The following is a 72,089-nucleotide window of genomic DNA, read 5'->3' on the forward strand; positions in this document are numbered from 1 at the left end:
TTGAAATGGGGATCCTAGATTAGAACCCTCCAATTTGTATCAATTCTGGAAAAAGCTCACCTCTACAGAAGAACACTTTCTCACAAATTAGGTGCACCACAAAGTTTTGCATACCTACGCACCTGCGTAGCTGCAAATATGTAGACCTACGTACCTGCAGATGTGAAAACTTGCACACCTGCACACCTAAATTTCAAAAAAACTCAAAAAAAAAAAAAAATGAACTCGTGAGAAGCATAGATTATTGCAAAAAGTGAAGAATTTTGAAAATTTAGTAAAAAAAATTCTTCTTTTCTAGGAATCAAAAGTGTGGCCCTCCTTCTAGCACCACTTCTATTGAGTTGTTGTTATGCATGATGCTAAATGATAGGAATTCTTTCAAACTCCTCTCTTGAAAATTTAATCTTTTGAATCAACCCCAAAGTTTCAGGTTGTCTTGTGGTGTACTAAAATCCACTCAGTTGAAGATAAATGTGATTATTCATGAGGAGGCCTTTGCTGGTTCATTTTGATCTCGAATGAAATGAAGAATTTGCACACTACTTCAAAATAACACACAAAAGAACTATTTTCTTGTATTTTTCTATTTTTAAATGAATGCAATATAATAATGCAACTAGTAAGAATTCCTATTCTAATAAGGGGTTAGCAAAGAAAATAATGAAACTTTAAAGAAAATAACATGAAATTGAAATCCTAACAGACATAAACTATAGAAAATAACACATCTATGATTTAATCTTTCAAAAGAATCGGTAGGTAACCAATGAAAATAGGAGCAGTACTTCCTAGATTCCACTGATGCAATTGTCAGTAAGAAGCTTTAATAATCATATGATATTTTCCTTTCATCAAATTGTAAGGCCATGCAAAGTGCGCTCATGCAAGATGAAAAGTTATGCAAGCATAATTTGATGATTTCTTCTCAAGCTAGTTACGTTAGAAAAATTTGTAAAACTATAGCAAACACCAGAATTAAAAGATTGCACAACCAGAAACAACATAATAAACCTTTGGCTCAATCACAATCTCATGAACAAAATCCACAAAACAATGACACATTCAAGCAAGAATTACTACACTCCAAATGCGAGCACCAAAAGCATAATTTTATTGCATAATAATGGTGGCCATCATTACATATTACAATGGGATATTTATAAGAAATCAACTCCTCAATTTGTGTTAAGAGTAAGAGATATTCTTTATGCAATAAAATTCTTGTAATCAATAAAACAAACTAATTATATACAAACTAACAATCTAACTAGTGCTCAATAGGACTCCATCCATATTTTATTCATTAATTAGACACATGAGCTTGTACATGTCAAAAAAAAAGAAATTATGAGAGAATAAAGAATGAGAAAGCCTTCAGTTGAAGTAGAAGTGTCTAGAAGGGCCAAAATTGGAAGTTGGTCCTTTACTAAATGTTTGTCAGAGTTAAACTACCATCAGAATGTGTTTCCAATACAAGGAAAGCTCTATTTTGGAACTGGTAGTTAACTATCAGTGCACCTCTAGAAAAGTGAACATGCAGAGTATGTACCTACACACTTGTGGACTTGCACACCTTGGCAGGGTCCAAAATCTAAAAAATTTACTGAGTGTCAAAATTGGAATTCTGGCTTTTGGGTTTTGTTCCCCTTCATCCCAAAGCTATATTTGGATATTTGCCCTTGAATTTCTCTATAATCACAGTAATTTTATCCACATTTGGTAAATTTAAAGTCCCATATTTATCCTTGACCTTCTATCTATAATTGTCTACCTCATATTAGGTGTTAGTAAAATCCCCAAGTTTGGTATCCACTTCTAATAAGGCTTCTTCTATCCTAAAGGCTTGACAGATATCATCATCACTAGAAGCTTCCTCAAAAATCTTCTTAAAATTCTCCACTACTACCCCAACAAGAAATAAATTTTCTCATTCCTCATCTTCAAAAATATCCAAGCATGCATCACTATAGTGTCTCTCTACTTCCAAAATTTTCTCTTGGGCTTGGTCCTTGAGCTGATGAATCTATGCATGTAATGTTTCCATTACTTTATTGTTATCCACTATTTTCTCTATCTAATCATCAATCATATCTAACTCTTCTCCTGTATATACATCAATCAAAATCTAGTACCTTTTCCCCTTTATAGCCTACAAAATTTGTAAGTCCTTACTCTAAGCCCTTACTTCATCGATAATTTTGAAGTCCTACTTCAAAATTGCCACCATTTTATTCATGTTCTCCTGCGTAGCATGCAATAACTTCAAATTTTCTTGAATAATAAAAATACCTTTCTCTTCAAAAATTTCCTACCACTGCTGATAGGCTTTCAAAAATGGGTATATATGCACACTTCCCCCTTCTCTAAGTATAGTATTCAATGTCTTCTCGGGGCCCTCAAGATCTTGAGGACCAACTACTTCGGCTAAATATCCATTTAGGATCTCGATCTACCTTCGAAGTGTTTAGATTTTGACCTCTTCCTGCTCCATTCTCTTGAAGACTTCTTTGATTCACATGGTTACCATCAATCGAGTTGTATCCCATGTGGGTTTTCCCAACATAACCTCTTTCAATTGATAATCTTGGGGACCAATGCTTTCCACATATGTGTCTTCAGGAGGGACAACCACTTACACAAACAATTTTTGGTCCCATATATTGGTGACAAACACCAACGATCTTGCCTCGTGTGATGGGATCTTAGGTTTATTCAAAATCTCTTCCTCTGAAGCATGAAATTGAGGTCTGATACTCCTCATTATTTATTTTCAGAGCCATCTTGGGATGTGTTCAACTGAAGACCTACCTCTCAAGGATGAAGGGGTGTGTTCTAATACCTCCTTCCTCTTATCACTCCTCCTCAGAGTTGTTTTCTATTGTGAGGGCTCTCCTTCTATAGCCTCAGTCTCAGTGGACCCTGCAACTTGCACCTTAGTGTCTTGGGAAGGTGGTTGAGATTATTCCACCATTTGTCCCTCCTTTGACACTTCATCAGTCACCATTTGTTCTGATTCCTCCCCTTGTGATGGTTCCTTCTAAACCTATTCTTCTCCTGAACTTTGAGACAGTGGAGTAACTAAGCCCTTATCTATCATCATGACTTGTGGTGGAGATGGGGGAGTAAGATTAGGACCCTATGAATTTGGCAACATCTACATCCAATCTTCTTGTTGAGTTTCACCTATAGGGGTATCCCTGATCTCGTCCCCAACTAGCTTTGTTCCCATGGGCATAAAATCAAAATCTAACATTTTGAAAATGTCATCGCCCTCTTCACTCTGCTCATCCACCCACTTTTGTACTTCATCTTCTAAAGAAGAGACTTCCAAGGGTTCTTCTTGGGTGGATGGCGAGGTACTCATAGCATTCTTTCTCCTTTCTTGCTTTGTGGATCTAGCTAGCTGAGTTCTTCTCTACAGGGGCACTTGTTCCTCTTCTTCTTCTTCTTCCTCCTCATCTCCCTCTAGAATGGTTTTAGGGATAGATGGGAAAGGCACTATTCTTTTAGCGATACTTTTCCTCTTTTTCATTGGGATCTTGATCCTCTTTTGTTTCTTAGAGGTGGAAGGGGAAGCTGGCTCTTCATGTGAAAGAGGAATGGAAACTTGTTGCCCCTCTCCCTCTTCTGACTAGCTAGGCACAAAAGGAGGCAATTAAGGGTCATCTTGGACTTGAGTAGCTCCAATATCCTCAAACCCTTGTACACTCTCCTACTATTGCTAGGGAGGTGCCTGTACTTCAGCTTGTCCTATCTCGACCATTTGAGGAGAGCTCCTTTTCCTTTTATTCTTTTCTTTCCTCTTTGGAGGGTGATAGTATCCAACCCAATGATAAAGTTGGTATACTATCTTTGACCTGATAGGAGACTAGGCTGCAAAGGTAGGAATTGATACTTTCTTCCCTCTACCTCTTTTTGGACAAGCATGTGCATGAAAGATCATGGTGTTAGGTATTGGATCAAGTTGAAAAGGCTTCTTGATCCAATCCTTCATCATTCTGAAAACATGCCTCACCCAATGATTAATATCGTCGACCTCCTCCCTGTCAACCTCGGCATTCATGATCGATCTTTCTCCCATTTTTTCTGAGTTGAATAGGGGATCTAATAGCTCCTTTGAATCTCATTTCCTTATCTCCTCTGGAATGTTCAATTTGAGAGCCTTTCTTGCTAAGTACAAATTCATCCTACAATAGTCCCTTATGTAGACATCATAGTCATTTCTCTGTGCTAAGAGCTTCTTCTTTACCAATTGAGGGTAGACAATGTATAGCCAGGCATTCGGATCCTATATACTGCCTCTCTTATACAAATTGGGGTAGTTTTTCACCCTTGCTGGAAGTAGATATACCATGTAAAAAGTCATGTAGAATTTCTTCTTGTCTTTACCCACCCCTAATTGCTCACACAAGTTTTCACTTAGTGTGGTGGCCCAGTCCAGTGGCATCCTCGCTGTCCTAATTGTCTCAATAAAGTTAACCATGAAAGTGCTAAGGTGGCTAGTTGCAGGTAGACCCATGACTCTGCTCAAAAGAATGATGGAATAGCCAATATCTCTTTCATGTATCCCCTAGTCATGTCCACCTTTCCTGTGACCCTTCCCAAAGATTTTTTCTCAATGAGGTATGAGGATTGGATGATTCTAGATGCTTCTTTATGGTGCTCCTTATACCATCTCTCTGTTTCTTCATAGAAGAGTTTGATGAATTGATTTGTCCTCAAGAGGTGGAAGACCCTTTTAATGTTATCGAGTTGGAGGTCAAGGACCACTTCTCTAGTTATAGTCTTAACCACTCTCTCTTGAGAAACAAAATGTTGAGCCAGTATCATAATCAATTCTGTTGATTGCACTGATACTGGATGTGAAGCTATGCCTACCAACCTGGAATGGATCAAGGCGGATACCAGAGCAGACCTTTCAGTGGGTTTGTTGTAGATTCTGAGGAATTCTTCCAAATTTGTTTGTCCCAAGTTAGTGCCTTTGATTTTGGCATGATTGTCTTGAAACCTGGACTTTGACGGCACTCCTTGGAATTTAAACACAATGGGCTTTGGTTCCATTTTCTCTCTAGATGTGGATGTCATTTAACCTGCACGACATAGAAAAACATTTATTAGTTCAAAATAAAAAAATTAAAATGCCAAAAAAATATTTAGTTTCTCTTTTATTTTAATGCAAAAACAAATAAAAAAAGAAGTGTTCTCTTTTATATATATATATATATATATATATATATATTTATTTATTTATTTATTTATTTATTTTTATTTAATTTTTAATTTATTTTTTTAAAATTTGTGTTTTAAAGCTATGTGGATGAGCAGGGCGCATGCCCGTGGTGCAATTTGGAGATGCATCATGGGATAGGCACAATGGTATTAGTGCAATAGTGAAGGCTACGTTTGCAACAAGGGTCGTGTTTTGCATGCAATGCAGCAGTGGAGGTTGCATCCGTAGCGAGGGTCACATTTGAAATGTGTGAAAGTCAAGATCATGGGAGGTGGCGTGAAGCACACGTAGTGCAAAGGAGTGTTTGAAGTGCGGCATAGCAAAGTGTTTGGCATGTGAGGTGACAAATTATTTGGCACACAGGGTGTGTGCAATGCATGGTGTGCAATGCGCAGTGCATGGGTGAAGTGAAGGGTGTACATAGTGTAGAGCCACGCGAGTGAGATCGCGCACCTATTTGGGTGCAGAAGCATGCCAAGATAAAATTGAAGTTGGGGAGCATGGATGTCTTGAAGCTAGAAAAAAAAGTGCAAAAAAGTGATGTGATTTTAGGGGGCCGAGGTTTATGTAACTCTACCCACCCTTGGGGTGTGTGACGCGCCCCTACACAAATGTGCAGGTGGGTGTCACGCACCAAAAAGGGTGGTGTAGCCCCCTATGCACCACATTAGGTGTCTAGATGTGCAGAAAAAGTTTTTTAATAATTTTTTTCTGAAATTTTATAATTTTTAATTTTTGCCAATTTTTTTTCTTTTTTTTGTCTTTTTCAAATTTTCCAATTTTTGACATTTCTCGAATCCCAAATCATGAATTCAAGGACTCGAAAATAGTAGGGGGGCCAATTCCTAGTAGGGAATGGGGCATGCATTATAGGACCACAACAACTCCCATAACAAGTATCTAATTCAAGATTAGATACCCAATATTATATCGGGTACCCAAAATCAATGATCAAAATTTGGAGGAAAAACAATTGGGAAAGTGTGGAAAATCAACAAAGTTATATTATATATTAGTATATAAAATCAATTAGTTTGGAAAAAAATAAAGTTCTATTATATATACCTATGACCCTTTTAGATGCATTTCAGAACAACGTATGTCCTTAGGGGACATATGACCCCAAGAGACCTATATCATTAGTTTGAATTTGTTGATGCATTTCATGACAACATATGTCCTTAGGGGTCCTAATACCCCTAGGGATCTATTTCATTTGTTTGAATGGGGCAAAAGGGGTCAAAGGATGACCTATGACCCCTTTCAATGCATTTTATGACAAGATATGTCCCTAGGTATCCTAGGACCGATGATGAACTATTTCATTTGTTTGAATTGGTTGAAAGGGGTCATAGGATAATCTATGACCCCTTTCGATGTATTTCGTGACAACATATGTACTTAGGGGTCGTAGGACCCTTAGGGACCTATTTAATTTGTTCAAATGGATCGGATCATAGGCTAAACTATGACCCATTTTGACACATTTCATGACAACATATGTCCTTAGGAGTCCTATGACCCTTAGGGACCTATTTCATTTGGTTGAATGGGTTGAAAGGGATCATAGGATAACCTATGACCCCTTTCGATGCATTTCATAAAAAAATATGTCCCTAGGGGTCCTAGGACCCCTAAGGACTTATTTTATTTGTTCAAATGGGTCGAAAGGGGTCATGGGAAAACATATCACCCCTTTCAATGGATTTCATGACTACATATGTCCTTAGGGGTCTCAGAACCCGTAGGGACCTATTTCAATTGTTCAAATGGGTTGAAAGGGGTCATAGAATAACCTATGACCACTTTTCATTCATTTCATAACAATATATGTCCCTAGTGGTCCTAGGACCCCAAGGGACCTATTTCATTTGTTTGAATGGGTAAAAAGGGGTCATAGGATAAATTATGACCCCTTTCATCACATTTCATGACAACATATTTCCTTAGGGGTCCTAGGACCCTGAGGGACCTAATTTATTTGTTCGAGTGGGTCAAAAGGGGTCATAGGATAACTTATAACCCCTTTCAACGTATTTCATGACAACATAGGTCCTTAGGGGTCTGAGGACCCCTAGGAACCTATTTCATTTGTTCAAATGTGTTGAAAGGGGTCATTGGTTAACCTATGACCCTTTTCAATGCATTTCATGATAATATATGTCCCTAGGCATCCTAGGACCCCTAGAGACCTATTCTATTTCTTTGAATGGGTTGAAAGGGGCCATATGATAACCTATGACCCCTTTTGATGCACTTCATGACAACATATGTCCTTAGGGATCTTACAACCCCTAGTGACCTATTTCATTTGTTTGAATGGGTCAAAAAGGGTCATAGGATAACCAATGATTGCTTTTGATGTGTTTCATGACACCATAAGTCCCTACAAGTCATAGGATCCCTAGGGAACTATTTCATTTGTTCGAATGGGTTGAAAGGGATCATAGGATAACCTATGACCCCTATCGACACATTTCATGGTAGTATACGTCCCTAGAGGTCCTAGGACCCCTAAGAACCTATTTCATTTGTTTGAATTAGTTGAAAGAGATCATAGGACAAAATATGTCCTTAGGGGCCCTAAGACCCCTAAGGACCTATTTCATTTGTTTGAATGGGTCAAAAGGGGTCATAGGATAACCTATGACCCCTTTCGATGCATTTCATGACAACATATGTCTTTAGTGGTCCTAGGACCTCTAGGGACCTATTTCATTTGTTCAAATGGGTCAAAAGGGGTCATAGGATAACTTATGACCCCTTTAAATGCATGTCATGACAATATATGTCCCTAGGGGTACCAGGACCCCTAGGGACCTATTTCATTTGTTCAAAAGGGTCAAAAGGGGTCATAGAATAACCTATGACCCTATTTGACGTATTTCAGGGGTCATAGGACCTCTAGGGGCCTATTTCATTTATTTAAATGGGTCAAAAGGGGTCATAAGGTAACCTATGACCACTTTCAATGCATTTCATGACAATATATATCCCTAGAGGTCCTAGGGACCTACTTCATTTATTCAAATGGATCAAAAGGGGTCATTAGATAACATATAACCCTTTTTCAATGCATTTCATGACAACATATGTCCTTAAGGGTCCTAGGACCCCTATGGACCTATTTTATTTGTTTGAATGCATCGAAAGGGGTCATAGAATAATGTATGACCCCTTTTGATGCATTTCATAACAACATATGTCCTGGCCTATTTCATTTGTTCGAATGGGTCAAAAGGGGTCATATGATAACCTATGACCCTTTTCGTTGCATGTCTTAACAATATATGTCCCTAGGGGTCCCAAGACCCCTAGAGACCTATTTCATTTATTCGAATGGGTTGAAAGGGGTCATAGGATAACCTATGACCCCATTTGACATATTTTAGGGGTCCTAGGAACCATAGGGACCTAGTTCATTTGTTCGAATGGGTTGAAAGGGGTCATAAGATAACCTATGACCCCTTTTGACACATTTCATGACAATATGTGTCCCTAGGGGTCCTAAGGACCTATTTCATTTATTCAAATGGGTCAAAGGGGGTTATTGGATAACCTATAACCCCTTTTGATGCATTTCATGACAACATATGTCCGTAGGGGTCCTAGGACCCCTAAGGACCTATTTTATTTATTCAAATTGGTCGAAAGAGGTCATAGGATAAACTATGACCCCTTTTGATGCATTTAAGGATAACATATGCCCTTAGGGATCCTAGGACCCCTAGGAACCTATTTTATTTATTCAAATGGGTCAAAAGGGATCATAGGAAAACCTATGACCCCTTTTGATGTATTTCATGACAACATATGTCCTTAAGGGTCATAGGACCTGCAGGAACCTATTTCATTTGTTCGAATCGGTCAAAAGAGTTCATGGGATAACCTATGACCCCTTTCGATGCATAACCTATGACCCCTTTCATGACAACATATGTCCTTAGGGGTATTAGGGCCCCTAGGGACCTTTTTTAATTGTTCCAATTGATTGAAAGGGGTCGTAGCATAATCTATGACCCCTTTCAACACATTTCATGACAAAATAGAACCCTTAGGGACCTATTTTAGTTTTTTTGAATGGGTTGAAGGGGGTCATAGGATAAACTATGATCCCCTTTTAATGCATCTCTTGACAATATATGTCCTCAGGGGTTCTAGTACACCTAGAGACCTATTTTATTTGTTTGAATGGGTCAAAAGGGGTCATAAGATAACCTATGACCCCGTTCAATGCATTTCATGACAACATAAGTCCTTAGGGGTCCTATTTCATTTGTTTGAATGGGTCAAAAGGGACCATAGGATAATTTATGACCCTTTTCGATGCATTTCATGAAAACATATGTCCTTAGGGGTCCTAAGACCCCTAGGGACTTATTTTATTTGTTCCACTGGGTCAAAAGGGGGTCATACAATAATCTATGACCTGTTTTGACACATTTTTCATGACAACATATGTCCTTAGGGGTCCTAAGGACCTATTTAATTTGTTTGAATGGGTTAAAGGGATCATAGAATAACCTATGACCCTATTTGATCCATTCAATGATGACATATGTTCCTACGGGTTGTAGGATCCCTACAAACATAAATCAAGTATCTGAATGAGTCAAAAGGGGTCATAGAGTACCTTATAGCCCCTTTTGACACATTTCATGACAATATATATCTTTAGGGGTCCTAAAAGCCCTATGGAACTATTTTATTTGTTATAATGGGTTGAATGGGGCGATAGGATGACCTATGACCCCTTTTGACATAATTCATGACAATATATGTGCTTAAGGGTTCTAGGACCCCTAGGGACCTATTTTATGTGTTAGAATGCATTGAAAGGGATCATACGATAACCTATGACTCCATTCGACACATTTCATGACAACATATATCCTTAGGGGTCCTAAGACCCCTAGGGACCTATTTCATTTGCTCAAATGGGTCGAAAGGGGTCATAGGATAACCTATGACCCCTTTTGACCCATTAAATGATAACATATGTTCCTAGGGATCCTAGGACATATATCATGTGTTCAAATGAATTTAAAGGGGTTGTGGGCTAGCCTACGACCCCATGACCCATAGCATCGATTACTCTATGTCTGTAGGGGTCACATGTAGTGATGCAATGTGTCGAATGGGGTCACGGGCTAATTTAATAAACTATATCATACTGTGCGATAATTTTTGATACTATGTAATAATATTTATTATAGTAATATTTATTTAATATTATAATAATAATAATCATATATAGATAATATTTATAATATTATAGATAATATATAATACTATATGATAATATATAGTAGTATATAGTAGTATAATACTAATATACTCTTGAATTACATCTAATATCATATATATTATTATAACAATAAAATTTGTTATATAATATAATATAAATTAATAATATTTAGATATATCATTAAATTACATATTGAAAAACATATATAATTATGTTTGTTAACTAACTAAGAAAACATATTTAAATATGTTTGTTAACTTTTTATTTAAAATGTACAATTATTTCCCACCTAAATTTTTGAAAAAATAAAAATTTCCACACATTTTGAGTACCCGATTAGGCTTGGTATATAGGTCAAACCTCTTTGGTCAACTCAAAAAACATATTTGAGACATGTTTCAGTAACATTCAAACTTCAAGTAGCCATCTAACAATATTTTTTTTATTGGAGTTCAATGAAATGAAAAGGGTTTTTTGATAACACTCTCCAGATTCTATTGATATAATTATTGTCAAATTATGAGTTCGATAAGTATTTAATAGTTAATTTTTAATGAAGATTTTTATAAACTGTTGATTGACATACTGAACTTGTATCACATTCTATGCTTCACCTAATATAATAAAAAATTAATTTTGTAAAGTTTTCAATTTGTTAAGTGGTCAAACATGGGAGCTTTCTTTTTCTGAAAAATTTATAGTAGAAAATGCATATTTAATTATTTATTTGGAATAAAAATATCCAAAAATATACGTCACATCTAGGCATGAGTCTAATTTTTAAATCTATAATTATATTTTAAAAATATTTTTATTTGACTTTGATTAAGGTTGTCAAACATACACCTACTTTTTATTTTCGCCTTGAAATATTTGTAGTACTGCATTAAATTCAAAATTTTGACAAATAGAACAATTTTTTCTCTAGATATGGCCTAGTAGTTTAGAAACTACAATCAATTTCCTATATATTATTTTCTTACAACTTTTTGATATAAAAACCATAATTACTTTAAAATTATGTGTCAATTTAACATAACCCTAATTTGTTGGTTTTTCACTACCACTTAAGGCCATAGTTTGGTTGATCATGATCATGTACATACCCAGATGTTAAATAACTTCTATTACTAAATATTTTCATTTGGAGTAGCTCAATGGGTATGTTTAGAATCATGATGGGCCAAACTATACCCTTAAGTGACAATGAAAAATCAAGACATTAGTGTTCGTCAACTTGATATGAAATCTTGAACTAGCTATTGACATTATATCAAAAGTTTGTAACAATAGAATCTAGAGTAAATTGAATGTAGTTTCTAAAATACTAGCTCTTTTCTGATTTAAAAAATATTTAAATTGATTGAAATTTTGAATTTCAATGCAAAAGTACAAATATTTTAACAAAAAATAAGAAGTGTATGTCTAACCACCTTAATCACAATCAGATGATAATAATTATTTTAAAGATTCTAGATACAGGAAGTAGACTCATACCCAAATGTGATGCATATTTTTTGTAATTTTATTCTAAGTAAATAATTAATTTTGGATTTTCTACTACAATATTTTCTGGAATTAAAAAACTCTCATGTCTGAACACCTTAAGTCATTTAAAACTATATAAAATTAAAATTTGTTTTTGTTTTCCTCATCATAGGAAATTCATAGAATGTGACATGTCTTTTAGAATTTTGAAAAGGTTATACCATTTGAAAGTTATAACTTTTTTCTTTCAATACGTAAATCAACATTTTATAGGTAACTCCATTAGAAAATAAGTAATAATTACATATAGAAATTATATTGATGGAAAGATGATAATGTCCTTCATAAACCCTTTTCATTTCCTAAAATTTAGATGAAAACTGATTTTTTTTTCATATCCCCACTTTTTGGTCCCTCATGATCGTGTACATACACTGATGTTAAAAAAAAAATTCTTCATGGTGCTTTGGATGAAGAAATATATATAGAACAACAACAAGGATTTGAGGTCAAAGGTAAGGAGAACTTAGTGTGTAGATTGAAGAAAAGTTTATATGGCTTGAAGCAAGAACCTCAGCAATAGTATCTTAAATTTAATAGTTGTATGCATGAGCATGGGTACAGGAGATGACACACGAAACATTGTGGTTATTTTAAGAATTTAGATGATGATAACTACATTATTTTATGTTTATATGTTGTTGATTTGGTCATAGTTGGTTCTAACATGGATCACATTAAGGGGTTAAACCAACAGTTAGAACATTTATTTTCTATGAAGGATTTGGGGGCAACAAAATAAATCATTCATATGAAAATTTGTGTATTTATTAAAAACATGAAATTTACATTATTTTTTACTGATTATATTATGACAGTGTTGCAACATTTCTCTATGGAGAATGTCAAAGCTTTCAACACACATTTTCATGTTCATATGAAATTGACTAAGGAAATGCACCCGAAGACACAAGAAGAGGAGGATAAGATGTCCAAGTTATCTTATACTTCAGATGTAGGAAAATTAATGTATAGTATGGTATTGCACTAGGCCAGATATTGCACATGCAGTGGGAGTTGTTAGCAGGTATATAATTCATCCTAGAATTGAACATTAGAATGCAATAAAATAGATTCTTAGATATTTGAGAGGAATATCTAGTAAATGTTAACATTTTGGGGGCTCTACTTCTAATTTACAAGGCTATGTTGACTCAGATTGGGCAGGGGATCTAGATACCACACAAAGTACTACAAGCTATGTATTTGTAGTTGGTGGGATAGTAGTGAGTTAGATTTCTTAGTTATAGAAGGTGAATTCTTTATTCTCTACAGAGGAAGAGTATGTTGTTGCCACAAAGGTATCCAAGGAGAAGATATGGATTCAATTCTTCATAGAAGAGATGCAAATAGCTATATTTTCATTCATCTTGTGAATAATTATTCTTTACATTGAAAGACAAAACACATACAATTGTAGTACCATTTCATTCAATCAAATTTTAAATGATGGGTTGTTAAAGATAGAAATGATACATACAGATGATAATCTAGTAGATATATTTACCAAGGTAGTGACAAGGGATAATTTGAAATCCTCTTCAGATTCAATTGGTCTTCTAGACTAAACAAAACAAATGAACAACAAACATTGGGGTGGTTTTACATTCTAGTGGAAGGTACAAGTTTAGTGGTGCTATGACTAGTCTCCAAGTGGGAGATTTTTGTGATGTGGAGCATAATCAAACTTAGAGGTTAATTTTATGCCAATTTATTCTACTACCCCCAAGATGCAGTCAAGGGGTAGCACTTAACCTAGTTTAAGCTATTGCCAAAAAGGTTGATGTATTATAGAAGAGGTCAACCTGGGTTAACCTATCCTAGAATAGGTCAACTAGGTTCAACCTATTCTAGGGTTGGTCCACTACGAGCTATCCATGAGTTCTTGAAATCTACACTGGTGAAAAGAAAAGATATGAGGTGGAATAGGAGAAAGAGATGATTGAGCATGAATCCATTGGTCGAAAAGGTCACTAAAGGGAGGGTGCTAAAATATCTTAAGTGACGAGTGCTTTCATTTTACAATGGTATAAAATAAAATTAAGATTTTAATTAATCAATGTTTAGGAAATAAAACTCAAATAAATCAAATGGGTATATGTTATTTAGGTTCTAATTAATGCCCAATTTTGAGATTCAATTCAAACTTTCCCATGAAATTATGAATTTGCCTTTACTAGGAAATTGTGTCACTTATTTCATACAGTTTCATTGCATCATTATAGAAATATGTTGAATAGTTTAAAAATTGATTGAATTAATATGTGAATTGCATATCTTGATCAACAATTATGTAACATTCTAAATTTGGTCAAATTTTGGGAAGCAAAACTATACCAAAGTCTTGGATTTCAATTTATTATGCGCTCTCAATTATGGATGCCCTTGGGGAAAATATTTGTGTATTATATGTTCTTAAAATTCCATGTTGATATAGTTTGTTTAAATTAAAATATTGGTTAGGGTTTTGAGTTGTCAATTAAGAAGGAAAGATGAGTATTCCTAAACCAAAAGGTTCATTGATTCCTATAATGTCCAATTCATCTATAACTTAGACTCATATTCTTCCCCTATCTCATGATTTCTTTGTAATCCAACTAATAAATTTTTCATGTCATTCCACATATCATTTATAATTTCTTGGATCTCATATTCTCTAGCATTTTAGGGTTCATTACTCTTAGTGACATCACTCCCAATCCTTAGTGCAAATTCCCCAACCTTGGTAATTTTATTGTACAAGGTTCTAATTTCCTCTCACTCAATGATCTATTGAGCACACTTGTAGCTTACCTCCAACTCAGCAACCTGTTCACCCTCAACATGCCTCTAATTAGTATTTCAAAGTTCTCTACCAATAACAATTAATCTATGATCCTCTTTCACATGTTATCTATAATTGTGAGTTAGATCCATACTTTACCACCCTAAAACAAACTCATCTAGAGATTTGCAAGCTCGAGAACATATATTTTCTAATGCAAGAACATCTTCCTTTCTGATACCATTTGATGTAGTCAAGAGAGACATTTTCCTAATGGAGATGCTTCAAATAATGCAACCCGAGATATATCAAGAGACAATAATAAACTAAAAACATGGCTAATCTAATATTTGTATTAGAAAAAAAATCAAGAATTTACATGCAATTAGCCAGTAACATGCAAGTTTAGATTTTGGGCACATATATGCAATTTTAGATACAAACATGATATAATCCTACAATCCTAACCTCTATGAGGCATCCAAGTTGCTAGAGATAATATTTTATGCCTTCTTTTGGTGTAAATAATTATTTACTATTTAAACTTTACTTAAGTTTACTTAGGTTAATGTATTATTTTATTATTTATTAGTTAGTCACCTAGGAGTATGCATACTCTTGCGAGTTGTCATGTTGACAACATAGGAGTTAGCACTCTAATTATGCACATGGTGTCTACCACATAGGAGTAAGTTCTTTATTTGATCACATGGTGTCTACAACATCTACACATGTAAGACACCTCATCATACTTATCCTCTTATTGTGGAGGATATGTGCTTAGTTGTCATGCTTATCTCCTAGTACATTCTAGACACATTCCAGATGCATCTCAAAGGCCTTTATATATAGGCTCTCCTAGTGTGTATGTACATGCTTGAGATAATATATTCTCATATATCAATCATACTCTTTTGGTCTACTATTGTGCTTAGGCTTGAATTCCTTGATCTTGGGTGATTTTTTCCTAAGGCAAATTCTTACATGGTATCAAAGCACTACATTTCTGATAGTTCCTTTTTGTCTATGGTGGCCTAATTCCAAACTGACATGTGAAATAAAACTCCTCCATGAGATAAATGAATGTACCCCCCCAAAATGAAAAATATAATCAATCAACTCCCCCCCCCCCCCCAAATGTATGTTTTGGCACTTTAGATCCACTTGCCAATTTAGGGCCTATTTCTAAAAGTAGCATTTCTGTCCATAGAACCTATAATTTGATTGCAGATCTAGAAAGTAGACAAAAAAAGTTCACTTTGAAAAAAAATGAAATGTAATTATGTGTTCAAATGAGCCCATACCAAGCATTTGAAGTGGCAAAAATTGGGATTTTCAAGCTGCAGAAAAATTTAGGAATATAGAGATATCAAGCCACTTGCACCAATGTGTAGATCACAAAATTCTACCCCAAAACAAACAAAAAAAATTGATAGAAGAAAAAGTTTGTATGAGGAAGATATCGTTGTTTGAAAATCGTTGTTGTAATTACTTTTCCTAAATTGCCGCCATCATGCCTCCAAAAATCAAAAGACTCTAGATTTCACCTCAAATGTTCGATTTTGGTCAAACAGAAGTCAATTTGGGGGTTTTTTGACCTTACGAATGTGATGCAAATATCTAATTTGCACCAGCAAGCTTCAATCTTCACCTATAAAAATCTCTCCTACTAGCCCGATGGTCGAAAAAAATTCAAAAAATAATGCAGATCCAAAAAAAAATTATAGAGATGTAGATGAAAAAAAATATAGATCTAAAAAGTAAATGTACAGATCTGAAATGATCATACCAATTTTGCAAATTGGGCCTTTCATCTTCTCTTTGTTGAGGTGAATACTTCATCCATTGCCATAGTGATAGGTCTAGCACAACAAGGTACATCTCATCTTCCAGCTCCAGCTTCAATGGATGACTTCTTGGCAAACATTACAGGTTTGTTCATGGAGTCACACATAGAAAATTTGGAGGATAGTATTGATTATCTACATTTTCTCTTTGATGAAACAAATACTTCTTTAGTTGTCGTGAGGGTTCACTCTGACCCTCCTGTCCATTCTCTACATGATCAATCCTTATAGGTTGAAGTGATTATGGATACTTATGAATAGTAGTTGTAGAGGGTTTCTTTATTAGTTGAGGAGACAATCAATTCTCTGAGACAGGTTCTACATTCATCCTTCATAGGGACTGTTGAGCAGGTTTCAAAGACTACATCTATCTATGAGATTCTTTCCACACATAGTGGAAGCATCTCATTTGTACCAATGGCATTGTTTCTTCCAAAGGGGAGGAACGTTATTTAGCGGTCATGAATCAGCTTCTACATTGGAGCATCTCTCGTTGATCAACACACTACATTTAAGAGGAGGACTACCTTGTCTTCTTCTTCTTCTCTTTTATGGGGGGAACTTTTTCCTCTTGTGGGGTTTTTTTGTTCTCATACTTCTCTGTTGAATATACTTGATGTATGTTGTAATGGGAGGGTCTTGATTACTCCATCCATCCATGCATTGTGTCTTTTCATCTCTCTTTTTGGGGGAGGTTTTTTCCCACGAGGTTTTCCCTCTTTCTCCACTTTATGAGAGATTGCATTGCATTATGTACATGGGTACCTAACATGGCCTAGTAGCCAGGACCCATTATGCATTTCATCCTAGGTTATGTTAACTTAAGTGCATTCCCCTAAGTTGCACTTAAGGGGGGGTGTTGGTACAAATAAGTATTTAGTATTTACACTTTACTTAAGTTTACTTAGGTTAATGAATTATTTTATTATTTATTAGTTAGTCACCTAGGAGTATATGTACTCTTGTGAGTTGTCATGTTGACAACACAGGAATTAGCACTCGAATTATGCACATGGTGTCTACCACATAGGAGTAAGCACTTTATTTGAGCACATGGTGTCTACAACGTCTACACATGTAAGACACCTCATCATACTTATCCTCTTATTGTGGAGGATATGTGCTTAGTTGTCATGCTGATCTCCTAGTACATTCTAGACACATTCTAGATGCATCTTAGAGGCCTTTATATATAGGCTCTCCTAGTGTGTATGTACATGCTTGAGATAATATATTCTCATATTGATCATACTCTTTTGGTCTATTTTTGTGCTTGTTCTTGAGTTGCTTGATCTTGGGTGATTTTTCCCTAAGGTAAATTCTTACATGGTATCAGAGCTATAAAAAATTCTTACATGGTATTAGAGCTATACCAAATTCTTACACCTTTGTAAGATTGATTGTACATCAATTTATAGTTCCTTCATAAGAACCATGTCAACCAAGATATATCATAGTCTATAATGATGACTAAAATGTATTACAAAAAATAGATCAGGACCCAAATCATAAGGATCTTCCTCAAATAGATGAAATGTGAATCACAATCGCACAAGTAGGTCAATCAGAGGTATAGCAATATGTGAAAGTGAAATGTGTTTAAATGTACCATGTGTGTTGATTGTTAGAATCTGATAAGATTAACAAACCAAAAAACTAGTGCAAAGAGTAAATATCTAAACTATGAATGCAAATGATACAAAATCAAAATAGCAACACAAAGTTAGTCTCCAAGAGAGTAATGCAAATGCTAGAAGCAAAATAGCATTATGAGGATGCAAAAACAAGAGATGCAAATACAAGCCAGGTAGCATGCTTATATAGGCTAGGAAGAGGGAGGAGGTGGCAACATCAACCAATGAGGAGCAACCATCTATCGAACTAAAGATAGCAAAGTATCTTCCCAAGATAGCTAATGGATGCTCACATGTAGGAAGGTGACACCTCACAACCATTCACCTAATAAGACATGATTTATTAACCTAAGCGAGATTATTAAAAAGTGTAGGAAAAACCTAGCAAAATAGGAAAAATAAAAAACTACACTAACACCCCCCCATAAGCGAAGCTTAGGTGGATGTAGAAATGGGTCCCAGCAAGTCAAGCCTGATGAGGTACCCATGTCAATAAGATTTCTCAAAAGAGAGAGAAAAGAGACCCCCCACACAAAAAAGTTAGGACTCTGAGTGAGAGGAAGAGGCCCCCCCAAAAGATGAAGCATCCTGCACCCCCAACAAAGCTCGCAAATGAAGGAACTTGCTCTCAGTAAGGGGTTTGGTGAAGATATCAGCAACTTGCTCAAAATTTGGACAATAGTGAAGGTCAATGACATGACTATGGATGAGCTCCCAGATGTAGTGCATGTGGACCTCTATGTGTTTGGTCCGTTGATGATGAATTGGATTCTGTGAGATCTGAATGGCACTTTGTTTGTCACAAAATATGACTGATGGCCGTTTGATCTGGATACCAAACTCAGTGAGAAGATGTTGAATCCAAATGGCCTCAGTGGCAGCATTTATAGCCCCCCAATACTCAACCTCAGTAGAAGACAGAGCAGTAGCAGACTGCTTTTTCCTTGACCAACAAACAAGACCTGACCCAAGTGAGAAGCTATACCCTGAACTAGACTTGTGATCCTCAGAATCGCCTGCCTAATCTAAATCTATGTAGCCCACCAAATCAAGCTCAATACCTGCTATGTAGTGAATCCCACAACTATGAGAACCCTAAATGTAGTGAAGGATCCACTTAGCTTCTTTCCAATGTAACTCATGGGGCTCCTACATGAATTGAGAGACCATGCCTACAGCATAGGAGATATCAGGTCTCGTATGAGTCAAATAAATGAGACTCCCAACAAGTTGGCAGTACAAAGTGCCATCAACAAGTGGGGAAGAACATTGAGCCTCAAGTTTGACTCTAGAAAGGAAGGGAGTCAAAGCAGGCTTACAGTCAGCCATATGAAACCTTGAGAGTAAATCTAGAGCATACTTGGATTGTGTGATGGTGATCCCAGAAGGAGACTGAAGGATCTCAATCCCTAGAAAATAATACAACAAGCCCAAGTCAGTCATCAAAAAATTGTCCTAAAGGGCCACTTTGACAGCCTTAATGGTGGGTGAAGAACTTCCTGTGATTAGCAAGTCATCAACATACAAAACCAAAAATAGAAGTGAATCACCCTATTGCAAAATGTAGACATTAGGATCAGAATGGCACCAAGTGAACCCAACTGATAGAAGGAAGGAGTCCATCTTGGCATACTAGGCCCGAGGAGCCTATTTGAGGCCATAGAGAGACTTTCGAAGATGACACACAAGTGAAGAATATTGAAGGAAGCCCTGTGGTTGCTCCATGTAGATCTCCTCATGAAGGTCACCATGAAGAAAAGCACTCTTCACATCCATCAGATGTATTTCCCAATGATAACTACAGCAATGGCAAGAACAATTTGAATGGAATTCATTCGGGCAACTGGCGCAAAAGTCTTAGAGTAGTCAATCCTAGGAACCTGGGAGAATCCTTTGGCAACCAAGTGAGCCTTGTGTTTTTCAACTAACCCATCTACTACAAATTTTGTTCGATAGATCCACTTACATCGAACAAGTTTTCTTCCTTTAGGAAGAGGGACAAGATCCCAAGTGTGGTTCCTCATCAAGGAACTATACTCTTCCTGCATAACTGTATCCCACTCAGAAATACCAAAAGCCTCATGAAAGGACTGTGGATTTGAGGCAATAGCAATAAAGACATGTGGAGCATCCTGGAATTGTGAACGAGTTCGCCTGGTGTCTGATGGATCCCCAACCCAATCACCTGTAGATTGCAAGGTCTGTCAAGCCCAAAGTGGGCAAGAAGATGGAGAATTTGGAGGGGAATCATTAACCTCTAAATAATGACTAGGAGAGGAAGGAGGTGAGTTCTCTGAATCACTTTTTGCATCAGAAGTAGAGGTAGAAGATTGTTCAGGTGAATCTGACTCATCAGAAGATCTGTCATGTATTCCAAGTGACTCTAATGTCAAGGTAGAAGGAGTTGGAGAAGTCATAGAAAGTGATCTTGAAGATCCCTCCTCAAACTGAACACTCCTCTCAATGAATAACTCATGTGTAGTAAGGTGAAGCAACTGATAACCCTTCACACCATCAGGATAACCTAAAAATATGCAAGGTCTGCTTTGCGGATCCAAGGCCTTACGTTTCTCTATAGGAATGTGGACCCATGCAAGGGAGCCAAAAACTCAAAAGTGCTTAACTAATGGTTTTTGACCGCTCCAAGCTTCAAAAGGAGTAACTCCCTTCAAGGCTCGGTGAGGAACACGGTTTTGGATATAACAAGAATAGTTAATGGCTTCTGCCCAATACTGTGGTGCAAGAGATCTAGAGTGAATCATACAATTTTCCATTTCCTTCAAGGATCTATTTTTCCGTTCTGCAACACCATTTTGCTGAGGATTGTATGGAACTGAATGTTGTAAATCAATCCCCTTTGAAGTGCAAAATCTTTCAAACCGATGGTTGACATACTCACCACCATTGTCTGTGCGCAAAACCTTGATGGCTTTCCTAGATTGCTTTTCTACAAAAATTTTGAAGTCTTGAAAATGATCAAATACCTTTGACTTCTGTTTGAGAAATTACACCCATGTATATCGAGAAAGGTCATCAATGAATGTGAGGACATATCAGGCCCTGCTGAAAGAAGGATGTTGAAATGGACCAACCAAATCACTGTGAACTAACTCTAGTATCTGTGAAGCTCTCCATGCCTTACTTTTGTCAAACTTTTCCTTAGGATGCTTACCAAGAATGCAACCTTGGAAAACACCTCCTGAGAATTGAACCGAAGGCAACCCTGTGACCATGCTATGTTGGTTAAGCTGATGCAAATAGTGAAAGTTAAGATGGCCAAACCGCTCATGCCATAATTTACTCACATCATTAGACTGAGTGAGCAAAACAGATGAAGGAGGATCAGGAACAAAGTGAGAAAATAGATAGAGTTGTGACTGATGATCTGCTCTCCCAACTGCAACTACAGAATCACTATGCAACTCACATATCTCCATTGAATCAGGAGTGAACTCAACCTGCTTGCCTAAACCTGTGTGAGTGATTTGGTATATTGATAGGAGATTAGTTGATAATGAGGGTACACAAAGAACATCATGGAATGTGCCATCCCCCACATCAACAGACCCTCTCCCACACACCTCAATAGGAGTGTCATCACCCATCAAAATAGAAGGCATAGTACATGGCTCCAAGGATGCAAGTTCTTCCTTAGATGAATCCATGTGGTGCAAAGCACCCGAATCAAGAACCCAAGTGGATGGTGAGGAATCAACTACAACAAGAGTTTTGCCCTTTCCTTTCCCCTTGTTGTTTTCTTTTGCCTTGTTAGACTCTTCATTAGAACTTTGTTTGATAGACTCAGGAACACTAATATTATTCTTCTCAAGAATGTATGTCAAGTGATCAATTTGTTTCTTCAAACATTTATGTTCATCATGATCGGTTCTTTTACAATAGGCACATTTAACCTTTTCTTTCTTAGGCTTATCGCCCTTAGAAGATGAGGTATCAATAGTTTCTTTTGAAGCAATTGCTATCTGATCCTTCTTTTCCTCACTATTATTTTGTTTCTCATCCTTACTATTGTTGTTACTACTTTGTCCTTTTTGTTCTTTTGTGCCTTGGTTGGTTGCTAAGGCATGTGACTTAGAGGACTTAAGAGTGCCCATCTAGATTAGCTTGTCATGTTCTCGAGTGAGATTGACAGCAAAATCATCTAGAAATGGCATGGTGAATTGAGTACCAAGTGCACCCTTAGTAGCATAGAAGGTAGAGACAAACATAGAATATTCTGAACTTAGCTTAGAGAGAATATTGAGAATCAATTGTTCATCTTTCTTTTCAATTCCACATTGTTTTAACTGTAGCCTTAGTGATTTCAATTTGGTGAAGAAATCTTGGATTGTGTTGAAATTGCCTGGACTCAAACTAATTAATTCATTTTCCAACATATGACCCCTCATTGAATCTTGTGTGCCAAATAATGTTTCTAGCTTTGTCCATACTTCATTTGGTGTATCCAAAGCCTCAATGTGAAATAGCAAGTCAGGAGAAATAGACAAACACAATGTTCCATATGCCTCATCACATTTGTTAAACCACTTAGGCTTGTCTTCATCTTTAGCAGGTTCAGTTTCAAGTCCCATAGTTATCCTATTTAATCTAGCTTTCCTTAAGTGAATTATCATGCATGATTTCCACTCAAAGTAATTGTATGGAGTTAGGATGGGCATATTTGTTTGATCCATGATGAAGAAATGCAAAGAAATGCTAAAAAGAAGAGAACCCAGCCACGACAATGCCCCCCCCCCCCCTTTTTACTCAATCAAAGAACCCCCCACCCCCCCCGCCCCCCCCCCACCCCCCCCAAAAGAAATATGATTTGGAAATTTATTTTAGTGCATTTACAACTACCACTAGAAAGAGATACTTAGTGGTCTTGATTTCAATGCATTGCAAACCCTCATAAAGAGCATATGCTAAAAGTAAAACTTGGGCACAATAATCAAGGAAACAAATAGCACCATTGCGATCTACACGAAAAATCATGCACTTTCAAAAAATGAATCACCTTGATACGAGATCATATGAGCAAGTTATGATCCTCCGAAGTTTCTAAAATGAGAACTGTGCACAATCATGGCTGAGAATCTACAATTTTTGAAGAATTCATGCATGAAAATCAGAAAACAACTCCACTAGTAGATAGAGCACAAAAAAATAGCCAAGTTCATAACAAGAATCATCAAAATTAGAGTCCATATGAGCATGAACGAGACATTTGAAAACTGCATTCAAATCTGCGACTGACAACGGAGAGGGGTATGGCTGTAGCCTTTCATGCTCGATTCTGCAAAATATACAACTTGCATGCAAAATCTAAAAGATACCCAGATGGTTTTTCAGGGCTGCAAACAAAACCCAAAAAGAATTTTTCTTGTTGATGTATAGAAGATGTTGTTGTAGTGTAAATTAGACGCCTTTAATAGTAAAAAATGTCTCCAAAAATCAAGAAACGACTCCAGCAAACAAAATATGACATGCAAATGCTGGATCAACTTCCTAAGTCCATTAATGGCATGTTGAAACCTGCAATACTGATTGAAAACTCCAAATATGCAAGTTGGTTGTCAGATTTGAGATTGAAACCCCAGAGAAAAATTGTTTTTGTCAAAACTTTTTTGATTCTCAAGATCATTCAAAGATGCAAGAGAAGAGCATACTTTGTTTTTCAAAAAATTACAATAAAATTTATTAGCCCCCCCCCCCCCCCCCCCCCCCAAATCTCTCAAATAAGGAAACTAAAATCTACTCTTGCACATAGAAAAGCTTTGATACCATGTTAGAATCTAATAAGATTAACAACCCAGAAAACTAGTGCAAAGAGTAAATATCTAAACTATGAATGCAAATGATACAAAATCAAAATAGCAACACAGAGTTAGTCTCCAAGAGAGTAATACAAATGCTAGAAGCAAAATAGCATTACGAGGATGCAAAAATAAGAGATGCAAATATAAGCCAAGTAGCATGCTTATATAGGCTAGGAAGAGGGAGGAGGTGGCAACATCAACCAATGAGGAGCAACCATCTATCGAACTAAAGATAGCAAAGTATCTTCCCAAGATAGCTAATGGATGCTCACATGTAGGAAGGTGACACCTCACAACCATTCACCTAATAAGACATGCTTTATTAACCTAAGCGAGATTATTAAAAAGTGTAGGAAAAACCTAGAAAAATAGAAAAAATAAAAAATTACACTAATATTGATAAATTAAATGTGAAATATGTTTATCAAACTTCTTATAATCAATGCAATCAATGTACAACCATTAAAACTCTAACTAATCATAGGTTCAAAGTACTAAATAAAATCAATGCAACTAAGTACCATACTATCAATACAACTAAGTACCACATCATCTATGCCTTTGTTGGAAATTATGCCTTGCATACCCTATTAGATCTTTTGGCATCAAGGACAAGATGCAGAAGAGAAACAATATATTCATTGCCCCATCATCCCACACACCAAACACACCAAGAAAAGTAACAATGGACATATAAATTTATAAATATTCCTAGAATTTGTAAAGAAAAAATCAAAAGTAACCTAGAAATATCAATAAAAAGATCAATTGAAAAAATATTTGACTTCATAACTATCAAAAGAATAATGTTTTATATGTGCAAACATCTACACATTGCATTGATTGACAAATGTGAACATCAACTCTTGAAAAGCTTCACAATTGCTAATACAAATCGATGGTCTCAACTTATTATCTCACAAGTAATCCATGTTGTGTTTATCAATATAAACCATTCTTGAGTGTAGGTCAAAAGACTTTTTTTTTATTTTTAAAATGATCTATCTTGTATGTGTGTGTGTGTGTGTGTATGTATGTATGTATGTATGTACGTATGTATGCATGCATGCATGCATCTACACATTGCATTGATTGACAAATGTGAACATCAACTCTTGAGAAGCTTCACAATTGCTAATACAAATCGATGGTCTTAACTTATTATCTCACAAGTAATCCATGTTGTGTTTATCAATATAAACTATTCTTGAGTGTATGTCAAAAGACATTTTTATTTATTTAAATGATCTATCTTGTGTATGTGTGTGTGCGTGTGTATATATATACATGCATATTTATGTATGTATGTATGTATGTATGTATATATGCATGTATATGTATGTATATATGTATGTATGTATGTATGTATATATGCATATATATATATAGATGCATATATGTATGTATGTGTGTGTATATATATATGTATATATACATGTATATGTATATATATGTGTGTATGTATGTATGTAAGTAAGTAAGTATGTATGTATATATATATGCATGTATGTATGTATGTATATGCATGTGTGTGAATATATATATATATATGTATGTATGTATGTATGTATGTATGCATGCATACATGCATATATATATGTGTGTGTGTATATGTATGTATGTATGCATGCATGCATGCTTACATACATACATATACACACACACATATATACACACATATATATACATACATACATACATACATACATACTGTATATGTGTGTGTGTGCATATATATATGTATATATACATATATACCTATATACATATACATATATGTATATGTATATAGGTATGTATAAGTATATATACATATATGTATATGTATATACATATACATATATGTGTGTATATAGGTATATATACATATATACATATATATATGTATATACATATACATTTATGTGTATATATATGTATATACATATATATGTATATGTATATAGGTATATATAGGTACACACACACACACACACACACACACACACACACACACGCACGCACGCACGCACGCACGCACACGCACACACGCACGCACACTATCGTCTTTTGTGAAAAAATAAAATTGGAAGCTACATATGAAAGATAGAATTTATATAATACAAAGAAACTTAATACAAATTATATGATATAATTTTACTCACATAAATAATTCAAATAAAGTTTTTATAGATATTTATCCTTAAAAGTATTAATATATTCAAAATTTCAAAATCTGAAATCATTAGACATAAAGTTTAATAAAGTAATATTGAAAATAAAATATCACATTATAGAAAATAACTAAACATAAGATCACATCATTGAAAACAACTAATCACTTTAAACATTAATTTGTCTAATTATTTATACATTAATTCAACTTATTATTTTTTAATCTTTATCGAATTGAATTGAATTACATTATTGTTTAACTATTTTTAAATTTATATTATTTATTATAGTAAAAACTAAAAGGTAGTCTTTTTCTAGAAATAATCACCATAAAAGATGTTAAGGCAATCAATCAGTATAAGGATTTTTGACCAATTAAATGGTGAAGAAAAAACCAAACATGTGTGCTTAGAAATATCAAAACATTTAATATATTACAAAATAAAATTAATCATAGAAAGTAAATGGAGAATAATTTGAAGGGTCCACCTTCCAATATAATAATAAGATACCAAATACTTCAATACCAACGACAATTTGTCTACGTAGTTAGGTTTTCTTAAATTAATTTGACTATCGAGATCTAATAAAAAACTTGAAATTGGCTAAATAATAAACTAACCTGAGTCATTTAAAAGAAAATATGAAAATGAAATGAGCATCCCCTTGGTTAGTAAATGGTAAAGCATGTATTTTAGTTTTATTTTTGGATGTTTCCCCAGAACCTAGCCTTCTTAAAATGGAAAGATTACTCAAAAATGATGGATAATTTGAGAAATAATGTTGTAGAATGATAGATTAGCTACTGCAAACATTAGCCAGGCTTTTATCAAACACCCCACTTCTTGTTGTCTAGTCCACAAAACCAAATTGTCTCAACTGTACCACTCAACATCAAATGGTAACTTTTTATCAAGTTCAAGCAAAAGAACACAAGCATCCCTCTTCATCAAAAATGATAAAAGTGAGGAAAAACCAAAAACATGTATTTTTTCTAGATTATCTGACTCCCACTAGGAACCACGTGAAAAATAAGTCGAAGTATGTTGTGCATAGTAGACCAGACATTTCATTAGCAGTTGCAATAGTAGCAATATTTTTTACAAAGCCAAGAGAAAATAATCTTATGGAAGTAAAAAGAATATTGAGGTACTTAAAAGGAATTGATGGCTTTGGCTTATACTACAAGAGGAGTAAAAAGTTTGAGTTGAAAGCCTACATTGATGTAGATTGGGGAAGTGATATTGATGATAGAAAGAGCCCTAGTGGAGGAGCACGTTTCTTAGGCAAAAGATTGGTTACTTGGACTAGCAAGAAGAAAGTTGTACCTCATAGTCTGTAGCAGAAGCTGAGTATGTTGCTGTTGCTATCAACTGCACCAATATTGTATGGATCAAACATCTATTGCAAAGTATGAAAGAAGAGGTAACTGAACCTATAATACTCTATTGTGATAACACAAGTGCTATCAACATATCAAAGAATCTTGTGATGCATGCCAAAACAAAGCATATTGCAATTAAGTATCACTATGTGAGAGAATTGGTGGAAAACAAGCAAGTAAGGATGGAATATGTTAGCTCAAAGGAGAAAATTGCTGACATCTTCACAAAAGCATTACCTAAAGATGCATTTGAATATCTTAGAGGTAATTTAGGGGTGATACCACTATCCAAGGTTGTTTGAGCAACAACAAAGATTGCCCTACATCAAATGAGTTGATTATTGAAATATTATGAATTGATGCAAAGGATACTTACTTTAGGATTTTTTCCTGAAGTAATCAAAGTGCAAAAGTTCCAAATCAGTCACAAGCAAGGTGATAGAGGGAGAAATTGGAGTACCTACAGATGCTATACTTGCATGATAAGATGCTGAAATAATATGTCTTTGGAATTATTGTCAAAGAGGGAGAAAAGAGCAAAGAGAAGAAACTAATTAATAGCATTCAATTGGAAAAAGAGGGAGAAGTAGCAAAAAATTGATCAAATCTACAAGATCAAATGGACAAAGGGAGAAGTAGTTGATACCAGAATAGCAAAAAATGATCAATGCATGCATAGGGAGAAATAATGAAAGAGGAAGTCAAGAGCAGTACAAGATCCAAGAAAATATTGGAAAGCTATAGAAAAGAGGGAGAAAAATGATGTTTCAAGAAGATATAGCAGAAAGGAAAGAAAAAGATAACAATAGCTAAGAGGGAGAAGCAGATCAGATGTAAAAACTGATGGTAACACTTTTTTCTTTTTGGCATTTGATTTACTATTTTAACCTAGTTAGCATTTTGATAACTTGGTTGATTAGTTTGGTTTTCCATCAATGCCAAAGAGGGAGATTGTTGGAAATCTGATTGAAAGGATCATTATTGAACAACGAAGTTTGTTTGCAAAGAGGGAGATTTTTAATGAAGAATGTTTTCAGTCATTGTTTTGTCACTGATGTCAAACTTGCTATTTGTTGGAATGATAATTGCTTATAAGATCCAAGTACTATCACTTAGCTGATTGATGAAGAGGATTTAATCAACAAGATGTAACAAAAGCACCTAAGGGAAAGGTTGAGTTATGGTTTTGTAATGAAGTGCAAGGATCAGTTAAGACAATGGTAAAATGATGTATTGATAGTATATTTGAAGATACAGATGTTGGCCACACTTAGAAACACTAGAAGAATAAGTTGTAACAAGGTTGTCTACAAAGCTTAACTAAGTTCATTAGTGAGTGCCGAGAAAGCTAGTTCATGTCGAGCAAATTTTCAGTTAGTGTTGAGAAAATGCAAAATCTATTTTGTTCAAGTGATATAGAAGGAGCCGAGCAAGTTTAGATGCCTAGCAAAGTAATAGGTGTCAAGAATCAGAATACTTAGTGGATGCTAAGTGAATCCATAGTAGGTGCCAAGCATCACTAAAATGTAGTTGGTGCTGAGTAACACAATATATGTTGAGCACCGAAATTTCAATAGTGTCGAGCTACTGTAGTATGTGAAAGTCAAAGATTCATCAGATCTGAGCAAACAATGTTATTACCTCTAATTTTGTGAACCAAATGGAGAATAAAGATGGTGAGTTGGAGGCACATAATTTTAGATAAACCATTTTTAGGCAAATTCAAGAGGATTCTTCATGATGTTTCTAGAAGAAACAAGATATGGGTTAGATTCAATGAATGCTACCTAATCCATTTGAACTAAAATTAAAGGAGGGAAGAAGCGAGTGGGAAAGAGGGTTCTAGATTTCTATTTAAGGAGTCACAAGCCAAGAAGCAAGAGCTTTTGTGTTCCAAATTGTGAAGTTGTTGATAGGTGTCAAGGAGAAGGCATTGAGAAGAAGGAAGAATAGAGCACAAAGACTACTTCGACAAGTGGTCAGAGAGAGGAGTTTGCACTGGTATATCGAGGATGAAGAATCAAGGAGACAAAGCTTGAAAGGAGGACAAGTTGTCAGAGCTACAGAGACTAAAAGCCAGGAAAATTGTGAAGAGATGAATAGAGATCTAAAATTTGCAAGTTAAGTTGTGAGTTGTATCAAGTCAAAAGCCCTTGTTGTTACCCTCTAACAATTGTGTTAGCTAGGGTAAAAATCCTATGGACTTAGGTTGGTTTAATAGCCATTTGTAAATCCTTTGATAGGGTGGCATTCCAAGTGAATGTTCTAAAGTCATCTAACCATGCCCACTTCTAACAAGGTGGTTAAATCATTTAACCAGGTCACATTTAATAGTGTCTTGTAGCCTTTAACAGGGTAGGCCTTTCACAGCGCATCACTTCAGAAGAGTGAGAATTGAGTAGCATGTTATTGGTGGTTTTTCCAAAATTGAGTTTCCATATAAATCACTATGCTATGTGTTGATTCTTCATGTGTTATTATTTGATGCAGGAGCATCCAGAGGTATAAGGGCAATCCTATGTCAACCAAAAAAATGTACTTAGACTTAGTTTCTGTTTTATGTGTTTTCATTTTTGGATACCCATTTGGGTCAAATAAAGGTTCCAACTCTCACAGTTCCACTATTAGTGTTTTAGGATAGAGTATTTGAACACCTTGGGATACGTGTAAATGCCAAAAATATAAGAGTATGTAATTGATCCATCACTTTGGTGAACTAGAAGGTGTAAATTGGCCAGATGAATGTAATTATAATTTAGAGCATCCCAGAAAAAGAATCAGGTCAAAAGGCCCCATGGATTGAAAGTTATCGCAGTTTTTCAGGTTTTGGAGACCTCCTAAGAATGCTTCAAAGGCATGTTAGGGGCATTAAATGACCTTGAAAAGGGTCAAAAATAGGGGGGCGAGCAAAGCTGGTCCACAAGGCTATAGAGTGCTTCGAGAGCTTTCTGAAAATGTAAACAGTTCGTCAATCGGAGCTACGGTTCCAAAGTTATGCCTCCCAAAAGTTTGGTTACCGTTTCTGCATTCTTCTAAATTTGCTTCAACTTCTAACGTGGCTTCTACAGCCTTCTATTTGGTCGGTGGATGCCTACTAGCACTTTCTAGAATGTATTCTTAGTCCTTAACCCTCCGGGGTCTATTTAAGGATATTTCTAGCATTGTAAAAGGTAGCTCAGAGTGGAGTTTGAGAGGAGGTACTGAAAGGAGAAATTATCTCCAGATTTATGTTATTGTAAGCCCATAGGGCATGTTTTGAAGTCTATTTTCTCTTTACTAAATGTACTAGCTTATTTTCACAGTTAATAAAATTTCCCTTTTATTGTTGTGTCCATTCTATTGTTGGATTGTGTTCCCATCAAGTAGTATCAGAGCTGGTTTTCCTGAGTGTGTAGACAGAGCGCCGACTGTGAGGCAGTTTGCACCAAGACTGTGTGGTTGTGGGTTTGAGTTAACAAGATGCCTCCACAAAGAGAGCGTGGTGGAAGCGCTGAAGCTGTTAATCCTAAGGAGGTTAGTGCCCTCCAAAGGCAGGTACAAGCATTGCAGGAGGAGCTTTGTAGAGGAACAAATTTTGCCGCAAGTAACGATAGTGAGGATGATAATGAAGAAGAAGAAATTGGACCAGAAGGGGAATTTGATAGGGAAGTCTTGAATTAAGAAGAGGAAAGGCCTTTTAGGGCCATTACTAAATTTTTGAAAAGACCTACAATTGATGTGGGTGTATTTTCAGGAAATCTGAAACCAGATGAGTTGATCGACTAGATCAATGAACTAGAAGAATACTTTGAGTATGAGGATATCAGGGACCCAAATAGGGTTAAGTTTGCAAAGGCAAAACTGAAAGGCCATGCAAAAATTTAGTGACAAGAGGTTAAATTGGAAAGAAATAGAAGAGGAAAGGAGAAGATCACAAGGTCGGATCGCATGGTGGAAAAATTTAAGAAGCAGTTCATTCCTATGGACTATGAGCTTGATTTGTTTAAGAAGATGCATGGGCTAAAGCAAGCAGGAAGATCAATCCAAGAATATACAGAGGATTTTTATCAACTTTTGATTAGAGCAGGGCATACAAAAGAAAATAAGGAGAAGGTTGCTCGTTATATCAGTGGGTTGCGACCTAGCATCCAGGAGGAATTAAGTCTGGTAAGAATGACCAGCGTTGAAGAGGCATACCAGTTTTCCCTATGAGTTGAAGAGAAGTTGAATAAGAGGTTTGAATGGAGACAAAGAGGGTGTGGTCAAGGAGGAAGGGGAAGCGGTAGGTCATCTGGAGGTCAAAATGAAACCAAAAAGAAAAATGAAGATGTGGGTACTAGCAGGAACCAGAGGAATGAGGGTTTCAACCGCTCCTGTGATCAAGACTTTGGAAATTAGAGAGGAAGAGGTAGAGGACATGGAAAAGGAAGAGGAGGCTTTCATGGTACCTATTTCCATTGCAATGAAGAAGGTCATCATGCCTTTGAATTCCCTCAATGACAAGGAAGGACAGATAAGAGAGCTGAGGGCCAAGCTAGGGTTGCTCATGTGGATGAGGATGCACAGTCATCACATTCAGAGGATGCAGAAAGAGGAGAGACCTTGGTAAATGAAAGGGTCTTATTAAGTGGTGAGATTGAACTAGGACAAAGGAGGAGTTTGTTTCATACCAGGTGCAAACGTGAGGAAAAATTTTGTGATGTGATCATTGATGGTGGTAGCATTGACAACTTGGTGTCAGAGGAGATGGTCTATAGGCTGAAGCTCAACAGGGAGAAACATCCCCAACCCTATCGGATTTCTTGGGTAAAAGATGATCATAAGGTCCTGGTAAGTGAACAATGTTTAGTAAAATTCAAAATTGGGAGTTACCATGATGAAGTTCTCTGTGATGTTATTCTGATGGATGTTTTCCATCTATTGTTGGATAAACCATGGCAATTTGATAGACATGCAGTACATGATGGTCATGCAAACACATACTCTCTAACAAAGGATGGAGTTTGTCACAAACTGAAGCCCATGAAAAAGAAAGGTGAAAAGGAATGTAGCAGTGCTAGGATTTGTCTTGTTGATGGAAGGAAGTTTTTAGATGGAATGAAACATCAGTGTATGTGCTATGCTTTGATTCCTAGTAAAGATAAAGACGGTAGTAGTGAAATACCACTTGAGGTTTCAGATTTACTAGGTGAATTTGGAGATATTATCACTAATAATGTTCCAGAAGGATTGCCACCAGTAAGGAAAATCATTCATTAGATAGATCTGATTCCAGGAGCAAGTTTTCCTAACAAGGTTGCTCACAGGATGACTCCTACTAAAATAGAGGAGCTAAGAAAACAAGTTCAGGAACTGTTAAGGAAGGGCTTGATTCGGGAGAGCCTAAGTCCATGAGCAATACCAGTAGTACTTGCACCAAAGAAGGATGGAGAGTGGAGGATGTGTATAGATTCTCGAGCTATAAATAGGATAACCATCAAGTATCAGTTTCCTTTGCCAAGGATGGATGATCTTATGGACTGCTTGAGTGGAGCTCAGTACTTCACAAAGATAGATCTCAAGAGTGGTTATCACTAGATACAGATACGAGAAGGAGATGAGTGGAAATGAGCCTTCAAGACCAAGGAGAATATTTTTTGAGTGGTTAGTCATGCCCTTTGGATTAACAAACGCCCAAAGCACTTTCATGCAGCTTATGAATGAGGTACTTAAGAATTTCTTGGGAAAATTTGTTATTGTCTATTTGGATGATATTTTAATTTTCAGCAAGACTTTGGAAGAACATTTATTGCATATTCATAGTTTCCTTGAAAGGTTAAGGGAAGAGAAACTGTTAATTAATTTGAAGAAGTGTATCTTTGCAAAAAGGGAGTTAGTCTATTTGGGGTTTGTTATATCACCTGAAGGTCTCAAAATGGACCCAGAGAAGGTAAAAGCCATCTTGGAATGGCCTACTCCAAGGTTTGCTACTGAGGTAAGATCATTTCATGGTCTGGTTAGTTTTTATAGGAAGTTTATTAAGAATTTTAGTGGCATATGTGCACCCCTAACTGACACAATAAGAGGCGATAGAAAAGAGTTCAAATGGACTGTAACAGCTGCGAGAAGTTTTGAATTTCTGAAAAAGAAGGTGACAAAAAAACCTATGTTGGCACTTCCAAATTTTAGAAAGGTGTTCGAGGTGGATTGTGATGCTAGTGCCAGTGCTGTTGGGGCTATATTAAGCCATGAAGGTAAGCCTATCGCATATTTTAGTGAAAAATTGAATGATGCAAAGAAGAAGTATTTTGTTTATAATCAAGAGTTCTATGCAATAGTTCAGGCCTTAAAGAAATGGAGGCATTATTTATTGCCAAAGGAATTTTTTTTGTATACTGATCATTAGCCATTACAATACCTAAATAGCCAAGGTAAATTGAATCAGAGGCATATGATGTGGGTAGAGTTCTTTTAGAGTTATACATTTGTGTTGAAGCATAGAAGTAGAAAATCTAACAGGGTTGCAGATGCACTAAGTAGGAGACAGTTGTTGCTTACAGTAATGCAGGTTGAAGTAGTTGGGTTTGATGAACTCAAGAATTTGTACCCTAAGGATCCTGATTTTGCTAAAGCATGGAAAGCTTGTAAAGAGCCTGTTGCTGTAGATAGAACCAAGTGGTTAGACTATTTCATTCAAGATGGCATGTTGTTCAAGGGTAGTCAATTGTGCATTCCAAGGAGTTCCATGAGGGAAAATTTGATTACGGAGAAACATAGCAGAGGGATGGCAGGACATTTTGGTCAAGATAAGACCATTGCCATTCTCAGAGAACATTATTTTTGGCCTTAGATTTCACAGGATGTGAAGAAGTTTGTACAGAGTTGCCAGGTTTGTCAAGTTGCCAAGGGATTTAGTCACAATAATAGACTATATCAGCCATTGCCTGTTCATTCAAGGCCATGTGAGGACATAAGTATGGATTTTGTTCTTGGATTTCCAAGGACACGAAGGGGTATTGACTCAGTATTTGTGGTGGTTGATAGGTTCTCCAAAATGGCACATTTCATTCCATGCAACAAGACTCATGATGTTGTCCATATTGCAGACTTATTTTTCAGAGAGGTGGTAAGACTACATGGTCTTCCAAGGAGTATAGTGTCTAACAGAGATACTAAATTTGTGGGGTATTTTTGGAGGACATTGTGGAAGAAGTTAAGAACAGACTTGAAATTCAGTTCCACGCATCACTTACAGACTAACGGCCAAACAAAAGTGGTAAACAGAAGTCTGGGCAATTTGCTGAGATGTTTAGTTGGGGATAAGCCCAAGGGATGGGATTTGATTCTACCACAATCAGAGTTTGCTTACAATAACTCTATAAATAGGAGTACTGGAAAATCACCATTCCAAATTGTATATGGAAGTAGCCCAGGGACTGTGCTAGAATTGAGGAAGATAGAGCAAGGAGAAAGGACAAGTACTGAAGCTGAAGAATTTGCTGAACATATCAAGCGTCTACATGAGGAGGTTCAAGAACACATTACCAAGATGAATCAATAGTATAAAGCTATTGCTAATCAAAGGAGAAGACATAAGTAATTCCAAGTAGGGGATCTAGTCATGGTGCACTTATGAAAAGAAATATTTCTAGCCGGTACTTACAACAAGCTAAAAATGAAGAAATTTGGCCCCTGCAAAATTCTAAAGAAACATGACTCAAGAAATGCATATGAGGTGGAGCTGCCAGATGGTGTTCACATTTCTCCTATTTTCAACATTGTAGACTTAACAGAGTATCATGATGATGGTGCATATGAGGAGCTGATGTTAGAGCAATGTCCAATTCCTGCTTCTAAGAAGGAGGAGATAGAAGACATTCTAGATCATCGTGTGGGTAGAAGTACCAAAAACAGGCAGTATGAAGAGTACTTGGTCAAGTGGAAAGGACGGTCGATCGAGGACTCAACTTGGATTTCAGCAGCTGAGGTTTCCCATTTGGGATTTCCTCTACCATTCATTAAGCGACAGGGTCACTTTTCAATCTACCCTGGGTGTCTGATGCAGGAGCATCCAGAGGTATAACGACAATCCTGTGTCACCCAAAAAAATGTACTTAGACCTAGTTTCTATTTCATGTGTTTTCATTTTTGGATACCCATTTGGGTCAAATAAAGGTTCCAACTCTCACAGTTCCACTATCAGTGTTCTAGGATAGAGTATTTGAACACCTTGGGATACGTGTAAATGTCAAAAAAATAGGAGTATGTAATTGATCCATCATTTTGGTGAACTAGAATGTGTAAATTGGCCAGATGAATGTAATTATAATTTATAGCATCCCACAAAAATAATTAGGTCAAAAGGCCCCACGGTTTGAAAGTTATCATAGTTTTTCAGATTTTGGAGACCTCCTAAGAATGCTTCAAAGTCAGATTAGGGGCATTAAATGACCTCAAAAAGGATCAAAAAATGGGGGATGAGAAAAGCTGGTCCATAAGGCTATAGAGCGCTTTGAGAGCTTTCTAAAAATGTAAACAGTTCATCAATCAGAGCTACGGTTCAAAAGTTATGCCTCCTGAAAGTTCGATTACCATTTTCGGATTCTTCTAAATTTGTGTCAACTTCTAACGTGGCTTCTAGAACCTTCTATTTGGTTGGTGAATGCCTACTAGCACTTTTTAGAATCTATTCCTAGTCCTTAACCCTTCGGGGTCTATTTAAGGACATTTCTAGAATTGTAAAAGGTAGTTCGAAGTGGAGTTTGAGAGTAGGTGCTGAAAGGAGAAATTATCTCCAAATTTATGTTATTGTAAGCCCATAGGGCATGTTTTGAAGTCTATTTTCTCTATACTATATGTACTAGCTTATTTTCATACTTAATACAATTTCCCTTTTCCTGTTGTGTCTATTCTATTGTTGGATTGTGTTCCCATCAAGTGGTATCAGAGCTAGTTTTCCTGAGTGTGTAGACAGAGCGTCGACTATGAGGCAGTTTGCACCAAGACTGTGTGGTTGTGGGTTTGAGTTAAGAAGATGCCTCCATGAAGAGAGTGTGGTGGAAGGGCTAGACCTATTAATCCTGAGGAGGTTAGAGCCCTCCAAAGGCAGGTACAAGCATTGCAGGAGGAGCTTCGTAGAGGAACAAATGTTGCCGCAGGTAATAATAGTGAGGATGACAATGAAGAAGAAGAAATTGGACCAGAAGGAGAATTTGATAGGGAAGTTTTGAATCAGGCATAGGAAAGGCTTTTTAGTGCCATTACTAAATTTGGGAAAAGACCTAAAATTGATGTGGATGTATTTTAAGGAAACCTGAAACCAGATGAGTTGATCGACTGGATCAATGAACTGGAAGAATACTTTGAGTATGAGGATATCAGGGACCTAGATAGGGTTAAGTTTGCAAAGGAAAAACTTAAAGGCCATGCCAAAATCTGGTGGCAAGTGGTTTAATTAGAAAGAAACAGAAGAGGAAAGGAGAAGATCACAAGGTGGGATCGCATGGTGGACAAATTGAAGAAGCAGTTCATTCCTGTGGACTACGAGCTTGATTTGTTTAAGAAGATGCATGGGCTAAAGCAAGCAAGAAGATCAGTCCAAGAATATATAGAGGAGTTTTATTGACTTGTGATTAGAGCAGGGCATGCAGAAGCAAATAAGGAGAAGGTTGCTCGGTATATCAGTGGGTTGAGACCTAGCATCCAGGAGGAATTAAGTCTGGTAAGAATTACCAGCATTGAAGAGGCATACCAGTTTGCCCTATGAGTTGAAGAGAATATGAATAAGAGGTTTGAAGGGAGACAAAGAGGGCATGGTCAAGGAGGAAGGGGAAGTAGTAGGTCATCTGGAGGTGGAAATGAAACCCAAAAGAAAAATGAAGATGTGGGTACTAGCAGGAACCAGAGGAATGAGGGTTTCAACCGCTCCCATGATCAAGACTTTAGAAATCAGAGAGGACGAGGTAGAGGACATGGACACGAAAGAGGAGGCTTTCATGGTACCTATTTTTGTTTCTATGAAGAAGGTCATCGTGCCTTTGAATGCCCTCAATGACAAGGAAGGACAGATATGAGAGCTGAGGGCCAAGCTAGGGTTGCTCATGTGGATGAGGATGTATAGTCATCACATTTAAAGGATGCAGAAAGAGGAGAGACCTTGGTAAATGAAAGGGTCTTATTAAGTGGTGAGATTGAAATAGGACAAAGGATGAGTTTGTTTTGTACCAGGTGCAAATGTGAGAAAAAATGTTGTGATGTGATCATTGATGGTGGTAGCACTGACAACTTGGTGTCAGAGGAGATGGTCTCTAAACTAAATCTCAAGAGGGAGAAACATCCCCAGCCCTATTGGATTGTTTGGGTAAAAGATGATGATAAAGTCCTGGTAAGTGAACAATTTTTAGTGAAATTCAAAATTGGGAGTTACCATGATGAAGTTCTCTGTGATGTTATTCCGATGGATGTTTGCCATCTATTATTGGGTAGACCATGGCAATTTGATAGACATGTAGTAGATGATGGTCATCCAAACACATACTCTCTAACAAATGATGGAGTTCATCACAAACTCAAGCCCATGAAAAAGGAAGGTGAAAAGGTATGTAGCAGTGCTAGGATTTGTCTTGTTGATGGAAGGAAGTTTTTAGATGGAATGAAACATCAGCGTATGTGCTATGCTTTGATTCCTAGGAAAGATAAAGAAGGTAGTAGTGAAATACCACTTGAAGTTTCAGATTTACTAGGTGAATTTGGAGATATTATCTCTGATAATGTTCCAGAAGGATTGCCACCAGTAAGGCAAATCATTCATCAGATAGATCTGATTCCAGGATCAAGTTTGCCTAACAAGGCTGCTCACAGGATGAATCCTACTGAAATAGAGGAGCTAAACAGACAGGTTCAAGAGATGTTGAGGAAGGGCTTGATTCGGGAGAGCCTAACTCCATGTGCAGTACCAGCAGTACTTGTACCAAAGAAGGATGGAGAATGGAGGATGTGTACAGATTCTCAAGCTATAAATAGGATAACCATCAAGTACCAGTTTCCTTTGCCAAGGATGGATGATCTTATGGAATACTTGAGTGGAGCTCAGTACTTCACAAAGATAGATCTCAAGAGTGGTTATCACCAGATACAGATATGAGAAGAAGATGAGTGGAAAATAGCCTTCAAGACCAAGGAGGGTCTTTATGAGTGGTTAGTCATGCCCTTTGGATTGACAAACACCCCAAGCACCTTCATGCGGCTTATGAATGAGGTACTTAAGAAGTTCTTGGGAAAATTCATTATTGTCTATTTGGATGATATTTTAATTTTCAGCAAGACTTTGGAAGAATATTTATTGCATATTCATAGTTTCCTTGAAAGGTTAAGGGAAGAGAAACTGTTAATTAATTTGAAGAAGTGTATCTTTGCAAAAAGGGAGTTAGTCTATTTGGGGTTTGTTATATCACCTAAAGGTCTCAAAATGGACCCAGAGAAGGTAAAAGCCATCTTGGAATGGCCTACTCCAAGGTTTGCTACTGAGGTAAGATCATTTCATGGTCTGGTTATTTTTTATAGGAAGTTTATTAAGAATTTTAGTGGCATATGTGCACCCCTAACTGACACAATAAGAGGGGATAGAAAAGAGTTCAAATGGACTGCAGCAGCTGCGAGAAGTTTTGAATTTCTGAAAAAGAAGGTGACAAAACAACTTGTGTTGGCACTTCCAAATTTTAGAAAGGTGTTCCAGGTTGATTATGATGCTAGTGGCAATGCTCTTGGGGTTGTATTAAGCCAGGAAGGTAAGCCTATTGCATATTTTAGTGAAAAATTGAATGATGCAAAGAAGAAGTATTCTGTTTATGCTCAAGAGTTCTATGCAATAGTTCAGGCCTTAAAGAAATGGAGGCATTATTTATTGCAAAGGGAATTTTTTTTGTATACTGATCATCAGGCAGTACAGTACCTAAATAGCCAAGGTAAATTGAATCAGAGGCATATGAAGTGGGTAGAGTTCTTACAGAGTTATACATTTGTGTTGAAGCATAGAAGTAGAAAATCTAACAGAGTTGCAGATGCACTAAGTAGGAGACAGTTGTTGCTTACAATAATGCAGGTTGAAGTAGTTGGGTTTGATGAACTCAAGAATTTGTAACCTAAGGATCCTATTTTTTTGAAGCATGGAAAGCTTGTAAAGAGCCTGTTGCTATAGATAGAACGAAGTGGTTAGACTATTTGATTCAGGATGGCATGTTGTTCAAGGGTAGTCAATTGTGCATTCCAAGGAGTTCCATGAGGGAAAATTTGATTAAGGAGAAACAACATGGAGGGATGGCAAGACATTTTGGTCAAGATAAGACCATTACCATTTTTAAAGAATATTATTTTTTGCCTCAGATTTCACAGGATCAGAAGAAGTTTGTACAGAGTTGCCAGGTTTGTCAAGTTGCCAAGGGATTTAGTCACAATACTAGACTATATCAGCCAGTGCTTGTTCCATCAAGGCCATGGGAGGACATAAGTATGGATTTTTTTCTTGGATTGCCAAAGACACAAAGGTGTAATGACTCAGTATTTGTGGTGGTTGATAGGTTCTCCAAAATGGCACATTTCATTCCATGCCTCAAGACTCATGATGTTGTCCATATTGCAGACTTGTTTTTCAAAGAGGTGGTAAGACTACATGGTCTTCCAAGGAGTATAGTTTTTGACAGAGATACTAAATTTGTGGGGTATTTTTGGAGGACATTATGGAAAAAGCTGAGAACAAACTTGAAATTCAGTTCCACGCATCACCCACAGACTGACGGCCAAACAGAAGTGGTAAACAGAATTCTGAGAAATTTGCTGAGATGTTTAGTTGGGGATAAGCCCAAGGGATGGGATTTGATTCTACCAAAAGAAGAGTTTTCTTACAATAACTCTATAAATAGGAGTACTGGAAAATCACCATTCGAAATTGTATATGGAAGTAGCCCAAGGACTACGCCAGAATTGACGAAGTGCTAAAGCTGAAGAATTTGCTGAACATATCAAGCGTCTACATGAGGAGGTTCAAGCACACATTACCAAGATGAATCAAGAGTATAAAGTTAGGGCTGATCAAAGGAGAAGACATAAGGAATTCCATGTAGGGGATCTAGTCATGGTGCACTTAGAAAAAGAAAGAGTTACATCCAGTACTTACAACAAGTTGAAAATGAATAAATTTGGCCCCTACAAAATTTTGAAGAAACATGACTCAGGAAATGCATATGAGGTGGAGGTGCCAGATGGTGTTCACATTTCTCCTATTTTCAACATTGCAGACTTAACAAACTATCATGATGATGGTGCAGATGAGAAGCTGGTGTTAGAGCAATGTCCAATTCCTGCTTCTAAGAAGTAGGAGATAGAAGACATTCTAGATCATCATGTGGGTAGAAGTACCAGAAATAGGCAGTATGAAGAGTACTTGGTCAAGTGGAAAGGATGGTCGATCTAGGACTCAACTTGGATTTCAGCAGCTGAGGTTTCCCATTTGGGATTTCCTCTACCATTCATAAAGTGACAGGGTCACTTTTCAATCTACCCTGGGTGTCTAATGCAGGAGCATCCAGAGGTATAAGGGCAATCCTGTGTCACCCAAAAAAATGTACTTAGACTTAGTTTCTATTTCATGTGTTTTCATTTTTGGATACCCATTTGGGTCAAATAAAGGTTCCAACTCTCACAGTTCCACTATCAGTGTTCTAGGATAGAGTATTTGAACACCTTGGGATACATGTAAATGCTGAAAAATAGGAGTATCTAATTGATCCATAATTTTGGTGAACTAGAAGGTGTAAATTGGCCATATGAATGTAATTATAATTTAGAGCATCTTAGAAAAAGAATCAAGTCAAAAGGCCCCACGGTTTGAAAGTTATCGCAGTTATTTCGATTTTGGAAACCTCCTAAGAATGCTTCAGTGTCAGGTTAGGGGCATTAAATAACCTTGAAAAGGGTCAAAAATTGGGGGATGAGCAAAGCTGGTCCATAGGGCTATAGAGCACTTTGAGAGCTTTTCAAAAATGTAAATGGTTCATCAATCGGAGCTACGGTTCAAAAGTTATGCCTCTCGGAAGTTCAGTTATCATTTTTGGATTCTTCTAGATTTGCGTCAACTTCTAACACAGCTTCTGGAGCCTTCTATTTGGTTTTTGGATGCCTACTAGCACTTTCTAGAATGTATTCCTAGTCCTTAACCCTCCAGGGTCTATTTAAGGACATTTCTGGCATTGTAAAGGGCAGTTCGGAGTGGAGTTTGAGAGGAGGTACTGAAAGGAGAAATTATCTCCAGATTTATGTTATTGTAAGCCCATAGGGCATGTTTTGAAGTCTATTTTCTTTGTACTGAATGTACTAGCTTATTTTCATAGTTAATACAATTTCCCTTTTCCTGTTGTGTCCATTCTATTGTTGGATTGTGTTCCCATCAAGTGGTATCAGAGCTAGCTTTACTGAGTGTGTAGACAAAGCGCTGACTGTGAGGCAGTTTGCACCAGGACTGTGTGGTTGTGGGTTTGAGTTAAGAAGATGCCTCCATGAAGAGAGCATGGTGGAAGCGATGGAGTTGTTAATCCTGAGGAGGTTAGAGCCCTCCAAAGGTAGGTACAAGCATTGCAGAAGGAGCTTCGTAGAGGAACACATGTTGCCGCAGGTAACGATAGTGAGGATGATAATGAAGAAGAAGAAATTGGATGAGAAGGGGAATTTGATGGGGAAGTTCTGAATTAGGTAGAGGAAAGGCTTTTTAGGGCCATTACTAAATTTGGGAAAAGACCTATAATTGATGTAGGTGTATTTTCAGAAAATTTGAAACCAAATGAGTTGATTGACTGGATCAATGAACTAGAAGAATACTTTGAGTATGAGGATATCAAGGACCCAGATAGGGTTAAGTTTGCAAAGGTCAAACTGAAAGGCCATGCCAAAATCTGGTGGCAAGAGGTTCAATTGGAAAGAAATAGAAGAGGAAAGGAGAAGATCACAAGGTGGGATCGCATGGTGGACAAATTGAAGAAGCAATTCATTCCTATGGACTACGAGCTTGATTTATTTAAGAAGATGCATGGGCTAAACCAAGCAAGAAGATTAGTCCAAGAATATACAGAGGAGTTTTATCAAATTTTGATTAGAGCAGGGCATGCAGAAGCAAATAAGGAGAAGGTTGCTCGTTATATCAGTGGGTTGTGACCTAGCATCTAGGAGGAATTAAGTCTAGTAAGAATGACCAGTGTTGAAGAGGCATACCCGTTTGCCCTACAAGTTGAAAAGAAGCTGAATAAGAGGTTTGAAGGGAGACAAAGAGGGCGTGGTCAAGGATGAACAGGAAGCAGTAGGTCATCTGGAGGTCAAAATTAAACCCAAAAGAAAAATGAAGATGTGGGTACTAGCAGGAACTAGAGGAATGAGGGTTTCAACTGCTCCTGTGATCAAGACTTTGGAAATCAGAGAGGAAGAGGTAGAGGACATGGAAAAGGAAGAGGAGGCTTCTGTGGTACCTATTTCCATTGCAATGAAGAAGGTCATCATGCCTTTGAATGCCCTCAACAACAAGGAAGGAGAGATATGAGAGCTGAGGGCCAAGCTAGGGTTGCTCATGTGGATGAGGATGCATAGTCATCACATTTAGAGGATGCAGAAAGAGGAGAGACCTTGGTAAATGAAAGGGTCTTATTAAGTGGAGAGATTGAACCAAGACAAAGGAGGATTTTTTTTTGTACCAGGTGCAAATGTGAGGAAAAATGTTGTGATATGATCATTGATGGTGGTACCACTGACAAATTGGTGTCAGAGGAGATGGTCTCTAAGCTGAAGCTCAAGAGGGAGAAACATCCCTAGCTCTATCAGATTTCTTGGGTAAAAGATGATCATAAGGTCCTAGTAAGTGAACAATGTTTAGTGAAATTCAAAATTGGGAGTTACCATGATGAAGTTCTCTGTGATTTTATTTCGATGGATGTTTGCCATCTATTGTTGGGTAGACCATGGCAGTTTGATAGACATGCAATACATGATGGTCATGCAAACACATACTCTCTAACAAAGGATGGAGTTTGTAATGAACTGAAGCCCATGAAAAAGGAAGGTGAAAAGGTATGTAGCAATGCTAGGATTTGTCTTGTTGATGGAAGGAAGCTTTTAGATGGAATGAAACATCAGCGTATGTGCTATGCTTTGATTCCTAGGAAAGATAAAGAAAGTAGTAGTGAAAAACCACTTGAAGTTTTAGATTTACTAGGTGAATTTGGAGATATTATCTCTGATAATGTTCTAGAAGGATTGCCACCAGTAAGGCAAATCAGTCATCAGATAGATTTGATTCCAGGAGCAAGTTTTCCTAACAAGGCTACTCACAGGATGACTCCTACTGAAACAGAGGAGCTAAACAGACAGGTTCAGGAGCTTTTGAGGAAGGGCTTGATTTGGGAGAGCCTAAGTCCATGTGCAGTACCAGCAGTACTCGCACCAAAGAAGGATGGAGAGTGGAGGATGTGTATAGATTCTCGAGCTATAAATAGGATAACCATCAAGAACCGATTTCCTTTGCCAAGGATGGATGATCTTATGGACTGCTTGAGTGGAGCATCACCCACAGACTGACGGCCAAAAAAAATGGTAAATAGAAGTCTGGAAAATTTGCTAAGATGTTTAGTTGGGGATAAGCCCAAGAGATGGAATTTGATTCTACCACAAGCAGAGTTTTCTTACAATAACTCTATAAATAGGAGTACTAGAAAATCACCATTCCAAATTGTATATGGAAGTAGCCCAAGGACTGCGCCAGAATTGAGGAAGATAGAGCAAGGAGAAAGGAAAAGTGTTGAAGCTGAAGAATTTGCTGAACATATCAAGCATCTACATGAGGAGGTTCAAGCACACATTACCAAGATGAATCAAGAGTATAAAGCTAGGGATGGTCAAAGGAGAAGACATAAGGAATTCCAAGTAGGGGATCTAGTCATGGTGCGCTTACGAAAAGAAAGATTTCCAGCCGGTACTTACAACAAGTTGAAAATGAAAATATTTGGCCCCTGCAAAATTCTGAAGAAACATGACTCAGAAAATGCATATGAGGTGGAGCTGCCAGATGGTGTTCACATTTCTCCTATTTTCAACATTGCAGACTTAATAGAGTATCATGATGATGGTGCAGATGAGGAGCTTGTGTTAGAACAATGTCCAATTCCTGCTTCTAAGAAGGAGGAGATAGAAGACATTCTAGATCATCATGTGGGTAGAAGTACCAGAAACAGGCAGTATGAAGAGTACTTGGTCAAGTGGAAAGGACGGCTGATCGAGGACTCAACTTGGATTTCAGCAGCTGAGGTTTCTCATTTGGGATTTCCTCTACCATTCATAAAGTGACAGGGTCACTTTTCAATCTACCCTGGGTGTCTGATGTAGGAGCATCCAGAGGTATAAGGGCAATCCTGTGTCACCCAAAAAAATGTACTTAGACTTAGTTTCTATTTCATGTGTTTTCATTTTTGGATACCCATTTGGGTCAAATAAAGGTTCCAACTCTCACAGTTCCACTATCAGTGTTCTAGGATAGAGTATTTGAACACCTTGGGATACGTGTAAATGCCAAAAAAATAGGAGTATATAATTGGTCCATCATTTTGGTGAACTAGAATGTGTAAATTGGCCAGATGAATGTAATTATAGTTTAGAGCATCCCAAAAAAAGAATCAGGTCAAAAGGCCCTACGGTTTGAAAGTTATCGCAGTTATTCGAGTTTTGGAGACCTCCTAAGAATTCTTCAAAGTCAGGTTAGGGGCATTAAATGACCTCGAAAAGGGTTGAAAATTGGGGGACGATTGAAGTTGGTCCATAGGGTTATAGAGAGCTTCGAGAGCTTTTCGAAAATGTAAATGGTTCGTCAATCGGAGCTACGGTTTAAAAGTTATGCCTCTCGAAAGTTTGGTTACCATTTTTGGATTCTTCTAGATTTGCGTCAACTTCTAATGCAACTTCTAGAGCCTTCTATTTGGTCGGTGGATGCCTACTAGCACTTTCTAGAATGTATTCCTATTCCTTAACCCTCTGAGGTCTATTTAAGGATATTTCTGGCATTGTAAAAGGTAGTTCGGAGTGGAGTTTGAGAGGAGGTACTGAAAGGAGAAATTATCTCTAGATTTATGTTATTGTAAGCCCATAGGGCATGTTTTGAAGTCTATTTTCTCTGTACTGAATGTACTAGCTTATTTTCATAGTTAATACAATTTCCCTTTTCCTGTTGTGTCCATTCTATTGTTGGATTGTGTTCCCATCATTATTGCATGTTGATTTTCAGTAACTTGTTAAGTAGGAAAGTTTAAGCTTGGATGAATAAATAGTTTGATGGGCTCACTTTTTTTGATGAAAAGTTTTATTAGGACATTTGGACCTTGAATAACTCATTCACCGCCCCTCTCAATTATTCTAAAGCATTTCTAACAATCTGAGCTATACCAAATTCTTACACCTTCGTAAGATTGATTGTACATCAATTTATAGTGCCTTCATAAGAACCATGTCAACCAAGATATATCACAGTCTCTAATGATGAATAAAATGTATAACAACAAATAGATCAAGACCCAAATCATAAGGATCTTCCTCAAATAGATGAAACATGAATCACAATCCCACAAGTAGGTCGATTAGAGGTATAGCAATATGTGAAAGTGAAATGTGCTTAAATGTACCATGTGTGTTGATAAATTAAATGTGAAATAATTATATCAAACTCCTTATAATCAATGTAATCAATGTACAATCATTACAACTCTAACTAAATCATAGGTTCAAAGTACTAAATAAAATCAATGCAACTAAGTACCATACTATGAATATAACTAAGTACCACGTCATATATGCCTTTTTTGGCAATTATACTTTGCATACCCTGTTAGATCTTTTGGCATCGAGGACAAGATGGAGAGAAGCAACAATATATTCATTGCCTCATCATCCCACACACCAAACACACCAGAAAAGTAACCATGGACATATAAATTTATAAATATTCCTAGAATTTATAAAGAAAAACATAAAAAGTAACCTAGAAATATAAATAACAAGATTAATTCAAAAAATATTTGACTTCATAACTATCAAAAGAATAATGTTTTATATGTCCAAACATCTACACATTGCATTGATTGACACTTGTGAACATCAACTCTTGCGAAGCTTCACAATTGCTAATACAAATTGATGGTCTCAACTTATTATCTCACAAGTAATCCATGTTGTGTTTATCAATATAAACCATTCTTGAGTGTAGGTCAAAAGACATTTTATTTTAAATAAAAATTGATCTACCTTGTACACACACACACACACACACACACACACACACACACACAATCATCTTTTGTGAAAAATAAAATTGGAAGCCACATATGGAAGATAGAATTTATATAATACAAAGAAACTTAATACAAATTATATGATATAATTTTACTCACATAAATAATTCAAATAAAGATTTTATAGATATTTATCCTTAAAAGTATTAATATATTCTTGAAATTTCAAAATCTAAAATCATTAGACATAAAGTTTAATAAAGTAATATTGAAAACAAAATATCACACTATAGAAAACAACTAAACATAATATCACATCATTGAAAACAACTAATCACTTTAAACATTAATTCATCTTATTATTTATACATTAATTCAATTTATTATTTTTTAATCTTTATTGAATTGAATTGAATTACATTATTGTTTAACTATTTTTAAATTTATATCAATTTATTATAGTAAAAACTAAAAGGTAGTCTTTTTTCTAGAAATAACCACCATAAAAGATGTTGAGGCATTCAATTAGTGTAAGGATTTTTGACCAATTAAATGGTGAAGAAAAAACTAAACATGTGTGCCTAGAAATATCAAAACATTTAATATATTACAAAATAAAATTAATCGTAGAAAGTAAATAGAGAATACTTTGAATAATAAGATACCAAATACTTCAATACCAACGACAATCTATCTGCGTAGTTGGGTTTTCTCAAATTGATTTCACTGCCGAGATCCAATCAAAGACTCAAAAATTGGCTAAATAACAAACCAACTTGAGTCATTTAAAAGAAAATATGAAAATGAAACGAGTGTCCCCTTGGTTAGTAAATGGTAAAGCATGCATTTTAGTTTGATTTTTAGATGTTTCCCTAGAATTTAGTCTTCTTAAAATGGAAAGATTGGTTTTAAATAGTATCTTTGTGAATTTTTTTAAATAGTATGTTTAAAGATTTTAAGCTGTTAGAAAAGAAGAATTTATTGAGAGGTTAAGTGTGCATAGAGTGAATGGTAATTAGAACATGGGTGGTAATTAATGTATCATAATAATTAGAAAATGATGCAAGAATTTACAACACAATAGTAAATTGTTAGCCTCTCGTTTGGGAGGTATTGGTTTCAAATCTACATCAACTTAACACAATAATAATTAATCTTAACAAATAATAATAAATAATCTAGGCTTCGACCCATAACTATCAAAAAAATGAAGAAATTGCCTTAACTAGATAGAAGGGTCCCTTCATACCTATATTTTAAAATATGATGATATTGTATTGGACACTCAAATATACCTAAACACAAGAACCATAATAGATCATATCAAGCACACTCCAATACTCCATTCATACTTTAGATCAAACAACATGTGTACATAATTGATTGAATAATAAAAAATGAAGAATCTTTCATGATTAAATATTAACAAATAAAGAGTCTTGTGTTGCCTTTATTAGTACTTCCTAGTAGGCTAAGTACTATTGCGGTACTTTTTGACTTTTATGCTTTAACTAGTGATTAAAATTTTTATTTTCTACGAGTTAGAATTAATTAGTTTTAAATTTTCTTATCAAACTAATACTTAACATACCATAGATGCAAGATTTTTAACTTAACAATTTTTAGAAAAAAAAAATTTAAGATTTGATCGGCTGAATTCATTTAGCTCTTATATTGGTCGTATTTGATGGATTGTAAAACTAGAGTTGTTTTTTATTAAGTTGAATTGATTAATTAATGTTTAATATTTTCCTGAATATAAATGTGTTGGTTTATATTTGTATATTGTATATTTCATACTATAATTTTTTCCATTCAATTAAAAATAATAAAAAAATTATATTTCTTATATATTATATATATAATTATAAACCAAATATAAATTTAAACTATAATTAATATCATTATAGAAAACTATAATTTTATAATATTTTTATTAATTAAAATATTTAATATACTATAATAAATTTACTAAATTTATATAAAATATATAACAATAATTATATATAATAAAATATAAATTTTAATTTTAATTAATATCATTATAAAAAACTATAATTTAAAATATTTTTATTAATTAAAATGTTTAATATTTTATAATAAATTTACTACATTAAACTAGATTTATATAAAAATTAAAGACGAGTACTAAGCCATTATGTGACACTTGTCTAAATCTCAAATCTGAACCACTGACAGTTAATTAAATAATAATAGTTCCAATAATATTTACCTCAACATAAATACTAATTTCATACTTACACAGTTTACTTCACAAACTATTTCAAGTGTGGCTATTTGTTTCTGGTCCAGACTGTCAATACAAGTTGTTGCGCGACTCCACGAAAAACATGACTTATAAGTACAGACGGGAATAATTCAGCAATGCAACCCTTGCAAAAGTAATAATTCTCAACATTACTCCACCACCATCATTAAATCCCCTCTGCATCAGATTAAAGAGACTTTTATTGAAGTTAATCATCCAAAAGGATCTACAAAATAAGGAGTCTCTTCTTCTCTTACATTTTTGAAAAATAAAACTTTACAGGGAAATGTTATTTCGTTTTCATGTATAATTGAATTAAATGGCCATGATTTGAAATGCAAATAATTTGAGGTTAAATCATTGGGCTCAAATGGGGCATATTTTGTATCTTTTTATTAAATGAAGGACGTGTGGGGCACACTATATGCTTCACCTTTTAACATGTATACATGGCCCTTAGTTTAATGCATTCCCTTTCACGATCTTTATGCTCTTCCTTCCCTCCTTACCATTTATAATTTTGTGGGCCTTTATATTTTGGCTCTTTTTTCCCTTAAGAAATAATAATTATACTATATATTTTTCATAATATCTTCTAATTATATTAATATAATATTATGTTTACACTTTTATCATAATATTTTATAATATATCATTTATTACATTTTAAAATGAGTATTTTGTCCATTTCTTCTTGGTTGTTCCATTAGACAGGGTTGTCCGTTAGCCCCTGCCCTATTTGTCATTGCCTCAGAAGCTCTATTTTATATCCTCAGAGATAACTCATTATCTCCTGAGTTCAAGGGTCTATATCTCCCTAATGATGATGAGCTTATTAATTGTCAATTCACTAATGATACTACCTTGTTCTTTGAACTTTTTGAAAGTAATTTTAAGACCCTTCAAGGAAAGCTTGAATTATTCTACTCTATATCAGGTGCTCGCATTTCCCAATCTAAATCCATCTGTCTTGGCTGGGAAGAGCAACCCCTAACTGGTTTTCCCACTACAGTTTCCAATGGGGAGGTCGCCACAAGATTGTTAAGTACCTAGGCATCCCCTTCTCTATGGAACCTGCTCTTAAGGACATGTGGTCCTGGATCAAGGAGAAAATTCTAATTAAGCTTAATAAATGGCATAATAGAGCTCTCTCTTTGGCTGGTAGAATTCAGGTTTGTCAAAAGATCCTTTCCTCTTATAGCACATATTACTCTTCTACCTGGTTGTTTAACAACTATCAGATTTCTAAAATTCAAAAGGCTATTAGGCATTTTCTTTGGTCTGATGGTAAAGGTAACAAAAAGTTTCATGTTGTTAAGTGGGATTGGTGCCATAGTGATAAGATCCTTGGGGGGTTGGGGCTTAAGGACCTCAAAATCCAAGGTATTGCCCTTTTTGCTAAATGGATCTTTCATTCCTTGGAGGGTAACAGTCCTTGGAAGGTGCTTGTTAGACATAACATTGAAAGAGGTTGTCCTAAGAAAGCTAGATCTTGGAAGAACCTCCCATTTTGTGATCTCCTTGTTAGCAATTTCCCTATCATTGTCCAAGGCTCCATAGTTTTCAAATCTATTTGGAAGGCCTAGAACCATGTCAGGGAATTCATCACCAACAAGGACTGCTTCAATAAAAATCAGCTCCATGGTGAAAGATCCATTTGGTGGAACTTTCACCTTAATGGGAAACCCTTGGCCCTGTCCCAAGGATGTTCTGCTAGATTGTGGGCTAAGAAAGGTTTAAATCAATTTGTTGACCTCTTTGAGCAAGATCACCTCACTCTATGGGATGAGCTCAAAAGGAAGTATGACATCCCTAATTCTCAAAAGAAATTTTACAATATGATTATGCAAGCTTCTAAAGATCTTCCTAATGTTTGCCATGTTGACTCCCACAGGCATCTTAAAAGTAAATGGCTAGATAGAGTTGTCATAGTTAATCTTAAGGCCAAAAATATTTATAGAATTATTGATCACAATAAATATATCATTGAGCATACTAACACTATTTGGTATTCTTCTTTTGAAGCTGATGTTCGGAAAAATTATTTTGATTTCATGTGGAAAAGTCCTATTGAACCTAAAATTAGATGTTTTAAATGGATTGTTATGCTTGATAAGCTTCCTGTTAAAAGATATCATGTTGTTTTTTAAATTTGCAGGCTATGTAGGCTTCCTAAAACTAGTAGACACATTCTCTTTGGCTGTATTTTTGATAAAGAGATTTGGAACATGTTTGGTTTCATTTATCCTATTAATGTGAATATTTTAGACATAGTTACTAGTCATATTACTGGTCTTCATAAAGATACAAATTTATTCTAGAATATGTTGTCCTCTAACATCCTCTGGCAGATCTGGAAGTGCAGGAATGAGGAGAGGTACCAAGGTAAGCCAAGGGTTCTTACTGAGGTTTTTCAAAAACTATCGCATTTTAAAATTTTCTTGTAGGTCCATGCCACTATGATGATCGAGAAAAAGAAACTAAAGAAATTCATTGAAGACAGTCCTACTACCTTCTTCTACTATGAGTTGAAACATGGGTCTCAATGGAGAAGAATGTTGGATGACCTGCACGCTTTTGATCAAGCCTATAAAAGGCTGAACAAGGAGATCAGGGTTAATGTCAATGCTAGAAAAGAAGAGTTGTACATGTTAACCCAAATTCAAGAGCACAAAAATATTGTCTAGATGAAGGGTCTACTTGGCTGGACTACCTCGGTTGACATTCTTTTTGATATTTAGCACTAGTTGATTGCTCCTCATGTGGTGATTTTTTGTACAGTTGTTACTCTAGTTTTGAATGGAGGCTAGGCCTCCTTGTTGATTCTCTTTAAACTTCTCGGTTATATATTTTTTTCATCCTCTTATATCTAATAGAAGGAAAATCTTTTAAAGTATTCTTACTTTATAATATCATTTACATTTTGTTTGTACTACCATTTGGTAAGTGCTTTTACACTATTCTTAAATTATTATTTTCTCTTAAATGATTTAAATCAATTGGATGATGACTTTCAACATCAAATTTGAGGGGTCGTGTAATATCTGTCAAAAGATTCATAACTTTAATGATTTTACAATTGTAAATGATATAATATATTATTCTTACATCATTAGATCCTTTGGAATGATGTTAAATCAAGTAGATGATAACATCACAAAATTTAAGATGCCATACAATACCTATCAAAAGATTCCTAAATTTAATGATTTTATGCTTGTATATTTTAACACCTCCCATAAACACATCAATACAAAATTTTTAAAGTTTAGGCCACAATTGTTAGTGTAAATAATTATTATTTACACTTTACTTAAGTTTACTTAGGATAAATGCATTAGTTATTAGTCAACGTCTAGGAGTTAGCATACTTTTACATATTGACTTGTTGACAACACAAGAGTTTGTTCCTACCTGGTCATACTTATCCTCTTGTCTATGTGGAGGATAATCCACCTTTTTTGGATGTATGCTTAGTTGTCATGCTTATTTCCTAGCTCTTTCCAGCTCATTCAAGAAGCATCCTAGAGGCCTTTATAAACAGGCTCTCCTAGTGTATTTTTGTATATCAATTTCATTTTTCATTGTTGGAATATATTTTCTCTCACACCATTGAGATTCTCCAAGCCCTAGCTTTCTTTCTTTGGTTTCTCTTCAGGAAGTTATTTGCATGCATGTGGTCTTGGTGATCTATGAAGTTGGCTTTCACAACTTCTACAATAAAAATCCACAAGAAAATCCAAAATGCACTTTCTATGAGTAGATTTGTTCTTCTCTAACCTATTCATCATCTCTAATCTATTCATTAGGAAAGTTGATTATGATTGGAGGGAAAGGGTAGGAGGAAAATCTAATTTGACAAGAGGCTTTAGAATAGAGGCTCTAGACAGAGGTCCTACAATTGAAATAAGACTTGCTAGAATATATGAAATTAAATTAAATATTTAAATAAAAATCTATGAAATTGTTTCAAACTTTCTCTGTAAATGATGGAAAAAAATTAAATATTAATTGTTAGCTTTAAATATATATATATATATATATATATATATATATATATATATCTCTTGTTTCTATTTTTTGAAATTGAAATTTAAAAAGTAGAATATAAAATTATTTTAAATATACTTATCTAATTTGTATTTGTATTTAGATTGTTTTTTATCTATTTCTTACTAAATATGAAAAAAAGAGTGTTAATAAAGATGAAATTAGAATAAAATATTTATTTATATAGAATTATAATTTAATTTTTAATATACATAAAATCTCAAGGTTTTGTATCTTCTATTGCTTCCTAAAATGAAATAATTTCTTACTTATTGAAATATGTTTGTTAAAGGAAATTTTTTTCTTAATCATTCTTTTTTTATAAAAATTATTACTATTTTAAAAGGTACTAATCTAATTTGTATTTCTATTTATATAAATTTTTATATTAAAAACTAATATAAAATAAACATATAAAAAGTTTCTTATGATTAGTACATGAAATTACAATTTGTTTCTTTAATATAGATAAATTATAAATATTTTATTTTAAAAAAAAAAAAAAAAAAAGCCATCTAGAGAGAGAAGCAAAGGGGCTCAAAGTGATAAATTCAAATATGTGTGTGTGAGAGAGATAGAGAGAGTCTTATAATAATACACAATATTAAACAAAAGTGAACTAGATTAAATATATCCAAACCTTGGACCTAAATGTACACTATTAAAAAATGAAGCTGAAAATGTAAATGTTAACATATTTTGGTGTTATTTTTTTTCAATATTTATACATTAAAAATAATATTTATACATTATAAGAGATAAGTGCATACATTATATAATGTCATTTTATAATATTATTATAGATATCTTAAATAAATCTATCTAAAGAAATGATGATATCCACTACAAAATGATTAAAATTTAATTTACTACACCCAAAAATATTTTTATTTCCTTTTATCTTCATTTACTTTAAAATGATGATTTATATCTCCTAAGTTCCAAACATTACAATTTTAACAAATATTTAATATGGTGTTTATTGAATTATTTTAAAGAATATATTTTTTCTATAGTTAAATTCAAGATTTTGACATGTAATATGTTGTCAAATTCAACCTAAAAAGATAAAATTTAACATTAACACACTTACACCATCCCACTCCACCATTTCTAACATTATTCCATTTTATAGAGATATATCTATTTTCACAGATAGTATAATTTTTAAATGTTAGGTTTATAAATAAACCTAAAATTTAGATTTAGACAACTAGAAATAGGAGAGAGAATAGGAAGGAAGAAAAGAGAGAACAAATAGAGAGAATGAATGTGGAGAAGGACAAAGATAAATGGAGAGAGATAGTTCAATAGGGGTAGGCAAGACTAGATAGCAGTAGAGAGGGAGAAGAAAGGATATTTGAAAAGAGTGGAAAGAGTGAGAGAGATTTAGATAAGGTGGATAGAGTGTGTGAGAAAGAATATACATATCAAGGGACAAATATTAATATAAACTAATAATGAGGAATAGGGATAGAGATAGAGAGTAGGGAGAGAGATAAATGGATATGAATATTGAGGTATACAATGATATGCATACAAAGAGATAAGTGAAAAAGTGAGAGGAAGATCAAAGAAATAAGTATATATAGAGATATAGAGTAGCTTATAAATGGAGGACATTTAATAGATAGAGAGAAATAGGTAGAGAGGAAGGTATTGAAAGAGAAATCAATAGGAAGAGAAATGGGAGAAATAGTTTTAGAAAAAAGGAGATACAAATATAGTTAGAATGATGGAGGTTGAAGAGAAATGTATAAGGGTAAGTAATAATATAGAATCAAATAAAAATATAACACTTTTAAATTTAAAAAAAGCTATGCAATAAAATTACAATATTAATCTATATGATTAAATAAATAACTTGAGCTTAGGTTTCAAACTTTAATGTTTAATTCTAACTTCTAAACATAATACAAGAATAAAAAAATTAAACCTTCAAACTTGAGATTTAATTGAACATTCTAATTGTAAGTGATAGGAAAAGAGTCAAGAGGTAGATAGAGTGATAGAGGTGGACTCTAAGCCATGTAAGTACCTAATTAAAATATAATCTTAAATTTGGTTTAAAATTATAGCAAATTAAATCCTAATTTTTTAACTAATATCCCATAACATTATTGCTAAACTAAAATTGAACTCTATTTAAAGAAAATGTTGTAGCACAAAATTCAAAATTAATTGTGTACTTGGAGTAAAATTACAAAGCAATATGCATCACATCTGGGTATAAGTCTACTTCTTATAAAATAATATTATCATTTGATTGTGATTAGGGCAGTCAGACATATGCCTACTTCTTATTTTTTCCTAAAATTTTTGTACTTTTGTGTTGGAATTCTAAATTTTGACCAATAAATTATTTTTTATTAAAAAAGGGCTACGATTTTAGAAACTATATTCAATTTACTATAGATTATATTGTTGCAAATTTTGATATAAGGTTTATAACTAGTTAAATATTTCACATTGAAAGTTGAATAATTTCTTACAAAAAGAGTTCACATTTTAAAATTAAAGACTAGATGTCTCTCGACTTTCTCTCTATATATTATATAGTATATAATGTATATATAGCTAGTTCTTGCAATCATCTCCTAGAACCATTTCTACTTTTAGCAACTTATTTTATCATTTTTATAGGTGTTTGAATTTGATTAGAGTAATGCATTATAATTATGTAGATATTTTTTGTTGACATGCACTAAAATTCAAAATAAATATGATAAAAAAAATTAATATGAATATATAATTTTTTAAATAGAATACCATACATGATTAAATGTCATATTTTTGTATTTCTAATATTTAAATTTGGAGATGATTATAACTTGTAGTGTCTACCATTAGTTTACTTTTCATGTTATATTGTCAAATTCTTTTAGGTCAGTTTTATGGTTATGTGTTATGATTTAGTGGTACTTAGTTGCCTGATTTGATTTGGTTGTTATTTCATACTTAGTTCATATATTTTTTTGAAAAAAAGAGGGGGTAAAAATTTATTCAACCAAAAACCAAGTACAAAGCAAAGGCACGAGGCCCAACAAAATTACATGTTCATAACTTCCAATATCAGCTGTTCAATAGTCCTACTAAACTCAGCAGGTAACTCCTCCCTTCCACTAATATCCCATCCATCCACATTTTCTGATGCCCACTTCGCCAAACAATCAGCCACTCTATTCCATTCTCTAGGGATATAACAAAATGAAATAGAGTCTAAAGAACTACGAAGGCTTAAAATCTGTCTAACCAAAGCAGCCAATTTCTAACTAACATTTTCCAAGCTTTGACTATTCAGCATATCCACAACAATCTGAGAATTAGACTCACAGATGATCTTCCTCCAGCCCAATGAACAACCTCTTTCAAGTGCAATCTTAATAGCAAGGGCCTCCATCAGATTATTAGAGTACTGACCTTTATAGGTAGAGAAAAAGAACACCATACCACCATTATTATCTCTACCTATACCCCCAATACTAGCATCACCAGGATTCCCACGAGATGAGCCATCTGTATTGATCTTCAAAGTCCCAGTAGGGGGGGAGAGCACCTCCCATCACAACAAACCCTTTGTTTGCCCTAGCGCAGTCTTGTTCTAAGAGTGTCACCCCATCTGTTTTCTCCCAAATCCAAATTTTGCACAATAGCGAGATCCCCAAGATCAATCCTTTTAGACATACCACACTTTGCAGAGATGGTCTCTTGAAGCCTGCCAAGAATAATTCTCCATAAATGTGAACTTTCTAATTTCAAGTCAGAAAAAATTCTGCAGTTTCTCTCTAACCAAAGGTTCCAAAGAATGAGAGATGGCCCGACCAACCAAGCTGCCCACAAAAATGAAGTCTTCGTAAGAGAGCTGCCCAACCTCTCCCAAAAGTCTATTAAAGAGGAAGCATGAACACAACCCTGCCGCCAAGCCTCCCACCATCTGTGCCATATCTCTCCCGAATAAGGGCAACCAAAAAACAAGTGAGATGTACATTCCTCATTGTTTCAACACAAGAAATAGATTGACGGTCCCTGGAAGCCTCATTTGCGAAGATTTTCCCAAGTGAGGCATTTGTTCTGAGCTAGCAACCAAAGGAAAAAATTACATTTCGGCCAACCAAGGTTAAACCAGACCTTCTTTCGCCAGTTCACCTCTTATGGACCATGCAAGTTCCTATCAAGCATAGCATAACCTTGAGCCATAGAATACTTTCCTTTTGGGCTAGGACTCCAAGCTAAGACATCCTGCTCACGAATAGAGCTGCAATACCTACTTTCCAAAGTTTTAGTGAGAGTAGCCCGATCTTCCTCAGAACCACCCACTGGCCACTCTTGAGCATCTTTCCAACAAGTCACCTCCACCTGACCCAAACACTTGACTATCTTATAGTGCTCCACTGTAACCCAACCAACATTAATAAAAATGTAGCCAAGATTTTGAAGCTAGGGGAAGCTAGAGAAAATGGGAGGATGGCCATCCCAAGAGTCCTTCCAGAAAAGGGTATCAGAACCATTGTTACAAATCCAAAAGAGGCCCATCTTGATAAGTTGAGAGCCCTTATTAAGAGTGTCCCAAATACAAGAACCTTTACCTGTCAGAGCAAGCCTTGGTATCTCAAGATAATCAGCACCTGGAAAGTACTTGTGAACAAGAATCTTGGCCCAATCCTGGTCCTGACATTTACACCATCTCCAATACAATTTGGCAGCCAAAGCCATGACAACAAGAGCCATTGACTTGAGACCAAGGCCCCCAGCAAATTTTGGCCTACACAAAGAATTCCACTTCACAAGGCTTCATTTCGAAGAAAGAAGGTTGCCAGACCAAAGGAATTGCCTAGATAAAGCATCAAAATCCCTCACAAAGTTGGAGGGGGGAACCTGAATACAGCATCTGTAAATTGGAAGAGATTGCACCACAGTTTGAAGGAGAACCACTCTCCCGGCTAAAGATAACCATTTGTAAGTCCAATGACTAACCTTATTCCAAAATTTATCCAAAATCCCCTGCTAGTAGTCTCTTCACTGAGAGCCCAAGACTAAAGGAACACCCAGGTACATCAAAGGAAGAGATCCGATTTGAAATCTAAAAATCCTTGCAATCCTATTCTGAATAAGATGAGGGGTATTAAAGAAGTAAATAGAAGACTTATCCTCATTAATACATTTTCCTAAAGCTTTCAAATAGATATCCAAAGCCTGTCTAAAATTCACTGCCTCGTTGATTCTAGCCATGCCCATTAACCCAGTGTCATCGACAAACTATAAGTGAGAGTAAGGGGGAAGATTATTATTCTAGCTCCAACCATGGATAAGACCCTGCCTCACCTGTGACTTTAAAAATTTGCCAAGACCCTCTGCCATGATGATGAATAAATAGGGAGATAAAGGGTCCCCTTGTCGAAGTCCCTGAGAAGCCCCAAACAATTCAGACGGTTCTCCATTAATGAGAACTGAGAAGGAGGAAGAGTCACATAGCTTAGCACCCAACTCACCCACCCCTCATCAAAATCAAAGGCTAGAAGAATTTTCTGAAGGAACTCCCAACTCACCCGATCATAAGCTTTAGCCATGTTGAGTTTAATAAACATAGCTTTCTCCTTGGATGACGACATGGAGTGGATTGCCTCCATTGCAATCACAACCCCATCCAAAATCTGCCTACCTTCAATAAAGCCACCCTGTTCAGCAGAGATCAGAGAACCAAGAAATGGTTTAAGTCTCTCAGCAATCAGTTTGGTAATAATCTTGTAGACAACATTACATAATGCTATAGGCCTGAATTGATCCAACTTTTTAGCCTCGTCCTTCTTAGGTATAAGAGTCAAGAAGGTAGAATTCAAAGACTTCAGCATCTATTTATTTCTATGGGATTCCTATACCACCTCAAGGAGATCAAACTTTATTATTTCCCAGAACTCCTGATAAAATTCAATCAAGAAGCCATCTGGACCAGGGGCCTTGCCTTTTTTCATATTAAAAACAACTTTCTCAAGCTTCGATAACCGGATAGGGCTTAAGAGGGCTTCATTCATTTCAGTAGATACCAAGAGGGGTATATAGTCCAAAATGGCATGTTCATCAACCTCAGTAGAAAAGGCTTCCCTAGTAAAAAGATTAGAAAAATAATTGACAGCTTCCCTAGAGATTTCTCCACAAGATGAGAATTGATCACCATCAGAAGAAACAAGAGAGGAAATAGAATTACCCTGTCTTCAAGCCTTCACCGAATTGTGGAAGAAAGCAGTGTTCCTATCCCCTTCCTATAGCCAATTAACACGAGATTTTTGCTTCAAAAAAATTTCCTCCCTAAGCTCCCACTCCTCCAAATCCTTTAGGGCCGAGCTCTCAGCTTTACTCAAATAAATTGTCATCCCCTGATCTCTAATCTGCCAGGTAATGCTATCTAGTTTGGTCTGAGCAGCTACCTTTTGATCATGAAGATTCTCAAAATGATGCTTATTCCATCTCTTAAGCCTGTACTTCACATATTGAAGCCTCTTACTGAAGGTGTACATCCCTATTCCATGGGTCGGCTTCCCCTCATACCACCAATCCACCATTAGGTTAGGTAAAGATGAGTCTTTGAGCCACATCAGCTAAAATTTGAAAGAGGGACATTTGGTGACACTGTAAGAGGTGATAGAAAGCTTAATGGGCCAATGGTCAGAGCCCCTCCAATCCAAAATTTTAGAGTTAGTAACCCACCTATTGCTCATCCAATAGCAGGAAACCAAAAATCTATCCAACCTTTCTGAAATAGCCTCACTCCCACATCTTCGATTATTCCATGTAAAGACACCATTGGATGTCTTCACATCAATGAGATTTAAAGAGCCAATCATATCTCTAAGCAAGTTCGAAGACAGATCCAGCCTGGCTAGCCCACCACATTTTTCCTCCAAACTGGTGACAACATTGAAATCTCCAATCATAATCCATCGGAGAAAGGGATCAAAGGACTGGATAAATCTAATATGAGCCCATAAATGTGATTTACCTGTAAAATCAGTTGGAGCATATATATTAGATAAAAGGCACCTTTCTCCAGTTTCAAAAATTGAAACAACCAAAGAGATGGAAGACCGACTAGAAATCCACCATAAGGGGGAGACTTTTCTAGGATCCCAGAAACAAGCCACCCCACCCGAACTATTTAAGGCACAAACTCCATGCCAAGAGCCTTGAGGAAAAATTCATGAGGCACAACGAGACAAACCCTCCACTGAAAGCTTAGTTTCTTGAATACATATCACATCAGGAGACTGAGACTCAATCAATCTACAAACAACCTTTTGCCTGGGGATGCTGTTTAACCCCCTTACATTCCATGATAACAAATCATTTATGGGGGTGAGAGAAATGTGAATCAATGGGTCGCACAGACCCCGACTCAACCAAATTTTCACCCATTATCTTCACCTTCTCCTGATCAATCTTCCTACCACTCTTTAATGGTTTATCCAAAGATTCCTTTTTGAAGGATTTCTACTATATACCTAAGACAAGAGGAGACTTACTAGACTTTGTCGAGTCTAAGGATCCCTTGGGCTTATTGGGAATAGGAGCCACCAAGATAGGACTCGTCCAACCTTGTGAATCACCATTATGTCCAACATCCTATACAAGTGGAGGCAACTCAATATCCAGCTATCCAGCCTATTGTTCCTCTATAGTTGGAATCTGATCCTCATTCTGCAAATCCCCAACCTGGGTCCCTTGCTACCCATTGGCCTCCGACAGAAGCACATCTAGGATACCTTCCTCTTGGGCTAGTTCTTCAAGAGCCTCAAACCTATTAAATTTGTCCTTGGTTCTCCTGTCCCTCCAAGTTCTCTTCTTTCCTTTTCCTCTGTTACAAGACTTGACTTGAGTAAATCCTTCACTATCAATAGGTCCCATAGATGAGGTAGCCTTCCCCTTATCCACCCCAGAGGATCCAGGAGCAACCATGGAAGGGGCCTTGTTCCTGGGGCAATTATGATATAAATGCCCATATTCATGACAAATTCTGCATTTGAATGGAAGAGTCTTATAGTCCAGCTGTTGGATCCAAGATGACGATCCCATGCAAATTTCCATAGAATCTGGTAATGGATTATTTAAATCAACTTCTACATAGATGCGAGCAAAATAAATTACCTTACGATGCTGTGTCTGTGTAGCTGAACCCACCAGTTTCCCAAGAAGCAACGAGATTGAGTGAAGGATATCATCTCTCCAGAATTCCAAAGGCAGCCTCGATAATCTGATCCATACTGGAACCCGTGAGGGAATTTCCTCTGCCAAATTAAAGCCCATATGCCAGGGCTTGATGAAAAGCCCCACCTGGTTAAAGAAATATGGGCCCCCTTCAAAAGCCTTGTTTCTGTCTGACATGCTTGAAAAAATGACTATAAAATAGTTATTGGCAGCTAACAGGATTTCCATGTCACCTTCTGGGTTCCACATCCAGCGAGCCCAGGAATCAAGTATGGGCAAGGATAGGCGAAGGCCCAAAAACTTACAGATAAGGGCATGATTGTTCCAGTATTCCACATCTTCTGAGACTTGTTTAGGTTGTATAACTAGAATTGGCCGATCCTCAGCTCTCTACAAACACCCATTAACTTTCCTTAGTTGAAACCCTTCGATTGGAGAAGAATCACCCTCCCCCGATTGCGACTTACCAGTCAGATCCTTGATACTAGCATTCATTGAAGATGAAGGCTCCCCCATCACCACATCATCAGCAGGAACCTGGGAGGAAGGCCTGTCTCTATCCTTCATTTGAAACAAAGCCTAGCTCAGAGAAATTGAGGAGGGACTGGGGCCAAGCTGCACCAAACTCCCCCACCGAAACCCCACCAACGACAGCAGATAGCATTGTTTTAAAATAGCTAAGCACCCTCCTGCGGGCAAGAACACACGGCCACCAATCCTCCCATATAGACCAGGGTGGATAACAACCGACTAGAGGCCAATAGACCTCCAATCGACCTAATAGCGACCAGGAGTTGCAGGGGCTAGGGCATGAAAGCCCTAGCGTGAGCCAAAAAATGCACGCAGTCCGTCCATGAATCGCATCCTCTTCCCAAATAATTATTAGTTCATATATTTGATGAACTACTTGATACTCAGTTATTTAATGTGTGCATATTTATTCTTTCGATCATGATGCTTTGTATGTTCATATAGTGCTTTCAGTTATTTTATGATGATAATTAGATGGATGATTTATATACAATTTTCTATGGTTACTTACCTTATACTTCCATGTGTATGGTGTACATGTATGTGGGTAAAAGCACAAACCTATGTCACCCTTTTGTAAAGGAAAAGGCTAACAAAAGTATAATGCTTCACCTTCAATGACATAAAAATTGGTATTATTATTTTGAACTTGAAAATGAAGTAAACTAATGAAATGTGTAGAAATGGATAAAGTTTAGGATTATAATTTTTAATAATTATTTGGAATAAGAATTGATACATTTTATTAATTTCTGTACAAGATTTTTTAGCTGCTGAAAACACTAAGAATTAGGGGTGTAGTTCCCACCAAAAAATTATATGGAAATAAGCTTATTTAACTTCGATCTCAGACTATGTTATAGATAACATACATAGAGCCTAGAACATTCAAAAATAAAAATTGGCTTTAGAAAATAATTGGGACACTTATCTAGATCATATGTTTGAATAAAATTGATTTTTAGATATAAACACTCAAATTCCATTGTTCTAATAAGTTAGCCTAAAAGGTGACACAACTTTGTACTTTTACCCATGTTTTACTTTATGTTTGACATTTCTGATGTAGTTGAGGGAGGGAGTTGTACTCACTTGCTAGTCAAGATCTACATGACGCACCACTCCCCACCATTGCCTATTTAGTTTATATATATATATATATATATATGTTCGACTTTTATGCAAACTGCAGATATCGTGCATTGACTTCCCTGAACTACCAAGATGAGTGTGCCCTATCACAGTATCTCAATGACATAGAGGGGAGATGGTTCTCCAATCCAAATCCTAACCCTAAGCTAATTGTCCTAGAAAATAGCACAAGTATATGAGTTATTTACACTTTCAAATTCGTCAAGTGATGTGAATTCAATATTTTGACCCTTGATCTTGATTTAGTACTTTGTCTTTAAAATGAATTTTCTTATTTAGATTTGTGGGTCTTTTGTGATTTTCAATTATAATTAAATCAAATCAACATATTATCAAATGATTTAATTTAACAAAAAAAATTATAAAAGAAAAATTAAATTTTAATTATATTTAATTAATTGAGAAAGTATTTAAATAGAAGAATCAAATTTAAAAGATTTAATTAAAGTTCCAAGTTTGGCATAATAATATTTATTTAATTTAGGAGTTTCATTTTAATTAATGAACTCTAAATATTATTATTATCTAAATTGATAAACATACTACTAAATATGCCTTGTGATTTAATAAAAGAGAGAGTAAATAAATTAAATAAACTTTTATTTAATTAAAACGTAAAACTTTTGCAGATAAAATTAAAATAATAATAAAAAGGCTTTTAGTGTTTGTAAAACTAAAACCCTAAAGGAGAAAGTTGTTTATTAAGAAATTAGAGCTCATTTCTCCCCACATAGGTTTGGAGCAAATTTGGAGAACAGGGTTTTTGAGAAGATGGGAATTCTTGCAATCTCTGAACATTCTTCTAGTTAGCATCAAATCAAGGTAGAAATGTTGCTTGAGATTATCACAATAGTTGGTTTTGAATCTTTCCTATTTCTTATGTGTGTTTGTGTGAGAATCTTGATTTAGAAATGGCTTTGTTTGAAACCCTCATTTGAGTAATTATTGTTCTTCATTATTGAAACATCTATGAACAAAAATCAAATTGAAAACCCTCATTTTGAGAAATTATGTTTGGATTATCAATAGAGATAAGGTTTGTTTTTATCATATCTATATTAAATTGGTGATTGAATTGAGAAAACCGTTCTTATCTTCATTTATTTATTTTTAAAAAGAGGTCTACTAGAAAATAGTCATATATCAGGCCTCTATCTATAATTTTTATGACAAAAATATTATTTAAAATAGGGGGTATTTTTGTATCATTTTATTTTAAAATATGTAAAAAAATTGGGAAGAGGGTCCATGACCTCCCCCCCCCCCCCCACAACTCCCCAACTACGAAAGCATCATTTGTTGTCATAGCAATGCATGCTACCAATGCAGCGACTGCCTTTAGCAGTTAGGTCACTAAGTGACCACCCCAATGGGGTTTACAATTTTTATATCGCATGTCTTTTTCTAAGTTTATTTAATTATATAAAATAATCAATAGTATTATTATTAATTATTATATTATTTAATTATATAGTTATTATTATAATATTATTTAATTATATAATTATATTATAAATTATTATTATTAAATTTTAATAATAATATTTAATTACAAGATTGTTGTTTTATAATATATTAATTTATTTGTTTTATTTTAAAAAGTATATAAATAAATAAATAGATGAGTTTTGAATCATATTTAAGAAAAAATAAATTCACTCATGATGTTATTATAGAAATGGTTCAGTTTTATATGAAAATTATTCTTTTTATACTAAGGAAATTTTGAAAATATTTGTGAACTTGAAAATTTATCAAATATGAGACATTGAAAAAAAGAAAATTAGAACCCTTTTTGTAAATTGAACTTTTATGATTTCAAACCAAATGAACTATGAAACTACACTTGTTAAATGCTTCATGTGATGTATGGTTTGTTTATGTTGGGGTTGGGTTTTGACTTAGTAAATTGACCCATTTTGGATGTTTATCAGAGGTCTAGGAGTTATTGTTTCATGACGATTGTATGTGATGTCATGGTTATGTGATTTGATCTTTGAGTTATCATCAATTATATTATGATTTATGGTTTCTTGTATAGGAATGATGTTGTCATTGTGACCTTATGATATTTCTGCTATGAACTTAGGGTAGTTATCTTTATGCATGTTGGGAAGTCACTTGTAATAGAGGTCGGAGCCCTAAAGAGGTTTCCTGGGTAACCCATAGTAGGTTGTATTAAAAAGTGATAACATTTCATTAAATGAGTTTAAAATAAATTAATAAGAGTCAGTGGATTACCTTGCCCATGCCTCAAGTTCTAGTATAGGCTAGGATAGGAGTAGAGAGGATTCTTGATTGCAAACTTGCCTCATTAATATGCATTGTATGTACGAGAGGATATTGATGCCACATAGAGTCACTAGGGGGTCGAAGTCCAAACAGGTTTCCAGATAAACTTGAAGTTGGCTCATGCAATGACACTTACCCACTTACATAGTAGGTTTCCTATGTGTCTTTGTTGCCTCTGGGATTAGATGTTACTTGTGTCTTGGTACCTTTGAGGTAGCTTGCTATAATGATTTCCTTGACCTAGATGATGGTTATGACAGTTGGATTGTCATTTGTATGGGACTTGAGATTATCTTCTCAACATGGTGGGAGTGAGCCATTTAGGTTCCACGAGGTCAGTTTTAGTGTTTCTTATACTATTGAGATCCGATAGTTGGATTTCTTTGCTAGATGTACTTGTGCAATTATTCCTTTGATCATATGTTTATGTTTGGTGTGGTCATTTTATGATGTATTGTACTTGATTATCTAAAGATCTTATGAGAACTTGTGTTTATTCATGAGGTATATTCTTTGAGCTTTTCATACCATGTGACTTGTATAGAGGATGATTACGAATTTTGGTTATGTCATGTGGCATCTTATGTAATTTTATATTATTGCATTAGATTCGTAATTATGGTTATTCTATGATGTGGATTTTGTTATGTATCAAATTTAGTATTAATAAAACTTATGTATGTGATTCAATGTCTTGGAACCCTTAAGAGGTGTAATCTGGTTATGGATCATTTTTTTTTATGTGAGTTATTGCTTCCGCTATGTTATCTCATGTTGTTTTAATCTTTAAATATTTTTTTGACAAATTGGATTACTTTTTAGGTTAATTTATTTTGGGTTCCCAAGAAAGGCATTACATCTGGTGTCAAAGCCTAAGTTTCTACATTAGGAGCTCTGGGCATATCAGAATGCCAGTAAATGACAACTAATTAACTAAAAATGAAACTTAAACAACTATATGTATCTTTTTCAACTTGAACACTTGAACAATTGAACTTCAAACTCAAATAATTAAACCTAGAAATAGGCAAAAGTGAAATAAATCTTGAATTGTTTTCAAAACATGTTTCTTATGTTTATGCTTTACAATAGTATGCCCTTGTTGATATTATTGGCATTCCATTGTTCTTTCTTAGATATTGTTGTAGGATGGTATCCAAAACTAGATCTATAATAAGAGTTCATATCTCAGGCCATCACAGAGGTCATGGGTGAGGCAAAGTTATATTCTTGCATGAGTCTGGTCATGAGAGTCCTACTTAGGAGGAGAACAAGGAAGAACACAATGGGGAACATCAAGATGATTCAAAAATGGTTAATTTGAGACAAATGATAATGATGATCTTAGAGAACCTACCCCTCCAAGAGGTGTGATCAAGAGGAATCACATCATGCTAGGAATGGGGGGAGGCAGAGATCCAGGAGTCCTAAGGGAGATCTCCATGGTTATAGATAGAGGTTGGCTAAGACCACTCAAATAAGGGACCTACAGAGATCCAAGATCAAACCTTTCACCAAAGTAGGTACAAGATATGTGGCAAAGAAATGGTTGAATGCCTTAGATAGATGCTTTTCCAAGCAAGACTTTGAATCCAATGTCAAAGCAAGGTATGCCATCACACACCTAGAAGTCTTTGCAGCTACATGGTGGAACATTGAAGAAAATAAATTGGGTGTGGATATGAACACTGTTACTTGGAAGTTATTCTTTGAAAAATCCTGTGATCACTTCCTACTAGAGGAGTGACACTAACAGAGGGTAGATGAATTTCATAATCTAAGGTAGTATACCATGACCATGGAAAACTACAATCAAGAATTGTATGAGTTCATGCCTTATGTAGGGATCAACGATAGTTCACCACTGATGGTACTATTGGAAGTATAAGAGGAATAACTAATAGGGGAGGGGTAAATTAATTACCACTAGAAAAAATCCTAGATCTATTAGATGTCAACACAAATCAAACATTAATTCTGATAAAACTGTATTCTATTATAACTTGGTAAACATACAGGTACTCGGTAAGCACTAAAATACAACTATAACTTGGTAAATATTGAGCATTCAAAATCTTTAAATGTTTAATGTGATTAACTTTATTTAACTTAGTTGCATACACATAAAAGAAATAACATGAACACAAGTGACACCAAGATTTAATGTAGAAACTCAATTTGGGAAAAACCACCGATTGCAACTAGTTACTAATTTTCACTCTTTTGAAGTGAGCCCTGTTAAGAGTCATCCCTATTAAAGATACAAAACACACTATTAGGTGTGACCTTGTTAGAGGATTTAATCACCTAGTTAGGAGTGGCCTTGTTAGAGGTCTTCAAACACTTCAATATAGAAATGCCACCTTGTTAGAGGACTTTAAAATAACTATTAAGCTAACTCTATTAAGAGATTTAGATTAATGTTACAATGGTTAGAGAGTAACAATGAGATGACCTAATTTCTAATGCAACTGAAATACTAATTACAAATCACAATTTTGGCTTGTATACTTGATCCCTTCTGATCGAATGTATCTTTGCAGCTCCACAAGGATATTCTGCTTATCCTTCTAATTTGCTTCCTCTTTGACATCTTTGAATCTTCTATTCACTTGCACACCTTCAATACTCAACTTGACCTTATGGGTAAAAGAAAGAAGTTGGGTCTCAATTCTACAAAAGTCCATGGATTGAGATCATCTTCTTTTAGAAATAGGTACCTGTATTAGGCTTGGGTACCCGATCCTAAATTTAAAAAATGGGCACCCACTTTTTTTTAAAATTAGGTGGTCATTTTTTATTTTCAAAAAACATGTAACTGTTTTTGAAAAAAAAATTAGAAATGGGTACAAAATGGATACCCATTTTTAATTTTAAAAAAAGGGTACCCGTTTCTAAAAAGTTCATTTTTTAATTTTTGGCGGGATTTTGAATGTATTTTAAATGTCACTTTTATTTTTTCAAAATGAGTAGCCATTATTTGAATTTCAAACTAGTGCCCATTTCTTACAACATAGGGCGAGAGTTTTTCCCTCTCATGGATTTTGGTTCGAGATAGGCTTGGTGAGACCAAGCCTATGCCTTGACCTCTCAAGATTTGGCTAAGGCATTGAACTGACAAATTCATGCCTTGCCATAATTTTTAGATGATCTTCCCAATTATGATAAAACAAAAACCCATTTGAGCTCTCACTATATTGATTTCATAAATATTAAAAAAAAAATTTCATAATTTTATTTATTATTTTTTCTATATTTGTTAATCAAGGCGATATCTAAATGTAAAATAGTGAGGTTCACTAACACTTTAATAAATTTTTTATTTTATGATTTTTCTTAAATTAATTTATATATCATCAATCCACATATAATTCTTTTGATGTTAAAAAAAAAAAAAAAATTGAAAAAAGTGAAATTTTGATCAAATTATGTTGTCCGTACACAAGAGGTTTAAAAATTTATCTTTATAGCCAATTAAAAATCTATAATAAAAATATTTGATGAAAAATTAAGGAAAAATATTATCATAAATATTCTATGTTAGGTAACTTTCTTTAGAATGATTTATTTGTGTCAAATTATGGTGTCCATAGATGAGTGTTGTATGGTTCTGAAATAGGCCTTTAAAAAAAAAGGGTTTTTAAAGATCCATACAAAAATAATCAATCATATGAGTACACAAATAAATTACATATTCAAAAAGTATATTTTGAACACTACAATTTTTATTTCTAAAGTTCTTTATATTCAATCTCTAGATGCATCAAATTTTGACATCAATTGACAAGAAATTTCAAAAATAGGAAAAACACTTCCACTTTTTGCCCAAAAATGAGATCCAATATCTTGCACATACCCTTATATTTATATTAGAAACATTGTCAAGTTAGCTTGGATAAAACTTAGAATAATTAATATTCATCTCCTTAGTCAGCTAGAACCAACAAACAAATCTATTACATTCAATATGCCAAAACAAGAAAAACCTTCGTTAGCCAACCCTACTCAATAGACACTAACTTAGAAGTGATTTCTTGAGTTTAAATAGTGAACTCAATTAACACTGCAGCTTCACAAAGTTCCTTAGGTAATTGAGTGAACTTAGTTAACACTGGTTCTATCCAACTTTTTGTTCATTAACTGAGTAAGCTCGGTTAACACTCAACTTTTTGCAAACTTCTCTTTGTCACCTGAGTTCACTTGGCAAACACTGACTTCTAAACTTGGAAAACTCAGGAATTCTTGGTAGACATAGGTTACTATCTTCATTGCCTAAGTGAGCTCAAGATACACTAACTAGAAAAGATATGACATTTATGTAACATCAAAGACAATACACAATTTGCTGCAGTGGCAGAGAAGAGAAACGCTATAGGAGGCAACATTGTTGAAAATGTAATAGGGAATTTAATGTTATGTTTTAAATGCTTTTAGTTTTTGAAGTTTGTAATAACGTCCTACATGTGGTGGCATGCCTAGAGTAGCAGTTCGATAAGCTCTCCAAATATAGCCACCTAGGACCAGGTGTGTGGATCTTAAATTAGAATAGTTTTTTTTAGTTCGTAGGTGGAGTGTTTAATGATTTTTAGAATCCAATAATAGGTAGTAGGCAGTTTTTGGAATATTCCTGACTTAGAAAATGACTGTCTAATATTGGTAGAAAAAACGTTTCAGATTCTTATCCTTTTTTTGGATAGAAGACATTCTTCTTTTCTAAAATAAGAAGAAAACGTTTCACATCCTTTAATAGGAAAAAAAGAAAGTCAATTTTAAGGGTGAGCCAGTCGGCTATGTAAGAAACAAATCGAATTTAAAGAGATATGGAATGTTTTTTTATTTTGTCTTTGTGCAAGTTTTCGATGGTCTGAGTTTTGAATGGATTTTTCTTATCTTCTCACTGGAAACAAGTTGATAGTTTGCAGAAGATTAAAAAGTTTTAGTTTTGGGTCGAATTCAGTATGTTTGTAGAAAATTAGTCTCAGTGCATGGGTAATATCTCCCAAATGAACTGTTGGATTTCTCTCAAATTTTTATATGTTCTTTGAAACCTAGTTACAAAAAATATCAACAGTTGGATTGAGAAAATATTGTCTGGTTCAAAAGTTATACATGTCTGTTCACGGGTCTATCCAAAGACAACAAGAAGATATTTTGGGGGATTTTATTTTCAAAGTTTTGTTTATTGAATCTGATTTTAGTGTGTGATCCTGGAGGTTGTAGATGCCCCTTGAAGTAACTCAGTTGAGTGAGTATTCCTCCTGAGTTTTCCAAGGTGTGGCTCTGCATCAGTTTTGGTATCAGAGCTCAGCAAAAGGTTTGGGAAAAAGTAGTTGTGTATATGTTTGTGTGATTGTGAAAGATTGAGAGAAATAGTCTGAGAAGAAGTCCAGGAGACTAGATAAAAAGAAAATAACCTAGTTGAGGAATAATGGGACAAGAAGAAGCAGCTTTATTGTATCTTTTTAGAAGGTATCGACAGAGAAAGGATTCTAAACAGAAGGAGATAGAGGAAAAGAAGAAAAGAGAGAAAGAAGAAAGGAGAAACAAAAGAGAAGAGCTAAGCAACATAGAAGAGGAAATAAAAAGTTTGAGAAGGAAACTTGAAGAGAATGAAGCTAAGTTGAGAGAAAATAAAATGCAGAAAGAAGAAGTGCAGCAAGTAACTATTGGTGAGAGTAGTAATGAGACAAGTCCTATGGGATTTGAGTATGAACAATTTGTGGTTGGAACAGTAACATGTCCTTTGAAAATAGAGAAGAGTACAATGTTGGAAGGTACTCCTATGGAAAAGATTTTGGAGGCAACTAATGAAGCCTTAAATATGCATAATGAAGAAAAATTTCAAGAGGAATGGCATGAAGATGAAGCTAAGGAATGTGTAACAGCAAGTTCTAAAGAAGAATCTGATTTATGGGAAAAATTTGCAGCCATTGTGGGAGAATGGAAAAGGCATGGCGGTAGTACGAAAACTCAGCTTGAAGAAGAAAGGAAAGAGTGCAATACTATTATTGTTCTTGAGAAAATTTGTAATAAGAAAGAGATATTTGAAAGTGAGATTACTACAGAAGATCAAGATGATGATAAATGTTTAATAAAGGAAGAAGAGATAAATACGATTCTTAAGATTCAAGATGTGAAACTGGTTGATAGTCAAGAAGCAGATAAGTTTATGGTTACTATTGATGAAGATAGATATGATGCACATTACATGGTGTATAAGGAAGCTCATATTCAAAAAGAGAACTCAAATAATCTTAATGCTGATGATATGTTTTCTTCTAATAATGTTTATGCAGGGATGCAGATTTCATGTATAGTGAATCATGCTGGAGAATTTTCTGTGACATTTACAGCATTAAAGAATCAAAGCTACAAGGTGGAGAAGTTGGATATTATTTTTGTTTTTCTTGTAGATATGCTCATCCTAGTTCAAATAAATTGGAAAGTTTGAAAGAAGAATGAGATTCATTTCTACAACACATCATCTCAAGAGGACTTGAGATTCATTCTACAGGGGAGTATGCTGTAGTGGCAGAGAAGAGAAACGCTATAGGAGGCAACATTGTTGAAAATGTAATAGGGAATTTAATGTTATGTTTTGAATGCTTTTAGTTTTTGAAGTTTGTAATAATGTCCTACATGTGGTGGCATACCTAGAGTAGCAGTTCGATAAGCTCTCCAGATATAGCCACCTAGGACCAGGTGTGTG

Source organism: Cupressus sempervirens, chromosome 3, assembly GCF_028749045.1.
Source record: "Cupressus sempervirens isolate cs-2001-9-10 chromosome 3, ASM2874904v1, whole genome shotgun sequence".
Lineage (NCBI taxonomy): Eukaryota > Viridiplantae > Streptophyta > Pinopsida > Cupressales > Cupressaceae > Cupressus > Cupressus sempervirens.